General features: G+C 34.6%; 3 protein-coding genes across 4 annotated transcripts; 2 read left to right on the top strand and 1 right to left on the bottom strand.

Annotated features, from left to right (window-relative positions):
- The first annotated feature begins 19,459 nt into the window (after positions 1-19,459).
- LOC127117960 (mitogen-activated protein kinase kinase 6) lies at positions 19,460-22,700 on the top strand. The gene is made up of 8 exons (XM_051048090.1): positions 19,460-19,700; positions 19,882-19,966; positions 20,228-20,362; positions 21,150-21,374; positions 21,482-21,664; positions 21,810-22,033; positions 22,350-22,395; positions 22,490-22,700. Exons 1-8 carry the CDS (start codon positions 19,627-19,629, stop codon positions 22,580-22,582), a joined length of 1,065 nt encoding a protein of 354 aa, XP_050904047.1. The 5' UTR covers positions 19,460-19,626; the 3' UTR covers positions 22,583-22,700.
- A 15,397-nt stretch (positions 22,701-38,097) lies between these two features.
- On the top strand, positions 38,098-38,868 carry LOC127117955 (protein OXIDATIVE STRESS 3). The gene is made up of 2 exons (XM_051048082.1): positions 38,098-38,438; positions 38,546-38,868. The coding sequence occupies exons 1-2, from the start codon at positions 38,098-38,100 to the stop codon at positions 38,778-38,780; spliced, it is 576 nt and encodes a 191-aa protein (XP_050904039.1). The 3' UTR covers positions 38,781-38,868.
- Positions 38,869-40,804: 1,936 nt separating this feature from the next.
- On the bottom strand, positions 40,805-52,465 carry LOC127117936 (arginine--tRNA ligase, chloroplastic/mitochondrial). Of its 2 annotated transcripts, none has more exons than XM_051048067.1 (18): positions 52,255-52,465; positions 52,030-52,124; positions 51,591-51,742; positions 51,373-51,448; positions 50,933-51,034; positions 50,479-50,697; positions 49,802-49,882; positions 49,426-49,509; positions 49,229-49,333; positions 48,493-48,671; positions 44,182-44,266; positions 43,704-43,890; positions 43,452-43,521; positions 42,892-42,961; positions 42,134-42,223; positions 41,669-41,737; positions 41,362-41,463; positions 40,805-41,166 (listed from the first exon to the last, which is right to left on the bottom strand). In XM_051048067.1, exons 1-18 carry the CDS (start codon positions 52,331-52,333, stop codon positions 41,056-41,058), a joined length of 1,956 nt encoding a protein of 651 aa, XP_050904024.1. In that variant the 5' UTR covers positions 52,334-52,465; the 3' UTR covers positions 40,805-41,055. The 2 variants fall into 2 exon arrangements, with proteins under 2 accessions (XP_050904024.1, XP_050904031.1); XM_051048074.1 differs by having other exon boundaries at positions 52,030-52,128; positions 52,255-52,442.
- Between the last annotated feature and the right edge of the window lie 19,624 nt (positions 52,466-72,089).

Genomic DNA, 72,089 nt, shown 5'->3' with positions numbered 1-72,089 from the left:
CAACTCCAATACGGTCTAGCGTACGACCCATTTGGACCTTCAAATCCTCAGACACTGCCTAGCATACGGTACATTCTGGGGTGTAGTCTAGCATACGACTACTTTCTTCTTCAGATACAGCCTAACGTACGACTCATTTTGCAACTCAGATACGATCTAGCGTACGATCCATTCTGATCTTGCATCCCCGGCGAAGTCATCCGCCTAATGGACAACTCACTTTGCTATTCAGATACGGTCTAGCATATGATCCATTCTGATCTCTTATCCCCAGCAACGTATAACACACTCTGACTCTCCGGCGAAGTCGACAGCCTAATAGATGACTCACTATATGGCCTAGCGTATGACCCGGTATGACACCCATGTCTTCAGATATCATCTAATGTACGACGCACTCTGAAGTCCCTCTTCATCAAGACTAACTTCCTGGATGGCATCTTTAAGCCCATCTTCATCAAGACAAACTTTTAATTAACAAGTGCAAATTTTTGGGGCATTCTAGTGTTCAATAATCTTCCACCTCCAGACCACGAATGGCGTACACACCATTCTAACTCTTTCGGTCCAAGAATATTGAACAGGGGCAGCTGTCATACCCCAAAATTCGCCCGTTAATTTTGCAAGACATTTTTGAGGCACCCCAACTTATTTTCCAAGGAATTGACCTTAAAGGAACCAAAACCCAGCTCGCAGATGGCCAAATCCAGAAAATGGCCCAAACTGGCATGCTCGCTAGGCGAGCAAATCCTTCGCCTAGCGAACCCTTCGCTACAATACTCGCCTAGCGAAGCTTGCGAATACCAGAAAATTCTGGGCTTCATTCTGAGCCCATTAGGTCACAATAAACCATTATAAATACCAACATTTCAGTCAGAAAGGGGGAGACAGAAGGAGACGAACCGGAACCCTAGCAGTCAAACCTTGGAGGCTAACCAAGAGGATTCAGAGCAACCCTGAAGGAAACCCTGAAGGCAACTCATCCGCCCAAAAGGTTACCTCCGCCCAACTCAATCCGATACCAAAAGTGACCTGCCAATTCAACGTTGCAATTCGATTGCAAACAGGTTTGCGCATCACTACTGTTTTATGCTTCCAATCTGTAATCTCTGAATACATAATGCATCATGATTGAATTTCTGGATATGTAATTAGAGTTTGCATGTGAGTTTAAATGTGCCTGAATATCCTGAATGTTTGACCATGTTATTTCTGTAATTGAATGCCATAGGGCGTGCAGCCTGCTGAGATCGTACTGTTCTGGAATTCAAAACCCGCAGCCGCTCGCTAGCACATCGCTAAGCGAGCATGTAGCGAGCACTCGCTAAGCCTTCGCTAGGCGAGGCAGAGGCGAACGTGACAGTCGCTAATATTTTGGCTGTTCTATTCTATGCTTATCTGATCTGTTCTATTTTAATCATGCGTTATTTTGCCTGATATTCCTACTGCTGTGTTTCTTTTGCGGTGTAATCCTCGATTGCACCCCCATTTGGTATTCTGACCTGTTTGCTGAATATTGTAAGGACTCACGTACTCCCGAAGAGGGTAGCTTGCTAAGTATCCCACTTTATTTGTGGGATACCCTTGTGGAGATTCATCCTATTTACTTAATTGATTTTAATGTAGAGATTCATCCTATTTATTTAATTGATTTTAATGTGGAGATTCATCCTAATTACTTAATTAATATGGACCTAATTACCTAATTGATTACAACGACCTAATCGATCGTAAAATATTGTCGTTGAATATGTGATCTTGGACCTCTCTTTGTTGCCCTACGATATTACGGCATTATGGTCATGTCCCGCGAATGTGAGGATACACTTAGCAAAGACCCTTCGGTTAAATCATCATGTCCCTATAAAATAAATCATAGTCCCTCGAATGTTGCCTGCGAATATATGATTTTGCCCCTCGATGACCCTTCGTTGTAGCCTACGGTTAAATGATGATCGTCCCTTCGAATGCTAAGGTATCCTTACAAATGTTGCCTTTAATGACCAATCGATGACCCTACGATGACCCTTTAACATCCAAAGGATAAAACTACTTACTTCTTAATAGTAAGAACAGTTTTACCCTCATAAGGATAGGAAATGCCCATGAAGGCCTTGGGTAGGTATAACCCTTAATTGCTGGCTCACAACCTAAAACATTTTTCACACCCCACACCTTTCAAAACATCTTGAGAAAATCACCACTTGGTATACATTCATACTAGAATCATTACCGAGTTATATTTTTCTAAGTAACTTTCAAAACTAAACGAGATAACCACTTTGTATACATTCATACAAGAATCATTACAAAGTTAAATTCTCTTTTCAAAACATTTTTTAAGCAATTCACAACACTTTTTTCAGACAAACATAAGTGATCCAGCAATTAAGAGCCCATGGATAACCATGGATACAAAGGGTGCTAACACCTTCCCTTTGTATAATGTACCTCCCGAACCCAAAATCTAATTAAGGTCTTTCCTGTTCTTTTCCATCTTTCCTCATTGGATAAAAGAAAAGTCGGTGGCGACTCTTGCTATCCGCGACATTTGCTTTCCAAAGCAAAAACACACCAAAGTCAGTTCACCGTATGACACCTTCTATCAGTGAGTGATGAAAAATGGTTTTGGCACAGAAGGTTAGGTCATGCTAACCAGAGATTAATCTCTAAACTTAGCGAGTTGGAACTTGTTAAAGGATTTCTAGAACTTAATTATTACTCAGATGATTTTTGTGGAGCATGCCAAGTAGGGAAAATTAATAAAACTTCTTTTGAAAGTAAGAATATTGTCTCTACCTCCAGACCCTTATAACTGCTTCACATTGATTTGTTTGGTCTTGTTAGTACTGCATCAATCAATGGGACGAAATATGGACTATTCATTGTTAATGACTATAGCGGATGTACTTAGGTTAGATTATTTAGAACCAAGGATGAATCATATGATGTGTTCAACGTCTTCTACATACACATACAAAATGAAAAGGAATAAAAAAATTTAAAAGTAATAAGTGATTATGGAGGAGAATTTGAAAATGAGGCATTTGAAACTTTTTGTGAAAAACATGGAATTCTCCATGAGTTCTCTTCTCCTAGAGCTCCACATCAAAATGGAGTTATAGAGAGAAAGAAAATATATTTACAAGAAATGGCCAGAACTAGGATCCATGAAAACAACTTACCTAAGTACTTGTGGGTAGAAGTTGTAAATACAACATTGTATGTTCAGAATATAGTCTATATTAGACATGTACTGAACAAGACCTCCTATGAACTGCTCAAAGGAAGAAAGTCAAGTATTTCTTATTTTTCATCAGTTTGGATGTACATGTTACATCTTGAACAATTAAGTTTATATAAAGAAATTTGATGCCAAAGCTCAAAATGGTATCTTTTTAGGATATTATGAATTCTTAAAGGCATACAAGATGTATAACTCTGAAACCAATATAGTTGAAGAGTCAATACACATCAAATTTGATGACAAAGAGGCTGACAGTAAAATGTTATAGATAGTTCAAAGATTTTCATAAATTTTTGTGTCTGAAGACACCTTATAAGCTAGAGGTCCAGAAGCTAACAATCCATCAAAAGATGGATGTTCAGAAGCTATCAGAACTTCAGAAGCTGGTGGCCGAGAAATTGGTCAACCTCAGAAGCTCATCCAAATGATGGAGATTCTGAAGAAGCTCAAGATGGCTCCTCAAAAACATCACAATCCAAGAAGACCTTCTAGTACAAGTATTCACATCCAGAAGACTTAATTCTTGGAAACAAAGATATTCCTAGAAATACAAGGCCTGCCTTCAGAGAAGAACATTCAATGTTAGGATTATTCTCCATGACTTAACCCACTTTTGTTAATGAAGCACTATGATGGTAGGGCTATGGCAATGCAAGAAAAGTTGAATCAGTTTCAAAGGAATTGCGTATGGGATCTAGTACCCAAACCTTATCAGAAGAACATCATGCGAACAAAATGGGTATTTAGAAACAAGTTTAATGAGGAAGGAGAAGTGGTAAGAACTAAAGTTATACTTATTGCTTAAGGCTACAATCAACAAAAAGGTATAGATTTCTCTAAAACCATTGCACATGTGCCAAAGTTAGAGGCAATCAGGTTACTTCTCTCTTATGATATTAATCATGATATTATTTTATACCAAATGAATGTTAAGAGTGAATTTTTAAATGAAGTCATTTTTGAAGAAGTGTATGTCAAACAACCACCCGGGTTTGAGGATTTTGTCCACTCAAATCATGTTTTCAAACTTAAGAAATCACTATATGGACTCGAACAAGCTCCCAGAGCTTGGTATGAGATACTGAGTAATTTTCTGTTAGAAAATGGTTTTCAAAAAGGGCAAGTAAACACTACACTCTTCAGAAAGACACTTAACAATGATATCTTAATTATCCAAGTATATGTGGATGATATTATATTTGGTTCTACTAATGCTTTCCTTTGCTAAGAATTTTCAAAGATAATGCAGGTTGAGTTTGAGAAGAGTATGATGGGAGAACTGAAGTTCTTCCTTGGTATTCAGATCAATCAAATCAAGGATGAAGTATATGTTCATTAGACAAAATATACTAAGGAGCTTCTGAAGAAGTTCAAGCTAGATGATTGCAAGATCATGAACACTCATATGCATCCAACTTGCAATCTGAGCAAAGAGGAAAGTAGCTCCAAAGTTTATTAGAAGCTGTATAGAGGTATGATTGGCTCTTTACTATATTTACCAACTTCTAGACCATATTTTTGTGCAAGATTTCAATCAAATCCTAGAGAGACTAACTTAACAGTTGTTAAGAGGATCTTTAGGTATCTGAAGGGAACAACCAATATAGGGTTGCTTTATAAAAATATCCCTAGATTATAAGTTAGTTGGATTCTGTGATGCTGACTACGTTGGGGATAGAATTAAGAGAAAATCCACTAGTTGAAACTGTCAATACATAGGTGAAAACCTAATATCATGGGCTAGTAAAAGATAAGCAATTATTGCTTTGTCTACATCAAAAGCATAATACATCTCAGCTGCAAGTTGTGGCACACAACTAATCTGGATAAATATCAGTTCGAACACTATCAGATTAGTGGAAGCAGTATTCCTATTTTTTGTGATAATATTGTTGTTATCTGGTTGAAAAAGAATCCTATTCAACATTCTAGAACCAAGGACATAGAAATAAAATATCATTTTATTAGAGATTATGTTCAGAAGGGTTTGATAGATATACAATTCATTAATATTGATCATTAATGGGATGATATATTTCCCAAGCCTCTTACTATTGAAATATTTGATTTTATTAAAAAGAATATGAACATGCATTTTATTAAATATTAGTGCTTGCTTCTGAATGGAGGATCAGAGTCTGATGATGATCAGAAGATAAAGTGGCTAGAAGCTTTGAACTAGCTTCTGGTGAATAATAGCCTCTGAAGCAACTCAGCCTCTGATGCTCAGAATAAGATTAGTTGCCTCTTATAGCATATAAGTAGAAAAGTTTTTTTAACACTTGTCCACTTATGTGTCACAAATCTGAAAGGTATTCTGACACATGGTTTCTTAGCTGTTGGGTAGTGACTGTTGGGTTATGATGAAAATAGTTTTGAATATTATGTCTCGCACCCATTTGTCATTAACTTTTGCTTTTATCAAAACTAAAACTTCTTTCTTTGTTGAGTATTTGCCTTATGATTAGTATGTGATTCTGGTTATTTGACTCTGAACTAGTTAGTCCTCTGAGTGAGGAGGTTCTTTGGTTCAGAAGGTCCTATGTCATAATTCCTCTAGGATTTTTCTGTCTTATAGACGCTGAGTTATATTGATGGGTATAACTAAACGTTTGTTGTTAAGGTAAAGAAGTGTGACCTCTGTCATATATTCTTCCTGCTATAAAAAACATTTGTGTAACCTTTGAGATTTATTTTTTTGGGTAAAATAAAATCATGTTCTGAAGCCCCCTAAGTCTTTTTTTTTTGTTTCTTAAAATATTTGTGTGATTAAAACATTTTTAAAAACTCATTGTATTCACACACAACATGGATGAAATGGTTACATAACTTCTCTGTAACATCTTTACTGGTGGCTCTCTCAAATAATGTTAGTGGCAAGAGAATCTAAAACAAATGCAATGGGAAGAAGATCTATTTTTGTTGATCAATAAATTATTAGAGATCCATAATCATTCTCATAAGAAAATAGGTGCACTACAAAGGTTACAACTCTCAAACTACACCATGATGAAATCCACCTCATCCCAGGGAAGGTTATTTAGTCCTAATCAGCATCTGATCCAATGTCATCAGCTGGATCCTTCTTCTTCTTGAATTTCTTCATCTTGGAAACTGAAGTTCTTCCTACCACAGAAGCTCCAGCACAAGGATCAGGTTGTGACTTTGCACCTTAAGATTTCTTGAGCTTATCTTTTTCTGTGTTACCTCCCTTCACCGTTTATGGATTTCATAATAACCTTACTAATCTCTTGGGAAGAGTCCTACTTAGAGTTCTTGGATGATTTTCTCATATTCTCTGTTTTTGAGAAGAGCTGGATTGGAAGAATGAGGAATGTGACTTTGATGGTAACATAGCACAACTTATATAGAGAGTTTGGAATATAGAAAAATCGATGTTGATTATTATGCACCAATGGACATATGAGAGAGGTCTGGCCTTGGTCTTCAAATCACATCTCCCCAACTTTGACTACATTGTTTCTCTCAAATGCTCAATTGCCAGATCCAACCTTGACCATCTTGAGAATTGAAGAGATTGTTCACAACCATTCTAGCCAACTTACAACCACTTTTCTTATATTTTTATCATGCTTTCAAATGATTTCTATTCTTTTATGATATATAGGGAGAAACAAACATGGTTTTAATTCATTTTTATCCAGATTTGTTAAAATTCAAAACATTTAATGTTAAGATTATTATGCTTCTGACAATTCTCTTTTGAGTTTGTAACTTGTTTTCTTCCATATCTTTTTTATTTCCTTTATTTTTTGCTGGTGATAAAAGAAGGAGTACATATAAAAGTATTTAAGCATCTGAATCTGGCAATTATTATTTTTTCTTAAATTCTGAAGATTTATTATTTGTCCTTTAAAGTTTAAATTTAATTAGCATTGATATAACTTTGGGGGAGCTTCCAAACCTCACCCTCTGGACTATTAGACTCATTGGGAGCTTACAAACCTCAGACCCTGAAGTCGACTTGTTAATTAAATTAACAACCATTATTCCTAAATACTTGTGTTTGTCATCATAAAAAATGAGGAGATTGTTGGAACAAAATTGATTTATACCATATCCCTTAGGTTTTGATGATAACAAAATATCTAAAAAACAACTTAGTATATTAATATTTGTTCAAGTGTGCAGGATCATAAACTAAAATTTCAAGAACAAACTAAGTATTGATTCTGATGTTGAACATATAAAGAGAAACTTAAAGATTAGAATTTGAATGATCAAAAGTCAAATCCTGGAGATCAGACTCTAAAGAGGTCAACGTTTGAAGACCAGAGTCTGAAGAAGCCAGCCTCTGAAGACTGGACTTTGAAGAAGTCTGCCTCTGCTGATCAGAACCTAAAGCCAATCAAAGTGTGAGGACCAAGGTGACTCTAATAGGTCACTATCAGACTCTGAGTCTACTTTGTCTTCTTCTTATCACATGAAGACCTAAACTTTTTCTTCATAGAGTCAGTTGGGATGCAATTAATAATTCCTTTTGTAGACAAGGGATTTCAAACAAGCTTTCAACGACATTAATCTTTTGGAGAAAAATCTCAATGTTTCTATTCAAGCTTCCCATGAACTCTCTTGTGCAAGATATGAAGGACACCACTTTAAATGTTAATAACAAAGAGATAAAAATACAAGTATTTTTATCCTGGTTCGCTTGAAACTCAAAGCTACTTCAGTCCACCCGCCAAGGTGATTTTTCCTTATACACAAGGACTTAATCCACTATAATCAACTGATTACAATAATCACAAAGAATAACCTTCTTTGTCTTCTCAAAGATCCGACTCTACCCTAGTCTCCTTAAGGACTCATAAAGAATAACTTTCTTTTTCTTCTTAAGAATTTGACTATACCCTAGTCTCCTTAAGGAATCAAACAAACAGTTTGAATAATATTTTGTGTGTTACAAGCTGCTTCTACACAAGCAGATTTTACATAAATGATAAACAATTACTTAAAGAAAAACTGTAGAGAAAATTGATAGATTTACACAAATAAACTTTGTCAATTTTTGCAGTGCATCAGTATTCTCCAGACAGTTTTCTCCAAGTCTCCAAGTCCTACTTATATAGCATAAGGAGTAGATAGTTTAAGGGGAAAATAGGGAAACCAAATAGAGTGGTTGTTCATTGTTGGATGCTGAAAGGAGTGATATTACACACTATCCTTCGCCCACAAATTCAATGATATGTGTGATGTATAGTATAGTCCTTGCCTATGAAATCAGGTAGTGGAAATAATATTTGATTTTTACTATGTAATATTTGATCATGTACGCATTTGATCACGTACCCATTTAATCTTATCTTCAAGTTCATTGGCTTCTGATCAAAGTTGATGAAGCATGAAATGAAGAAACATAAAGTTGGATTCAGAAACTTCAGAATCTTCGGTCAGAACCTTGACAACGTCAATAGTCTGGCTTGAGATCTTTAGTATCTTCAGAATCGTCATAGTCTTTAGAGTCTACAGTAAAAACCTTGATAAACTCAATGTATGGCTTGAGATCTTCAGAATCTTCAGCTAAGTAACACCACTTCAGAAGCTTGCCATTCTTCAGAAGTTTGGTGATCAGAGTCAACTCCAGAAGCACGAACTGAGAGAACGTTGCAGCAGCAACATAACGTCTCCTCAGAAGCTTCTCATGAGTGAATCAACATAAAAGCATAAAGATCATTGCAGCAATAACTTTGAACATATTTCAAAACTTCTTATGACTGATGCAGAAGCGGAATCAAAACTCATTGTTCAGAAACTGATGACGTTGCACATCATACACTCAGAATCGAAACTGGTTGTTAAAGCTATACAATAACAACCCATTAGGGTACCAAAATTATTCTCTCACAAATACAACATTATTATCATCAAAACTCACGGTATAGATGCATAACCAAATCTTTTTCTAACAATCTCCCCTTTTTTGATGATGACAAAAACATATATTTTGATAAATAATTTTGTACAGGGTAATCACATAAGGATACATCTTACAGAAGCACAAAGCTCCCCGTAAGATGTATAATTATAAAAAAGATAAAATCAGAATGAAAGAGCACTTTCTTGATTAGCCTTTTTAAAGTACCAGAATGATCTTCCATCATAATATTGTTTGTCTTTAGAAGTTGCTTGATGTTGTCCAGAGCACTAGTTTGTTAACATCAACATTCTGATGAACTTCACTTCAGAAGCTTAGTTGAATTATTTTGAAGAAGCTTCAGAGCCTGGTTCCCTTCAGAGGCTTGAATTCTGGTTCTCTTTGAAATTCTCTTTCAGAGCTTGATTACTTTTGGAAAAAAAACTCTTTGAAAAGAGCTTTCAACACCTGGTTAAGAGTTCTTCTTAAAAGCTTAATTCCCAAGTCTGGTTACTATGGAAATTACACTTCCTCAAAACTTGATGTCGAATTTTCAATTCTTTAAAACTTGATGCCAAGTTCCCCAAGTTCAGAGCCTGAATTTAATTCCTTGAATACTTAATGATTGGATCTAATTCTTGGTTGAGATTCTTTCTTAATCATCAGCGTGAAAAAATTTTGGACTCAGATAATAGACCATTTCTTCAGAAACTAGTAATTTACATTCCGATCTTTGAAACTTCAAAAGAGCTTCTAATGTTTGAACTTAACCTTGTAAAACAATTAATAAATTATTCTTCGAAGTAGTTGTTATCAAAAACATTAACAAATGTTTGGATTCTTATTCAAGAATATAGGTATATCAAAATCAATTACGATTCTCCCCCCTTAGATATTTTTCTCCCCCTTTGTCATCAATCAAAAAGACATAGACAAATGAAATAAAATAAAAGATGGAAATAAACAAACATGATTTTCATTAAGTAATGCCAAATGGCAGAAATGATATAGTCAGAAATAGAAAAACACTTAAAACAAAATAAAAATTTTGAAAAAAATGCTAAGGGTTATGAGGAGGAGGCGGCGGAAGTCTGGATAGTATCAACTGAAATATCATTTCATGTCTGTCCAGACGTTCTTTGACCTGAGCATTCTTAACTTTCATTTCCTCGATGATCTTCAGAAGCACATCAGGAATATATCCAGAAGAAGTTCCAACAGACGGTTGATTTTGAGAAACCTCAATTTGTTGGTCTTCAGAAAAAATCGGTTGTAAAATAACTTCTTCCATGACTCATTCTGGATGCCCAAAAGCTACCTCAGCCTCTGGAATAACTTTCTTAATCTCTGAAGCAGGAAGACACAATAGATCATTTTGTAACTTTCGAATTTCCATTAAGGGTACAAACCCATAACGGAAGTTTCTTTCAGATACTTTGTACCCAAAGTTCTTTAGCTTAGAGATTTCGAAGTTTATCCAACTTATGTAGTCTTCCCAAGCGGAGTCACTTTCAGCAGGATTAGTTGATGAACAACTAGTCGTCACATCTGCATGAAGGCGACTTCTTGAGCCTGACTCAAACTTCCTCAGAATCTTAATAATATTGGGACTAGGTTTAGGTGGTTTAGAGATTCTGACAGAAAGAACTATTATGGTTTCATCAGGATCAAGACCATAAAGAGTTGGAAGAGTAAGGAAAATGACCTTGGGTGTTTTTGAATCAGATACTTCTAGTTCAAGTTCAAAATTCAACATGCCTTCAGGAGTACCCTCAGACACTTATTTACCAGAATCTCTCGAGGGAGATGTTCTGGGGGTTGTTATCTTTGGATTTTCAATGTGGGAATAAAAAATACTTTGAGATGGAGGTGGAGTGGGTAAAGAAGGTAATTGTGAAAGAGGTGGTATTGTTGGTATCTGATGTTATTGTTGTTGTAAATGAGTTTTAGAAACTATAGGAGTTTCTATAACCGGTTCTAAAACAGGGGTTTCTATGGGAGGTGGAAGTGAAATAAGTTCAGAAATTAGTTGAGAGATATATGAAATTGGTTGACAGATGGGAGGTGGTTGAATTGGTAAGATCCTTTCAGAATTAACAGAGCCAGAAATAAAATGTTCTCTAGCCTTATGAGACTTACCAAGAGTAGGATTGTCAGAAGCTTTAGAAGATTCCTAGACAACACCGAATGTATCCTTTAGAAGTATTGTTTTCTGGCGCTCACTGAGAGGCACCTCATCTTCATCCAGAAAGGTAACAACCTTTTTCTTCTTCTTCTGAGGTCTTGAAGATCATTCTTCTCCATAATCTTCTTCCTCTTCCCATGCACATTTGGATAAGTTTCTGGCACGTTGGAAGGATCAACCAATGGATCAATTCCATCCTTAAGACAACTTTCGAGGTAATACTCCAGAACTTCCGGAGGGTCAATCTTGGTGAAGATTGGAAAGTTGTCACCTGGAATCCTCATTCCACAGATATCATCCTTTTAAGGAATGAAATATGGATTGAATATATTAGAGATGAGACCCATGCTCTTGAGATTCTTCCCCCAAAAGATATTTCTAACATCCTTCATTAACTCATCAGTTAAACCACTAATCAAAAGGTCATTCACAAGACCGTTCTCAACAAGAATATCAGAAATTAATCTTCCATTTAGAATGAACCTACTCTTATTGGATGTACTTCCATTATCTGGTTTCTCTAATGGAATCCTTGAGAAATTTGAACAGAATCGCTGTAAGTGTCAATTTGTACCCTTTTTCCAAGAAGAACAACATATACTTCTGGTTCTTGTTCATGACGAAGGAAGAGATTGTGTCCTTTGTAGCCACAACATGTATCCAAAAAGCTTCACAAGCACTAGATAAACAAGACCAATTAACCTTTCAAATAAACTTTTCCATCCTTGGAATTCCAATGCTTCATAGAAATCGAAGCCATTATCCTTCATATTTTTGAAGTCCACGATAGTCTCACGAAGACACATTAACTCATCAACAGGAGTATTGAGAGTTAACTCAGGAATCCCTTCCATAACAGGATGATTTTCGTCAGCCATGGAGTGACTGGGAGATTGTTGTTATTGTTGAATCTGTTGTTGAGAAGCATCCATTATTGAAGAGAATCCATTGTTAAAGCTTGAAGGAGAGGATGAACAGTTGCAGAGAGTGTGCTTGAAAGTTTGAAAGAAGAAAGTGTGGGAATATTGTGTGTGTAGTATGAAAATGTGAGTGAAGTGTGTTTATATAGATTTTTTTTTGCAATGATGACAAGTTAAAATTATGCAAACATGGGGGGAAGCGTAAGAGATTTAAACCTAATTCCAAGAAATGTAAAACCCAATGTGTCATGCTATTATCATGCATGCTCATAAATTGGGACAACTGTCACCACTTAGAACTACATGACATCAAACGATATGACAAACATTTAATGCAATGACTATTCAGAATCAAGAAGATAAACCGATAAGATTGCTTTTGATCAAAACCTTTCTGATCCATGAAACTTACTCACTTCAAAAAGCTCATGTTCCAAAGTCAAGAAATTAACTCTCATAATCTAATCTAGAGTTCTGAAGACTTAAACATTCTGAAATTCATCTTTTCATTTTGGACATGAATCCATAAATAAGTTTTTCAAAATGAAAATAAATCTATCTTCAGCAAGGGGTTTTGTAAAGATATCATCCCATTGATGGCCTGTATCAACAAGTTTTAAGTGAAAAATACCCTTTTGAACATAGTCATGTAAAAAGTGATGTTTAATTTCAAAATACCTAGCCTTAGAATGCAAGATAGGATTCTTAGACAAACATATAATATAAGTATTATCATTGAGAATAGGAATGTTACTCTCAGATATCTTATAATCTTCCATCTGACTCTTCATCCAGAGTATCTGAGTGCTACATCTAGAAGCTGTGATATACTCAGCTTCAACTATTGAGAGTGCAATTGTTGATTGTCTCTTGTTGGACCATGAGATCAGATTGTCTCCCAAAAACTGACAACTTCCAGAAGTACTTTTCCTTTCTATTCTGTCTCCAGCATAGCCAGCATCACAATAGCCTACTAATTTATATTCACTTGATTTTGTATAAAAAATCAAGGTTAATAGTACCTTTAAGATACCTAAAGATTCTCTTAACAACAGTTTAGTGAGTCTCCCTAGGATCTGATTGGAAGCAAGCACATAAGCAGACACTGAATAAAATATTAGGTCTATAAGCGGTTAGATAAAGGAGAGATCCTATCATACCTCTGAATAGCTTCTGATTTACCTTGCTTACCTCTTCCTTCTTCAGAATGCATGTAGGATACATTGGAGTGTTTGCTTGCTTGCATTCTGACAAGTTGAACTTCTATAGAAAATCCCTTGTACATTTGCTCTGATGAATGTATGTTCCTTCTAAACATTGATCAATCTGGATTCCCAGAAAGAACTTGAGTTCTCCCATCAGACTCATTTCAAACTCTGCTTGCATTGACTTAGCAAAATCCTTGCACAATGAAGCATTAGCAGAATAAAAAAAAAATCATTAACATAAATTTGCACAACCATAATATCATTCTTAAAGGTTTTGTAAAAGAGAGTTGTGTCCACTTTTTCTCTGGTAAAATCATTTTCCAAAAGGAAGTTACTAAGTCTATCACACTAAGCTTCGAGAGCTTGTTTCAGACCATATAACAACTTTTTCAATTTAAAAACAAAGTCAGGATTTTGAGAACTTTCAAACCCAGGAGGTTGGTGCACATATACTTCTTCAGAAATGTATCCATTTAAAAATGCACTCTTAATGTCCATCTGGTAAAGGATGATGATATGATTGACTGCAAATGACATTAAAAGACAAATATACTTTAACCTGACAACTAGAGTAAAGGTTTCTGTATAGTCTATACCTTCTTACTGACTGTAACCTTGTGCTACCAGTCGAGCCTTGTTTCTGACAACTTCACCCTTCTCATTGGGCTTATTTACAAAAACCCATATGGTTTCAATGACATGGAAACCTTTTGGTTTCTGAACAAGATCCCAAATGTTATTTTTGGTGAATTGATTTAATTCCTCTTGCATAACCAGAATCCATTCATTATCCAGACGAGCTTCATCAATAGATGTGGTTTTTTCAGATATACCAAACCTAGAAGAGTCTCTTCAAAATGTTTGAATGAAAATCTAGTTCTGACTCTTCTTCAGAAGGTTCCCAGAATCAATTCTTCATCATGAGAAGTTCTTGGTCTACTCTTCTTCTGATAAGTTGGAACAACGACATCTTCTGGTTGATTCGCTTCTGAGTCTTTTGCTTCAGTGTTTTTAGCCTTTCCTTCTGAGTCTTTTTCTCCAGAATCATTATCCTTGGATTCTGAAAGATTGATCTTCAAATCTGCAAATTTCTCAACTAGCTTTGACTTTTATGGGTCAAGCTTATAATTGAATTTAACATGAATTGATTTTTTTACAATTTGTGTTTCAGTGTTAAAAACTCTGTAGCCTTTAGAGCATTCAAAAAATCCTAACAATAAGAACTTTTGTGCCTTAGAGTCAAACTTGCAAAGATTCTCTTTAGTATTCAACATAAAACACTCACATCCAAAAGAGTGAAAGTAAGAAATGTTGGGCTTTCTCTTCTTTCATAATTCATAGAGAGTCTTACCCATAATGGGTCTAATAGAAATCTTGTTTTGAATATAACAAGTTGTGTTAACTACTTCTGACCAGAAATGCTTAGCCATGTCAGTTTTTTGGATCGTGGTGCAATTCATTTCTTGTAGGGGCCTATTCTTCCTTTCTACAACTCCATTTTATTGTGGAGTTCTAGGACAGGAGAAATCGTGGGAAATACCATTTGAGTCAAAAAGATTTACAAAATGTTTATCTTCAAATTTTCCACCATGATCACTTCAGAATTTGACTATTTTGCAATTCATTTCAGTTTGCACTTGTGAGCAGAAGGTAGAGAACACAGAATGTGACTCATCCTTGTGTTTCTAGAACTTTACCCACATCCATCGACTATAGTCATCAATGATGACAAGTTCATACTTCTTTCCATTGATAGAGGCAGTTTTCACTGGTCCAAACAAATCAATATGCAGAAGTTCTAATGGTATAAAGGTAGAAACAACAATTTTCGCTTTGAAAGATGTTTTAGAAAACTTGCCTTTCTGACATGCTTCACAAATAGCATCTGAAGCGAACTTCAGGTTGGGTAAGCCTCTGACTAATCCAAGCTTATTTATCTAAGAAATCCTTCTCACATTTGTTAGAACAAGATTTGGTTCTGCATCTATACCTTGAGTTTTAATGATAACAATGTTGTATTTTTGTGAGAACAATTTTGGTACCCTAATGGTTTGTTATTGTATAGCTTTAACAACCAGTTTCAATTTTGAGTATATGACGTGCAACGTCATCAGTTTCTGAACAATGAGCTCCAATTCCGCTTCTGCACTAGTCATAAGAAGTTTTGAAAGATATTCAAAATTGTTGCTGCAATGATCTTTCTGCTTCTGTGCTGATTCACTCCTGAGAAGCTTCTAAGGAGACACTATGTTGCTGCTGCAACATTCTCTCAGCTCATGCTTCTGGATGTGATTCTGATCACTAAGCTTCTGAAGAATGGCAAGCTTCTGAAGTTGTGTTTCTTAGCTGAAGCTTCTGAAGATCTCAAGCCAGACGTTGAGGTTATCAAGGTTCTTACTGTAGTATTTGAAGACTATAAAGATTATCAAGATACTGAAGATCTCAAGCCAAAATACTGATGTTGTCAAGGTTCTGACCGAAGATTATGAAGTTTCCGGATCCACCTTTATGTTTCTTCATTTCATGCTTCATCAACTTTCATCATAAGCCAATGACTTGAAGATAAGATCAAATGGGTACGTGATCAAATAATATATAGTACAAATCAAATATTCTTTCCACTACCTGATTCCACGGGCAAAGACTGTACTATACATCACACATGTCACTGAATTTTTGGGCGAAGGACAATATGCAATATTACTCCTTTCACCATCCAACAGTGAACAACCGCTCTATTTAGTTTCCCAATTTTTCCCTCAAATGATCTTCTTCTTATGCTATATAAGTAGGACTTGGAGACTTGAAGAAAAAACTGACTGAAGAATACTTAAGTGCTACAAAACTTGACAAAGTTTATTTGTGAAATGCTATCATTTTACTCTACGGTTTTTCTTTAAGTAATTATTTATCATTTGTGTAAAATTTGCTTGTGTAGAAGCAACTTATAACACACAAAATATTATTTCAAATTGTTTGTGTGATTCCTTAAGGAGACTAGAGTATAGTCAGATTCTAAAGAAGACAAAGAAAGTTATTCTTTGTGAGTCCTTAAGGAGACTAGGGTATAGTTGGTCCTTGAGAAGACAAAGAAGGTTATTATTTGTGATTATTGTAATCAGTTGATTATGGTGGATTAAGTCCTTGTGTACAAGGCAAAATCACTTTGGCGGGTGGACTAGAGTAGCTTTGAGTTTCAAGCGAATCAGGATAAAAATACTTGTGCTTTTATCTCTTTGATATTAACATTTAAAATGGTGTTCTTGAGTTTGAAAAAAACTTTTGTTTTGTAAAACCCAATTCAAACCCCCATTTCTTGTGTTTTTCACACCTTCAATTGGTATCAGAGCTCTGATTCTGATAGTGATAAAAGATTTATCAACACTTCATCGTGTTCAGTATCAATCTTGTTTTGTATGACAAACAATGGTCGCTGCTAACATTGTTAACAACAATGAGAGAGATCACTACAAGGCAAAACCATCAATCTTTGATGGTGAGAAATTTGATTATTTGAAAGATAGAATATAAAGTTTCTTTATTGGTTATGATGTTGATCTCTGGGATCTTGTAGTCGATGACTATGTTCACCCAGTTAATGCTAAAGGAAATAATATAGCAAGAAGTGTTATGACTGATCAATAGAAAAAGGATTTCAAAAATCATCACAAGGCCAAAACTATACTGCTAAATGTTATCTATTATCCTGAGTATGAGAAGATAACGAACAAAGATTTTGCCAAAGCCATTTTTGAATCTTTGAGGATGGCTCATGAGGGGAATTCTCAAGTAAAGGACACAAAGGCCTTGACCTTAATCCAGAAGTACGAGGCATTCAAAATGGAGGATAATGAAATTATTGAGACTATGTTCTCAAGGTTTTAGATGCTTGTTGCAGGACTGAAAGTTCTGGACAAAGGATACTCTATAACTGATCATGTCAAGAAGATAATCGTAAGTCTGCCTAAAAAATGGAGACCTATGGTAACTTCCTTGGAGCTGGCAAAGGATCTTAACAATATTAGTCTTGAAGAACTTGTTAGTTCTTTAAGAAGCCACGAGATTGAGCTCGAGGAAGATGAACCTCAGAAGCGAGGTAAATCTGTTGTGCTAAAGTCCAAGCCTAAGAAGACAGAAGCATATCAAGTTAAGGAAGAATCAGAAGGTTCTGATAAAGACTTAGATGATGATGCTGAGTTGTCTTTGATTTCTAAGAGGGTCAACAGACTCTGGAAACACATGCATAATGGGCCAGAGAAGTTCAGAGGAGCTAGATGAACTGCCGGTTATTCTGATTCTTCGTCTTGACAGAAGAAGCAAGGTTCTGGAAAAGGAGTTATTTGCTTTAAGTGCAAGGAGTCAGGCCACTACAAAAATGAATGTCCTAAGTTGAAAAAGGACAAAAGACCTAATAAGAATTTTTATAAAGGCAAGAAGGGGTTGATGACTACATGAGATGACTCAGAATCCGAAGAAGAATATTTTGACGAAGAACAAGCCAATGTTGCATTAATGGCAACATCAACTGATCCAGAAGGTTCTAAAGAACCAGAAGACAAGGTGTTGTCAGAATCAGAATCAGACTCCAATTCTGAAGAGACATTAAATGAGCTATTGACATTAAAAGAGCAGTTCCTTTGTCAAATGATAAACACAAGCTTAACTTAGGATTTTTTACCTTTGCATATTCTATAAATCCTTAAGTCTTAAAGAGTTATTCTTGAGTTGTATTTTCTTTATACCTCTGATTGTATATCAAGTGTATTACATCAAACAATCTTTTATCTGTTAGGTAAATTGTTATAAGTCTCTTACTTAGTGTTTGGGCATTTAAAATATCTTGCTTGTGTGTTTGAGCAGAAAAGTCTATTGCTTGTGTGCAGCATTGAAAGTCTCTTGCTTGTGTGCTTGAGCATAGAAACCTATTACTTTGTGTGTGAGCATTGAAAGTCTCTTGCTTGTGTGCTTGAGAAAATTGTAATCATGTGCGATTATAGTGAAAATCTCTTGTAAGTACAAGGGGACTTGACTACTCTCAATTTGTGAAAGGAACTAAGATAAATTTATGTGTCTCTTTTCTTTCGTACATTACTTATCCGCTGCTTATCTCTTACCTCAGATTTTATACTTTGGGTTTAGAAACAAGAGCTACATAAAGAAAGAAAAAGTATAATTTAACCCTCCCTTCTTGTGTTTTTCTCACCTTCAAAAAATACATTTCCAAAAGTTAAACGACATTTTCAGATTTTCAAAGTGCGGGAGGCACCACAAATATGGAAAGAATATTTCTCTAAAATTATCTATTTTAAAACAAAGTAAAAACCATAACCTCTAATCTTAAAAATGTCATTTTTTGAAATAAAAGATCCATAATTAAATTAATTTTTTTTCAAGTGTTAGGATATTCCTTTTATGTCATTTTCTATTAAAATTCATATCTCATTTTCACATAATTTGCACACAAACAATTTGTTGATTGTATTGTAATGCACAATCCAAAAACACATGTATTTTTTAGGGTAAAAATAATAAACACATCAATTATTATATGTTTAAAAACATATTATAAACAAATCAATTATTACAAATTGAAAAAAAAAAGTATTTTTTTAAACCTAGATACAATGTTTTATATTTGTCCAATTTTCTTTTGGTATTTTAAGTTAAATGTTTTTTACAAACTAATCTTTCAAATAATTTCTATAACAAATCACTTATTTTAATCTATAAAAGTGTAAGTCATTAATTTTAAAACACATATTATCTTACAAAAAATTGACATGTCTTTCATTTACACTATGTAGTTGAAGCAATGTCTTTAACCTTTTGTAATGTATATACATTATAATAACTCTATCACCATCTACATCAAGAACAATATGTCTTGATGTCTTAAAGTGAGATTTGAAAAGAAAAAAAATAACATATCTATTATTATAATTTTAAAATATAATTCCATTATTTTAAGGAAGTAGAAAGAATCTCAATCCATGTTAAGTTTCGCGGCCACTTAGGTTTGAATTTTATTTTATTCTCATTTTCTATATTGTAACACACTTCAATATTCTTTCATTCAATTCAATCACTCTTTTTCCCTTTTTCTCCTTTTCTGTCTCCTACTTTCTTTCTCTCTGAAAATCTCCCAAATTCAAATCTTAAACCCTCAAAAACCATCAACACTACTCTGAAAGATGAAGACAAAAACGCCATTGAAGCAGCTCAAGCTCTCTGTTCCTGCTCAAGAAACACCCATCACCTCATTCCTGTAATTTCATCCCTTTTCATCTTCCTTTAACTAACCCGTTTCTTATTTTTCCTTCATTACTCTAATTCATCTATAAAGTTCACTTTTTTATTCCAATTTGATGCTAGTTCCCAAAAAAATGAAGATTTTGTCAAACTTCATGTTTATGAATTTGATTTTATTATGTTGAGATTGTTATTAGGACTGCAAGTGGTACATTCCACGATGGAGGTCTGCTTTTGAATCAGAAAGGGATGCGTCTCATTTCCGAAGAAAAGGAATCAAGGGTGATTTTACTTTATTTCTCTACTATTTTTCCCCCTAATTTATGTTATAGATACTATATCAGATTGCAATTTCAATTTTTCGGTAGAGTAAAGAATTTGCATGCATTGATTTATTAGATAAGAGTGTTCAGTATTGATTATGTTTCATTCTACATGCTTACTCTTTGTTTACTATATCACCAACATTTAGGGTTTGGTTTGTTTATTGTTTTTGGATTTAAGTATCTGATTTGAATACTTACAATTTGTCTCTTTGAGCAGCCTTCTGATGCTAAAGATCTCGAATTTGACTTCACGTTGGACGACCTTGAGACTGTCAAAGTAATTGGAAAAGGCAGTGGCGGTGTAGTGCAGCTTGTTCGCCATAAGTGGGTTGGAAAATTGTTTGCTTTAAAGGTTGTCAATTGCTTCTTATTGCTAGATTTTCCTGTATGATTAATCTTTTTGCACATTGTTGTAATTTGTATATATGTCTGCAAAAGGTTGCTTTTAATATAAATGGTAGAGTAGTCAATCTCAGATAGCGGCGCAGAGCGGCCGACCCCCAAAATGAGATAGCATATAGCGGGATGACCTCTATTTGATCATTTTTTTTTGATAAATTACATGAATAATAATTATAAACATATGAAATGCTAAGGGAAGAGCGAAGTGCAGAGAGAGGTGATGGAGGAACTTGTGATTTTTCTTTAGAATGGTTGAAGTGCAAAAACGTCAGTGAAGGAAGGTTAAGGTTGAGTTTCAACTCAAATTTGATTAAAAACCCAAATTTACCCTTAAAACATTTTAAGTTTAAAGGGTTTTTTCGGTTTTTCAGAGGGGAAAAGGATAACGGGACAAAAACCGCTCTGGGCCAAGAACCGATCCACCCCCGTCACTCACTTTTACCTTATAGAAGCCGCTATAGTGTTCTGCACTGCTAAGGCTCTTCCCATAACGGCCGGCCTCTGCTCCGCTATAGCAAGTTAGCGCCACTATTGGCCCTATTGAGTTCTCCGATAAATGGTTGCAAGTGTCTTAGGATATTTGGTATCTATAAGAACATGTGAAATAGGTTACCATTATGATTTTGCGCTAAGTAACACCTTTTGAAATTAAAGCATATTGTTTCGAAAACGATTTCCAAACTTGTAAATTGAACTTGTGTTTGATAGGAGAAAATCTTGTTAACTTTTTATTGCAGGTAATTCAGATGAATATACAAGAGGATATTCGGAAACAGATTGTTCAGGAACTGAAAATAAACCAAGCATCACAGTGTCCACATGTTGTAGTTTGTTACCATTCATTCTATCATAATGGTGTTATATCTCTTGTACTGGAATACATGGATCGTGGTTCTCTAGTAGATGTAATCAGACAAGTTAATACGATTCTGGAACCATATCTTGCTGTGGTTTGTAAGCAGGTACCTAGATCATATTTCTATTTCTTTCTTGTTGAAATTGGCAGATTCTCGCCGATCCATTATTCTGTTTCTTTGTTGAATGTTAATACTTTGCGTCCGTATTGCAGGTGTTACAGGGCCTTGTTTACTTGCACAATGAAAGACATGTGATACACAGAGACATCAAACCGTCCAATCTTTTAGTAAATCACAAAGGGGAGGTGAAGATTACTGATTTCGGTGTTAGTGCTATGCTCGCTAGCTCAATGGGCCAAAGAGATACATTTGTTGGAACTTACAATTACATGTCGGTATGTAACTTTTCTTCATTAAAAGGCAGAAAGAAAACATCAATGCTCCCAAATTGCAACTGAACCAGATGAATTTAAATATCTCTTTTATGTCCTTCTCTATTAAAATTTCAATAACAGTGGATTTGTCGATTTCTTTGTGTAGCCAGAAAGAATCAGTGGGAGTACTTACGGTTACAGCTGTGACATATGGAGTTTAGGGATGGTAGTACTCGAGTGTGCCATAGGACGGTTTCCTTATATACAATCTGAAGATCAGCAAGCCTGGCCTAGTTTCTACGAGCTTTTGCAAGCAATTGTCGAGAGTCCACCGCCTTCTGCTCCTCCTGATCAGTTCTCCCCGGAGTTTTGTTCATTTGTGTCATCCTGGTAACTTTTATTCCTTTTTACTACTTTCTTACTATGGGCTGAAACCTCATCTCAATATACATCAATGCGGAAGCTACCATATTAAGCTTCAGTATGGACGCGCGTCTAAAAGAAATTCACCGCGTTTTCAAACAGACGCAAAGTTTCCATACCAATAAAAAGTCATGGTGTATACTCAAGTTTTTCAAACATGCAACAGATCATAAACTACCTTGTGCTATAAGTTACATGTAACAGACATCGCCATGATAGTTGATTCTGAACATATTTATGTTTCTTTTTTTCGTTACTAAGTGCTTTCTTGGTATTATTACAGCATAAAAAAGGATCCTCGCGAAAGATCAACATCATTGGAGCTTTTGGTTAGTATGCTAAGCTGTTCTTTTTATAAAAAACGAGTTTATATCTTGTTAAAATTTGTCATTTCTGATTCTTGTTATCTCATCCCACTTTCAGGATCATCCTTTCATAAAAAAGTTTGAAGATAAAGATCTAGATCTTGGAATTTTAGTAGGTAGCTTGGAACCTCCTGTAAATTTTCCCAAATGATTTGTTAAGATATATGGTGTAAAATTTGTACTTGAATTTCGTAACTTTTATGAGTTAATTTTCTCCTTGTCACTATTACTATATTAGAAAGTATAAATATAAAATATACTAGTCTGTATCCGTGTTGAATTTATTACAGTTTTCTGAAACTGATTTGTAAAATATTTGTTTTTTATTTGTAAAACAGTCCTTATTTCTATACCAAGAGTGCTAAAAATAAGTTGTATGGTTACAAATCAGGGACTATTTGTAAAATAGTCCTTATTTCTTAACAATACAATTTTTGAAAATGAATGACAAGGGAACTAAGAGGATGAAAACAATTGTAGTAATGACCGTGGAATGTCATTTATATGTTACTCATCATGTTTCACAGCCTAGCATTATTGATGAACCAATTCTTTCATTAGAATTACATGATAAAGTTGTTGTGAATGTGGGAGTTGAGTTAGGAGTTAATGAAATTGAAGTGGGGACCAATGTGGTGCAAGAGAGTACAAATGTGGGGACCGATATGGGTGATGAGAGGACAAACTGTGACATTGAGGAGAATGTGGGTGACGGGAGGACGAATTGTAACATTGAGGAGAATATGGATGATGAAGGGGCAAACTGTGACATTAAGGATAATGTGGGGATCACTGAGAGACTCAATTATAACCAGGCAAAAGTTGAGGGAGTTAATGGTAACCAAGCAGAAGTGGAGGTGGAGGTAGAGGGTAGTGAAGACAATGCTTTGGATGTTAATTTTGAAGACTCGGAAAATGATATAGGAATTGATGGAGAGATAGTAGTTGATGATAAGGAAGTGAGTACAAAGAGCAAGGCAAATGGCAAGGCAAAGGGCAAGGCAGTGGAAAAGGAAAATGGTGAGGTCTTAAAGGAAAACTTAAGAGGATTAAGTGACATTGAAGAGTATGATAGTGATGAACTATCTCATGAGTACGATAGTGATAATTGTGAGATTATACATGAGGATTTTGTAACCTTCAAGCTTCCAAAAAAATGGAAGACTACAAAGAGGAGGGCATATATCATTCAATGGAGAAAAATATGCTTTCAATCTTTCCAAGAAAGAATGCTCATGTAGAATGTGGATGCTAACAAGGCTGTCATGCAATGTCATGTATGAAGGATCAACATTTATAAATTGATGATTTTGTACCTGACTCTTATAAGAAGGAACTCTATGAAGCTTGTTATACACCGATTATTTATCCAGTTAATGGAGAAGCTTTATGGATAAAATCTGATGTTGTTGATCTCCAGCCACCACCAATAAAGAGATATCTTGAAAGGCCCAAGAAAAAGAGGAATAGAGAAGTTGGATAAATGGTGAGGGATGAGACACACTTGAAACGGGCAAAACACGAAATCAAGTGCAGTCATTGCCACAAGGATGGTCACAACAAGGCCACCTATAAATTACCACAACCACATGCACCTCCAAGTCAGGTACCAGAAGGAACCTAAACTCAGGAACCACAAGCAACAGTTTCAAGTCAGCCACTACAACCATCTATTTCAAGTCAGCCACCACAACCATGTGTTTCAAGTCAGCCACCATAATCAACAGTTTCAAGTCAGCCACCACCCAAAAAGAAAAAAAAACTTTAAAAGGGTGGGAAGCTTGTTTCAATTCAACCTTGATGTTTGTTGTGATGTTTGTTATGCCTTATAATGGCTTTTTGTAATGTTATTGATGTGCCTTATAATGGCTTACTGACAATGGCTTATAAATCATTTTTGTAATGTTATTGATATGTATTATAATGACTTACTGACAATGGCTTGTAATTCCTTTTTGTAATGTTATTGATATGCCTTATAATGGATTACTGACAATGGCTTATAATGCCTTTTTGTATCACTTTTTGGAATATTATATATATGCTTTATAATCCTTTTAGCTGCATGTTTCACAAGTTATATTTTGTTTCAAATTTTATACCAATTATGTATTAGTGTTAAAACAGAGAATAATGAACAAACATTGCTAATGTGTTAAAACAGACAATAACATTCTTTATTAAACCAACAGAAGAGTACATTCATGATGTGAAACCATAACACTGAATTACCCTAATCCTAATTGAAATACATTATTACAACACAAGGTTAAACCCAAAGTTCAACATCCCAAGTTCCCAACCACAATGGACATTTTTAACCATTCTTTAGTGTGGATAACCTCATTCTTTAATTTGTTAATTTTCTTCTTTTGTCTTTCAAGCTTCAAATCTCTTTCATCAACAAATTTATCACCTAACCACTTGATAAAATTACAGCACTTATCCATGTGATTTATGTAATTTCTACAACCCCATAATTTTCTTGCATAGTTGACACTTTTCACATCACTAACAGTACGAAGAACACTATCATCTTCGCAAAAAACACTTCATTCTCTTGTTTCAACGAAGCATAGATCCAGCTGTACCAAAGCTGGTGATTAAAACACTGATTGTATTCTTTGACATTGATGGAAGATGGAAGATGGTGATTTAACCGTAATTTGGAGAAGAAGAAGGAACATGATGGAAAATGGAAGAATATGAAGACACGAACTAATGGAAGATGGATGAATAGTGAAAAATAAATAAGGAGATGAAGAATAGAAAACCAAGAATCCTAAACCGTTTATAACACAGCAGCTGAGTGTTCACTGTATTTTTGCATACCTGGCATGCAACCTCATTCATACTTAACATTTTTTCACCTAAACTAACGGAAGGGACCAAATAGTTTAATAGAAGGAACCAAATAGTTTAACGAAAGAGAAGTTAATGGACCATTACGTAACATTTTTTAGTTAGCGGACCAACACTAAGGACTAATTATGCCCCTAATTTAAGCTTGGGTCTACCAAAAATTGGAACGGACACTCAAAGTATATGAGTCGGACACAAAACTTTTGGTCCGACCTATAAAAAATGGTTCGATCTATAAAAACTAACATGTTTAACGGATAGTACTGACGCATTTTCCCACACTACTCTGGTCTATATTTTTTTGAAAAAACATTTAAAAATTATAAAAAAAAACTAATTAATGAATACAAATTAAGAGTGGCAAGACATGACTCATGAGAAATGACTTATTTCCTTCCACCTACTCCTATCGATTTGTCATACAAAATAAAAGGAATTTGATGAGTGAGTGGCACTCTTACTCTCCACATAGTATATATATTCAAATGCCAAACTTTCATGACTTGGAAGTCCAAATCAATCTTCTTATTCTCACAAGTCATCACTGAAGGTGTGAAAAACACAAGAAATGGGGGTTTGAATTGGATTTTACAAGCAAAAGCTTTTTCCAAAACAAGAACACCACTAACAAGTTAATAACAAAGAGATAAAAACACAAGTATTTTTATCCTAGTTCGCTTGAAACCCAAAGTTACTCCAGTCCATCCACTAAGGTGACTTTGCCTTATACACAATGACTTAATCCACTATAATCAACAGATTACAATAATCATAAAGAATAACCTTGTTTGTCTTCTCAAGGATTCAGCTATACCCTAGTCTCCTTAAGGACTCACAAAGAACAACCTTCTTTGTCTTCTCAAGGATAACCTCCTCAAGGAATCAAACAAACAGTTTGAATAATGTTTTGTGAGTTACAAGATACTTCTATACAAGCAGATTTTACACAAATAAATAACAAACACTTAAAGAAAAACCGTGTACAAAAAAATTGATAGCTTTTCACAAAGAAATAGGCTTGTCAAAATACTATGTCACCCGTTTTTCTTCAAGTCTCTAAGTCTCACTTATATAGCAAAAGAAGAAGATCATTGGAGGGAAAAATGGAGAAAGCTCATAGAGCGGCTTCCACTGTTGGATGGGAAAGGAGTGATATTGCGTACTGTCCTTCGCCCACAAAATCAATGACATGTGTGATGTATAGTACTGTCCTTGCCAACGAAATCAGGTAGTGGAAAGGATGTCCGATTTGTACTATATATTATTTGATCATGTTCCCATTTGATCTTATTTTAAAGTTCATTGGCTCCTGATGAAAGTTGATGAAGTATGAAATGAAGAAACATAAAGTTGGATTCAGAAACTTCAGAATCTTTGGTTAGAACCTTGACAATGTCAGTGGTCTGGCTTGAGATCTTCAGAATCTTCAGAGTCTTCAGAATCTTCAGTCAGAACCTTGATAACTTCAATCATCTGACATGAGATCTTTAGAATCTTCAGCTATATAACACAACTTCAAAAGCTTGTCATTCTTCAGAAATTTGGTGATCAGAGTCATGTCCAGAAGCATGAACTGAGAGAACATTGTAGCAACAACATAGTGTCTCCTCAGAAGCTTCTCAGGAGTGAATCATCACAGAAGTAGAAAGATCATTGCAGCAGCAATATTGAACATCTTTCAGAACTTCTAATAGCTGGCACAGAAGCGGATTTGGACACATAGTTCAGAAACTGATGATGTTGCACATCATATATTCAGAATCAGAACTGGTTGTTAAAGCTACAAAATAATAAAACATTAGGGTACCAAAATTGTTCTCATACAAATACAATATCGTTATCATCAAAACTCAAGGTATAAATGCATAACCAAATCTTATTCTAACAATCTCCCCATTTTTTATGATAACAAAACATGTATTTTGGTGAAAAGTTTTGTACAGGGTAATCATAGAAGAATACATCTTACAAAAGCACAAATCTCCCCCTGATATGTATAATCCTATAAAGATAAAATCAGAATGAAACAACACTTTCTTGATTAACCTTTTTGAAATACCAAAGTGAATTTTCTGTCAGCATCTGGTTTATCTTCAAAAGTTGATTGTTGTTTTCCAGAGCACTGGTTTGATAACATCCTCATTCTGATAAGCTTCACTTTAGAAGCTTTGTTGAGTTCTTTTGAAAAAACTTTAGAGTTGGTTATCTTCTTAAACCATCTGGTTTTCTTATAAGAACTTTGACTTTTCAAGTCTGATTACTATAGAAGAAATTATTCCTTATAGCTGGATTCCAATTCCATGATTTTCAGAAAGAAATTTTTAGAAACACTTCGATGCTAAGTACTCAATGTTCTATGTTCAAAACATGAATATTAGTTCCTTGTATCTGATATTCAATCATCAACATGAAGAATCTGATATTCAATCATCAACATGAAGGTGTACAGACTCAAATAGAAGACAATTTCATCAGAAACTGGTAACTTATATTCTGATCTTTGATACTTCATGACAACTTCAGAAGTTTGATTATAACTATTCTGATTCTTGAGATATAACCCTGGAAAACACTTAACAAACTCTTTTTTGAAGTAGTTGTTAGAAGAAAACATTCATCAATGTTTGGGTTTTTAATTAAGGAATTTAGATATCAAAATAAACATTAATTCTTACCATTTGATATGTTATATTTTCTTCCCCTTTTTCATCAATCCAAAAGACATAGACAAAATAAAAAAATAAATGAAGAGAAACAAACATATTTTTATTAAAAATGCCAAAAAGGCAGTGGAATATACAATTGGTATTTAACAAAACAAAAATACAAAGAACTAAAAGGAACTACAAACGAAATGCAACAAGTAAACATAAAAGACATACATACACAATTAGATAAAAACACACATGTGCGAAGACACTTTTTAGAAAAACTAAGGGTTTCGGGAAGAAGGAGGAGGAGGCTACTTAACAGCTGGGTAGCCATCCGGGAGATTTAGGGGATCTACCAACGGATCAACATCGTCTTCGAGACAGATCTCCATGTAGTATGCTAAAACATCAGGTGGATCGATCTTTGTGAAGATAGGATAGATATCCAACTGGGTATTACTGCCGCTGATTTCCTCTTTGGATGGAGGAGAGTTTTCACCAGAGACAAACTTAGGAGAAGATCTAGGCTGAGCTAGTTGCAGTTGTTAAAACTGCTATTGAATCAGTTGTTGTTGAGCATCCATTGAAGATGATGAAGATGAAGAACACTTACACTTACACACACACACACACACACACACACACACACACACACACAGAGTTATTTTAGGCTTAATAGAAAGTGTAGGAGTAATGTGCGTATAGTGTGAAAAATGTGAGTGAAATGAGTCTATATAGAAAATTTTGCAATGATGACAAAATGGAAATACGTAGTCATAGGGGGAAGCATAAGAGTTTAAACCTAATTCCGAGAATTGTGAAACCCAATGTGTCATGCTTTTATCATGCATGCTCAGAAAGTGGGACAACTGTCACCACTTACAACCACGTGAAATCAAACGACATGACAATCATTTAATGCAACAACTGTTCAGAAACATGAAGATAAATTGATAAGATTGCTTCTGATCAAAACTTTTCGGATTCATGAAAACTTCCTTACTTCAGAAAGCTCATGTTTCTGAGTCAACAAAAAAACATTCTCAGAATCTAATCTAGAGTTCTGAAGACTTAAACATTCTGAAATACATCTTTTTATTCTGGACATAATTTCATAAATAAGTTTTTCATAATGAACACGAATCTATCTTCAGCAAGGGGTTTTGTAAAGATATCATCCCATTGATGGTCTGTATCAACAAATTTTAGATGAAAAATACCCTTCTGAACATAGTCACATAGAAAGTGATGTTTAATTTCAATATGCTTATCCGTAGAATGAAAGATAGGATTCTTAGATAAACAAATAACAGAAGTATTATCACATAATAGGAATGTTACTCTCAGATATATGATAATCTTCCAGTTGACTCTTCATCCAGAGTATTTGAGTGCTGCATCCAGAAGCTGCAATATATTCAGCTTTGACTGTTGAAAGCGCGATTGTTGATTGTCTCTTGCTGGACCATGAAATCAAGTTATCTCCCAGAAATTGGCAACTTCCAAAAGTAATTTTCCTTTCTATTATGTCTCTAGAATAGTCATCATCACAATAGCTTACTAATTTGTATTCACTTGATTTTCTATCAAACAACCAAGGTTAGTAATACCTTTCAGATACCTAAAGATTCTCTTAACAACAGTTAAGTGAGTTTCCCTAGGATCTGATTGAAAGCGAGCACATAAGCAGACACTAAATAAGATATCAGGTATAGAAGTGGTTAGATATAAAAGAGAGCCTATCATACCTCTAAAAAGCTTCTGATTTACCTTACTAGTTACCTCTTCTTTCTCCAGAATACATGTAGGATGCATTGGAGTCTTTGCTAGCTTACATTCTGATAAGTTAAACTTCTTCAGAAGTTACTTTGTATATTTGCCCTGATGAATATATGTTCCTTCTGAACATTTATCAATATGGATTCCCAGAAAGAATTTGAGTTCTCCCATCAGACTCATTTCAAATTCTGCCTGCATTGACTTAGCAAAATCCTTGCACAACTACACATTAGCAGAACCAAAAATAATATCATCAACATAATATCGTTCTTAAAGATTTTGCAAAAGAGAGTTGTGCCCACTTTCCCTTTGGTAAAATTATTTTCCAAAAGAAGCTTATTTAGTCTATCATACCAAGCTCTAGGAGCTTGCTTCAGACCATATAACGATTTTTTTAGTTAAAAAAAATCAAGATTTAGAGAACTTTCAAAACCAGGAGGTTGATGCACATGTACTTATTCAGAAATATATACATTCAAGAATGCACTCTTAACATCCATCTGATATAGGATGATGTTATGATTGACTGTAAATGAAATTAGAAGACGAATAGACTTTAACCTGGCAACTGGAGCAAATGTTTTTGTATAGTCTATACCTTCTTGTTGACTATAACCTTGTGCTACCAGTCGAGTCTTGTTTCTGACAAGCTCGTCTTTCTCATTCAGCTTATTTCTGAAGACCCATCTGGTACCAATGACATGGAAACCCTTTGGTTTCTGAACAAGATCCCAAACATCATTTCTGGTGAATTGATTAAGTTCTTCTTGCATAGCCAGAATCCATTCATTATCCAGAAGAGATTTATCAATAGATGTGGGTTCTATCAGAGATACCAAACCTAGAAGAGTCTCTTTAAAAGGTTTGAATGAAGATCTTGTTATGACTAGAGCATTATTATCTCTCAGAATCAGTTCTTCAGAATGAGAATTACTTAATCTAATCTTCTTATGATGAGTTGGATCAATGATAACTTATGGTTTAGTCGTTTCTTAAGATTCTTTGGCTTTTCCTTCTGAGTCTTTTTCTCCAGAATCAGTATCCTTGGATTCTGAAAGATTGATCTTCAGATCTGTAAATTTCTCAACTAGCTTTGACTTTTCAGGGTCAAGCTTATCATTGAATCTAACATGAATTGATTCCTCAATAATTCATGTTTTTCTATTAAAGATTATGTAGCCTTTAGAGCGTTCAGAATATCCTAACAATAAACACTTATGTGCTTTAGAATCAAACATGCCAAAAATTTCTTTAGTGTTCAACATAAAAAATTCACATCCAAAAGGGTGAAAATAAGAAATTTTGGGCTTTCTGTTCTTCCACAATTCATAAGGATTCTTACCCATAATAGGTCGAATAGAAATCTTGTTATGAATATAACAAGCTGTGTTAACTGCTTTTGCCCAGAAATGCTTAGCTATATATGTTTCTTGGATCATGGTGTGAGTCATTTCTTACAAACTCCTATGCTTCCTTTCTACAACTCCATTTTGCTGTGGAGTTCTAGGACAGGATAAATCATGGAAAATACCATTTGAATCAAAGAGATTTTCAAAATGTTTATTTTCAAATTTTCCACCATGATCGCTTATGACTTTGACTATTTTGTTATTCATTTCTGTTTGCACTAGTGAGCAGAAGGTAGAAAACACATAATGTGACTCATCCTTGTGTTTCAAGAACTTTACCCATGTCCAACGAGTGTAGTCATCAACTATGACCAATCCATACTTCTTTCCATTGATAGAAGCAGTTTACACTGGTCCAAACAAATCAATGTGCAGAAGTTCTAACGGTCTAAAGGTAGAAACAACATTTTTTGCTTTGAAGGATTTTTTAGAAAACTTGCCTTTATGACATGCTTCACAGAGAGCATCTGAAGCGAACTTCAGGTTAGGTAGACCTCTGACTAATCCAAGCTTATTTAGCTGAGAAATTATTCTCATGCTAACATGGCCCAAACGTCTATGCCATACCCATTGCTCCTCATTAACAGACATTAGACATTTTACATTTTTATCTTTAAGATCAGAAAGTCTAATTTTATAAATGTTATTCTTTCTCTTTCCGTTAAAAAGGATTGTGCCATCTTTCTGACTGACAGCCTTACACGACTTTTGATTAAAGATGATATCATAACCATTGTCACTAAGTTGACTAATAGACAATAGGTTATACATCAGACCATCAACTAACATAACATTAGTAATAGAAATAAGTTTACCGTTACCAATGGTTCCAGAGCCAATGATCTTTCCTTTCCGGTTTCCTCTGAAACCAACGAAACCTCCAGTTCCAAATCTTGCAATATAGAACTTCTACCCATCATGTGTCGCGAGCATCCATTATCCAGGTACCATGACTGGTGTTTAAGCTGAGTTGTTAAGGATGTCTGCAACATAAATTATTTTATCATTAGGCACCCACTTTCTGGGTCCTCTTTTGTTAGATTTCTCGGAGTTTCTTATAACTTTGGATCTTTTAGAAGAAGGATAATCATGAGGAATTTGTGCATGATACTTAGGTTTCAGAACAGAGTTCTTATCCTTTGTATCTTTTTGTGTCTATGCATAAGTATCAAGCTCAGTGCCAGCAGGCACGAAATCCACATAGAGAGGTTTTGGTTTTACCTTCTGACTTTCGTCAGGTTTTATAGATTATGTACAACATAAACCTTTCTTGCCATTTCTGCCAACTCCATAGATCAAGGAAGCCATTTTGCTTCTATCTATGCTTTTAGCCAGAAAGTACTGGAATGCTTTGTCATATCTAATGACGCAATCAATACCATAAGCTTTTGAGGTTATTTCCTCCTCTAGTTTTGAAATTTTACTTTTCAAACCAGAGTTGTTACTTTCTAAAGAAAATACTTTTTCATTTAGAGAGGAAATATCTTTCTCAAGCTCTCTCCAAGTTTCAGAAGCAATTACTTGGACTTGTTTAAGCTCCTTGTATTTACTCTGAAGACTCTGGTACTGTTCCATCATTTCAGAGAGACATGATTTAATATCAAAGCAAGATAGGTTAGAAAATACTTCTTCAGAATCGGAGTCGGATTCTGATTTTGATAATACCTTGTCTTCTGGTTCTTCAGAACTTATGGGATCATTTGTAGTTGCCATCAATGCAACGTTGACTTTTTCTTCGTCATAATCTTCTTCTTCAGACTCTGAGTCATCACATGTAGCCATCAACCCCTTCTTTCCTTTATAAAAACTCTTCTTAGGCCTTCTATCCTTTTTCAGCTTAGGGCAGTCATTTTTATAGTGGTCTGGCTCCTTGCACTCGAAGCAGATAACTTCTTTTCCAAAACCTTGCTTCTTCTGTCCAAACGAAGAATCGAAGCGACCAGCAGTCCTTCTGACTCCTCTGAACTTTCCTTGACCATTTTGCATGTGATTCCAGAGTCTGTTGACTCTCTTTGAAATTAGAGACAACTCATCATCATCTTCGGAGTCTTCATCAGATCCTTCTGATTCTTCCTCAGCTTTATAAGCTCTTGCCTTCCCAGGCTTGGATTTTAGAGCAACGGATTTACCTTGCTTTTGAGGTTTATCTTCTTCAAGCTCAATCTCATGGCTTCTTATGAACATTGTGATGTGTTGATAAAACTTTTATCACAATCAAAACCGAAGCTCTGATACCAATTGAGTGTGTGAAAAACACAAGAAAAAGGGGTTTGAATTGGGTTTTACAAGTAAAAGTTTTTTCTAAAACAAGAACACCACTAACAAGTTAATAACAAAGAGATGAAAACACAAGTATTTTTGTCCTGGTTCGCTTGAAACTGAAAGCTACTCCAGTTCATCCGCCACGGTGATTTTTTCTTATACACAAGGACTTAATCCAATATAATCAACAGATTAAAATCATCACAAAGAATAACCTTCTTTGTCTTCTCAAGGATCCAACTATGCCCTAGTCTCCTTAAGGACTTACAAATAACAACCTTTTTTGTCTTCTCAAGTATAACCTCCTCAAGGAATCAAACAAACAGTTTGAATAATATTTTGTATGTTACAAGATGCTTCTATACAAGCATATTTTACACAAATGAATAACAAACACTTAAAGAAAAATTGTGTATAAAAAAACTGATAGATTTTCACAAAGAAATAAGCTTGTCAAAATATTGTGCCATCGACGTTTTTCTTCAAGTCTCCAAGTCTCACTTATATAGCATAAGAAGAAGACCGTTAGAGGGAAAAATGGAGAAAGCTCATAGAGCAATTGTCTACTGTTAGATGGCAAATGAGTGATAATGTGTATTATCCTTCGCCCATAAAATCAATGTCATGTGTGATGTATAGTACTGTCTTTGCCCACGAAATCAGGTAGTGGAAAGGATGTTTGATTTGTTATATGTACTATTTGATCACATTCCTATTTGATCTTATCTTCAAGTTCATTGGCTTATGATGAATGGTGATGAAGCATGAAATGAAGAAACATAAAGCTGAATTCAAAAACTTCATAATCTTTGATCAGAACCTTGACAACGTCACTAGTCTGGCTTGAGATCTTCAGAGTCTTCAGAATCTTCAATCAGAACCTTGATAACTTCAATCGTCTGGCTTGAGATCTTCAGAATCTTCAGCTATATAACACAACTTTAGAAGCTTGCCATTTTTTAGAAGTTTGGTGATCAGAGTCACGTCCAGAAGCATGAACTGAGAGAATATTGCAGCAGCAATATAATATCTCCTCATAAGTTTCTCAGGAGTGAATCAGCACAGAAGCAGAAAGATCATTGCAGCGGCAATATTGAACATCTTTCAGAACTTCTAATAGTCAGCGTAGAAGTGGATTAGAAACACATAGCTCAGAAACTGATGACGTTGCACATCATATATTCAGAATCAGAACTGGTATTAAAGCTACACAATAACAGACCATTAAGGTACCAAAATTATTCTCACAGAAATACAATATTGTTATCATCAAAACTCAAAGTATAGATGCATAACCAAATCATGTTCTAACAATCACCTCATTCTAAATTCAACTCAATTTATAATGTCATTATCAATTGAACTAATGTTCTTACATAAAACCAATTCTATGATAGATCATCTTCATAAGTAATTCATAACTAATTCACCATGTATAGTATTTAAAAATTATTAGCAATTGGAATACTTATATATATATATATATATATATATATATATATATATATATATATATATATATATATATATATATATATATATATATATATATATATATATATATATATATATATATATATATATATATATATATATATATATATATAAAAGGTGGATACCAATTTATTTTAAGAATAAGTTTTTTTAGCTTACTCAAAATTATAGTCTTTAAATTGAATCTAATCTAATGGTTAATTAAGTATAAAAGCTAATTTACCATTAGATTAGATTTAATTCAAAGACTATGATTTAGAGTAAGTTAAAAAAACGTATTCTTGGAGTAAGTTGAGACATAAGGTATTTCAAAGCTCGTGTAATGTGGTTTGAAAGAGTCTCAGAAACAAAATCCACAAGATTAAAATCACTCTCTCATCGAAACATGTCCAAAATATCGAAGGAAATTATATAAATAAACACTTCAACAAGGGTCAATTCGACACCCCACCAGATGTTGGAGACTTAAGATATTTTGAAGTCTGCAGACTAGGTGTTGTAAAATTGTCCCAACAATATTATAGGAGTCGGCCAAAGACTCTCGGCAGAGGCAATTAAGTGGTTCAAAAGCAGTTATCTGTATACTAGGTAGTTTTCAGCAGTTTCAACGTGGAAGAACACATGGAAGCAAGTTACGTCGTTGAAGACCACGTAATGAGATACATGTCAAATCCCGTGGAAATAGTTGTTGTCGACGATTATCATTAAGGACCTATTGAGCAAAGTAAACATGCCAGACATGAATAGAGTGACCACTCCCATGTTTAGTCACTGCAAGTTTTTAAGCAAACATGATTCAAATGTGTTACTTAACCCAACTATGTACATATCAATAGTAGACGCATTACAATATGTAACCCTCACATGATCAGACATCATATTTTTTATAAACAAAGCATGTCAATTCATGTCTACTCCACTTGAGCCACACTGGAGTTTGGTTAAACGAATACTCAGGTATGTAAGTGGGACCATTACGCATTAGTTGTTTTTAGCACATACTAATCCATTACACCAAATATCCTTGCGAGCATATAATGATTCCAAATGATCTAGATGATAAAAGATGAAGTTGAATATTGCATCCTAGCACACCCGACTTTATAACTTATGTGGATTGAATAAGAATTTCATATCAACTAGTTCACTCCTATTTTGCTTTGTGATAATCTCAATGCGATTTTGCTATTACACAATTGGGTTATGGATGTGTGCACCAAGTATATATAACTAGACATTCATTTTGTTTGAATGAGGGAATATTAGTAGAAAATTTGCACATTCAACATGTGTCTGGACATGCACAAATTGCAGACATGTCCACTAAACCACTTCCTACCATCTTGTTTGTTGAATTTCGTTTCAAACTCAAGATCACTCCTATATATTTCCACTGGAATTAAGGGAGAGTATTAGAATAATCTCAAATTAGTTATAGTAAGTTATACTAACTAAAGAAAGATTGTTAGGATGTAAAGAAAGTTAGTTAAAAACGATGTAACTAATCTATGCTACTATATAAACTTAACTTAACTCTCATGTAACAATAATGTAAACACAATACAAGAAGATCTTGGACTCTCTCTTCTCCGTGTATTTCATCTTTCTAATTCAATCTAAGCATGATTTCTCATCTAATATTTTATAACTATAAAGACATTGATATGAATGAGAATGAGATTGTAATCAAGATTTTTATTTAAAGGGTAGGGTATGAGTCTAGTTACTCACTACTTTTATATATATATATATATATATATATATATATATATATATATATATATATATATATATATATATATATATATATATATATATATATATATATATATATATATATAAAATTCCATTCATATATTGCAAATGCTTACGGAAAACTCTGGTCTTATTATACAAAATGTTAAATGTTGAACCTGTTAAACGAAACAGTCACTAAATAATGCTCCGTTGCAAATATATACACGTTTAAAAAAATTGTTTAGACTAATTTTCAATATTATTAGAATTAAAATATATGTAAACTTCATTTATAGTTTATTTACTATATATTCACGACCACTTTAATAAATAAAAGTAACATGACAAAAAATTAATATTACCTATTTTATAATATTATGAAATGAAAATTATTTGAGACTTTCTATTAAAATTTTAATAATATTTAAATTATTTATATTAATATTTTTATAATATCTTTAATTTAAATTAAAAATATTTAATGCAAATGATTGATCTATTAAATATTAACAAAAATATTATAAATTAATTTGTATTTCTCATAAGAGATTAATTACTATACACTGTCAGTGTAAAAAGTTTTACACCGTCGATTCATCACCATCACCCGTTTATATTACTTTATAGATTTTTAAAATAAAAGTCAAACTTCTTTTAATATCCAACGTCTATAATTAAGTGATGGTGTAAAACCCTTTTACACTGACAATGTATTTCAATTAATCTCTAATAATAAATAATAATAATAATAATAATAAATAATAATAATAATCAAACGAAATTTTTTATTTTTATTATGTATAAACTATAATTACTATAAACTTTTATCCAGACCTGTAAAATTTTGAATTCAAACTCTAATAATATGGTCAATCTAATAATATTACATATATTCGATAAACTAGAATCAATTGAATGGATGGTTATTCAAACTCTCCATGTTCTTTTTTTAAGGATTATTTTTTAATTTTTTATATATAATTATTATTTTTTAAATAATAATTATCTTTTTTCTATTTTATTCTTAATTTTATATTAATTTACTTAACTTTTTTTAATAAATATTTAAGAATAATTTTGATAAAATATTAATTTATACTACTTTAAATTTTGAAATAACATTTAAAAAAAATTCTAAAAAATAACTCTTAAAAAGAGTATATAAAAGTGCATTAAAAAAGAGAATGTAGATATATACCTATCTGTCATGGCTTTATGAAACAAAGTTTGTTAAATGTGGGCCCTAACCTTACCCTCTCAAAATATTAAAAAAAAATATGCTAATTAGGGACGTGACTCATTTACATGGATACACATCTCTTCAAATTTAGATCTTATCTTTATCCTCGTTGTCTCATACATACCTATGCATTTTCCACTATATATTAATATAACATTTATCTCATAGCGACAAAATTTAATATAATAATGACCTTTTAAGTAAACTATACTAAAAGGGATAAAATTAGTCAATGTTATCCAATTATTCTTATATATATAAGATCCAATATTTTTATAAATATAACATAACGGATCTAAGCTTTTTCATTGAAGGATTGTTTCATTTCTTCTTCTTGATACAAATCTTTGTTGAAATGAATGTTAAAGGAATAATGGTAAAGGAAAATAAAAGTGATTCAACAACATCATCATCATCATCATCCATTGGAACATTTTCAGAAGATTCAATGAATTGTTTGTGTTCTTGTTCATCTGAGTTGATAGAGGATGCTGATTCATCTTCAACTTCATCATCACATTCAAATGGATCTTTATGTGACTTATCAGAGCTCATGAACAATCTTCCAATAAAGTATGTCTACAATTTCTTCCTATATTTTTGTAAGTTTCATTCCAAACATGTCAAACCAATGTTATTATTTGGAGATTTTTATTAAGTGTTGTTTATGATCTGTGTAGGAGAGGGTTGTCGATGTTCTATGAAGGGAAGACACAATCATTCAGTTGCTTAGGTGAGGTAGAAAAGATGGAAGATGTTCCAAAGAAAAGCAATAAAAGAATGAAGTCATGTAGAAGTTATGGTGATAGAATATGGTATAATAGTCCAAAGGCAACAATATCAAAAAAGACTTCAAGACTGACTTTTTCATCTGTATTAACTAAAAGAGGGACTTTCTTACAAAGGTCTAGCTAGCTCTTCCATTCTTGTACATAACAACTTCTGAAATCCAATTAATTACAGACAGCTTGCTTCATTTATAAAAAGCTTTTTATTAATCTCACTCTTCAGCTTATTTTGATTCAATGTCAAATTAGTAAATGGCTTGATATTAAGATTTTGTTTGGATAGTATAAACATTTATTATGTATTTTACTATATAAGTGTTTATGAATAAGTAAATAATAATAAAATTTTAAAAAAAAGTAAAACTAACTTTAATTGTTTTCATAAGTTATTAAGGAGGACATATGAAATAAGACGATTACTTCTATCATCTAAGTGTTACTTCTGCATATTCATGAAAAATAAAAAATGCTCTTAAAATTCAAAAATATATCTCGGATGCATCCAACTCACACTAAGTTATTTAATACATAATTTATTACATTAATGTATTTCTTTTTAAAAGTTAAAATTTATTATTAAAAGTGATTATGAAAATGTATATTCATATTTATCATAAAGATACATCTCCATATTAAACTATGGTAAAATGAAGGTGTGATTGAGTTACAAATAAACGTGGATATGCGATTATTCTAGAGATACATATTCTTATTAAATTATGGCAAAATATTAATGTTATTGCTCAATTATACATAAATTTGTTTTAAAAACATATGTATGAAAAATATTCTTTCAAATTTACATAATTATTTCTCCGTCACAGAGAAGTAATCCCCAAAATTAAAGCAATGTTATTGCTCAATTATACATAAATTTGTTTTAAAAACATGTATGAAAAATATTTTTTCAAATTTACATAACTATTTCTCCGTCACGGAGAAGTAATCCCCAGAATTAAAGCAATGTTATTGCTCAATTATACATAAATTTGTTTTAAAAACATATGTATGAAAAATATTTTTTCAAATTTACATAGCTATTTCTCCGTCACGGAGAAGTAATCCCCAGAATAAAAGCTTAATGCGGTTTAATTATGGATGTTATCAATTTAAAGTTAAAGATATATCATAAGTAGCTTTTCATCAATTCTTTTAAATAGTAAATTTATCTTATTGGAAAACTTGTTCAGTGCGTGAATGTTAGCAGAAGTAGCATGGATATGCAAATTTGAATCCTACTTTTTGATTCCTTGAGCTCTCAAATAATATCAATTAATAGAACTGAATCCATGTTATGTGTAAAATAAGCAGCTTATTTTTTTGCAAATACTTCATCACTCGATTTCATGAAGCGTATAACTATTTTTTCTTCAAAGAGAAAGAAAGAAAATATGAGTCTTATTAGGAGTCGCGATATATTTACTTTTACCATTTACAAAATTTTAAATGCAAATATTTACTTTTACCATTTACAAAATTTTAAATGCAATCACAAAAACATAAATAAAAGATGGAAAGTGCTACTTGTTTGTATCTTTACGGTATAAAATAAGAAATTAAATATAAAAATTGTCTTAAAAATTACTACATTGAACTTTTTTTAAAGCTTAAAAAAATCTAACACAAAAAGTTTAGTTGAGTTGAATTATAAGGAGTCACCATAAATCATTCGTCAGAGAAATTTTCACATCGAGAGTTGAACCTATAACTCTTAAAAAGTAAACTTTTATTAGCTCGGTTTATTTTACATCAAATGGTTAATGATGATGATTTCACTAATATATTCATGCATCAATAAAAAATATTTGCATCCTCTCATGTCCTATGCTACACTACGCACCAGAAAAAGACAGTAAGGGGACACAGAAATTGGGAAGAGACGGATTGAAGAGATATCTCTACTAAAAAGGATACCTTGACACAACTCACTAAGATGACTAAGCCATGACTAAAAATGTGATTATGATTAACAAAAATGAAACATACTACAAAATAGACAATTCACCAGCTCAAAGCATCAACATAAATCCAAACTACTTTTAACAACAAAATTGTCCGTTTTATACTTAAGATTGAGTGTGCATAGTGATTCTATATACAGTTGCATTTTTGCTTAGTCCATTAGAATCCACATAAGTCCAATTCTTGTCATTTCACATGACACAAATTGAATGAAATATATAGCTCTTCTTATAACAAAGAAGTTAATTTGAACCCTGTCAATAACATTGCTATAAAAAATTACAAATTTCCCTCTTTCACCTCATACCAATACAATAAACAAAACAAAAAGGATATGATAACTTGCCAGAACAAGTTTCATTTTGGGAGTTTTCTTTATATAATAAAAAATAAAAAATAAATCCTATGAAACAAAAATTATTTGAACTCCTTCAGATGGGTTATAACTTGTAAACAGGTTCAATTCCAAGGAGATAAAAACACTTTCTCATCACTATTGCAGTTGCTTCACATAGCAAAAGTCTACTACTTTCCTCAGGCGATCCTACAACCTGACAAAGAAAATGACTCATCAGTAACATGTATGATGTATAGTGCCCTATCTTCAACATGAGGCATAGTAAATATAACAAATATTCTACTTGGCAGCTTTATGCAAACCACATCAAAGGAAAATAGGAAAAAGAACAGCCGTAGAAATTTGAATGTATAGCATAAGATGATGGCTTCAGAAGATGATTGATTACCTGACAATTAGAATAAAACTTTTTTGAAAAGATTTCTGCCAAGGTATATAGGTAATCACACAACACACTAGGTAATAAATTGCTGCATGCCTCCTCAAAAACCTGAAAAACAATACACAAGACCGATATATGAGTGAGACTGTGAGAGTATCTTTTTGCATTATAAATAATATGTAGAAATGTCCCGCTGCTTTAGTCATATGATATTTTAAGTCTTCTGTTTAAAGAACACGGAACCCCGGTAACAAGTGAGTAGTATGTAAAGGTCTAAAGCTCATAAACAACATAAACTATTCATATGTCCTACCTCAGGAAATTGTAGCAGATGAAGCCCCAATAAACGCTCATCTTCGTGATCCAAAACTATAAACCCATTCTGTCGCAACAAGATGGCAGGGACATTAAATAGAGTAAGAAATATGCACAAGTTGATTTCATACATACATATATATATATATATATATATATATATATATATATATATATATATATATATATATATATATATATATATATATATATATATATATATATATATATATATATATATATATATAAACACACTGAATTGTGAGCCATATCACAGTTGTAATAGATGAGTGCTGAATTGACTTGTATCAAATCAACAATGGCAGGATCTAAACTATGCACAATTATTGTATCTTATATCGTAAAATTAAGCATATCATACAAAAATTAATTAATTAATTAAAAAAAATCAATTTTTAATAAATATGGTAAGTCGTCGTCTAAGGAAGAAAAATAAACTTACTTTCTTTACTTCTTCCATGTCTTTGCCAGATTTCCTGATAATAGAGCAAATCCTAGCATGTGCGTAGAGCAAATAAACGGCAGTATTCCCCTGTTTCACATTAAACTTAGGAAGGTGAGGCATAAATAACTTCAGATCATTAATTTTCTTAGGGATAAAGAAAGGGTTCATTTATTGCTACAGGAGTAATCTTCTTAGCTGTTTCAACAGAAATTTCATAAGATTTTACTGGGTGGTTTAGCTTAGTCAAAAGCGATTCTCTCTAAGCAGGGGTTTCCTTAGACTCAACATTTTTCTTTTCTGATATCATCTTGTAAGGAGCTTTGCTCCATCCATTGTTTCCTTAACTTTCTTAGATAAGACTAGTAGACTACTCTACTTCAGTAGTTGTAATTGAGGAATTATTCCTCTGTTGACAGATATATACAAAACCAGTTTTCATTGTTCGGTCCATTTGGTTTTTAAGTCCTATTATCAGTTGCACTTTCAAAAGTTGAATCCAAGTGATAACCACTGGAAACAAAGTCAAAAGAGTGGATATTTCCACAAATAAAAGGTGTGTTATCCATGTGTCGGTATTTAATCAAAATTTAGAACAATGATACTTTCAATCCATGGTTATCAAAAGTTACCCTATACTTCAAGTTCAAAGGATCAAAATATATGACATGGCCCAAAGAAAATGGCTACTAAATCTACTGGATTCTTTACTGTAAGTTCACATGTTAACTCTCAAAATTTGTATGTAGTGAATGCACCTTATCACTAAGCATCTGATCAAAATTGAACGTGTAATTCGTTAATCTGTTGATCTTCAAGTCAGCATACCTGTAAACACAAATCAAAAGCGCAAACATAAGAGACTATAATCGATAGGCCATTAGGAATTTCCATCAGAGGTGTAGATTGCAAACGACACAATTGTAAAGATTTTTTTTTAAGTCAAAACAAAACCAAATGTAGAAGTGGAACCATAAGTTACTAAACCAATCCTCCTAACTGTTGAAGAGAGATATAATACCAAGTAAGTCGGGCAAATAGTTGGAAAATTCGCAATAGGGTAACAACCGAATAGACTGGGACTATGCTCAAATACTTTCCTTTTGTCTTGATTTATCTACTTATCAGTTAGCCCTATGCATATGACAGTTTTAAAAATTTGGTCAAAGAGAATGTGTTTGCCAATACATCTGTCTCGACATTAACAAAAGGAAATATGCCTCCAGAGAAACTAATTACAAACTAGCATGGCTGGATAGAATATTGATTTTTCTTTAAATCAGGAAAATGAAAAAGGCTTAAAGTTCAAGAAGCTTACTTTACAGCCCCATACCCAATTGCCTCTGATGTTTTCTCAATCTCCTCCTCAGACCAATCATTAGTTGTTTCTAGACAAACATAGAATAATGACGGTTAACTTTCTGCTGTCTAGACACTAGAACCTCACCAATTGAAAATAAAATAGGCACCAAAAACCATCCATAAATCTTGATCAAGCAGAAATTTCATATTGTGGATGCCTTTATGAAGATAAGGAAGTAAAAATCAAACTGAACAACTTGTACTTTACCACGTTCAAGAAGGGCAGTTTTGCAGCGCCTTTTAGCTTCGTCAAGCAAATCAACCAAACGAACAACCTCACTGCTTCGACTCCGAAATCGTTTTCCATCATCGCCAAGAACAAGACCAAAACCTATATGGGTACATTTTGGATACACATTCTCATTACGTGGCAGCCAACCTGCACGCTTGAAGGCCTGAAAGGAAAATCAAAGGGGAACTCTACCATTTTAACTCGTTGAAATATTAGCACTGGCACTAGTCCGTGACAATTCTCTTTCATAAAACTTCAAAGAAAATGAAATGACAGATCCAATAAAAGCATTAATATATAATTGTTATTTAAGGGCAATATCAGTAAATTCCGGACAGGTTAACAACAAAAGCAACTTATTACTAGCAAAAGAAAGTAGAAGGGGTAGTAACTAGTAAGAACCATATAATCTAGTAACCATAATATACACTGAAAATCATCACTTGAGATATACCTTAAATAGCATATCAAAGTGTTGTTGTTGCCCAATATCTGTAACATACACAATCCACTCAATTTTTTCTTCATTTAGACGATACCTGCATGGTTCAAATAGCTCAGATAAACAAAACATTTTATTTTCCTAAGTCAATATATTCCATGTTCTATTCTAAGATAATAATAGAAATAGGTATACCAAAAATTTACAAAAAAGGAAAAATATTTAGGCATTCAAGATAGAAAAAAATAGCATAATAGTAATTAATAACAAAGTTTGATTACTTAAAAATATGAACAAAAAACCTGTAAGAGAACTGTTGTAAATATTAGATTGTAAATAGTAATTATTTCTATTAGTAATGAGGCCCATTAGTCAAAGCCCATTAGGTTTTCTATTCTCTCTTATTTAAAGCATGTAGATGTAACATGTAAGAATAACTTTTAATATATCAGTAAAATATTTTACAACATGGTATCAAGAGCTCCCGATTTTGGGGGATTCGCTTCCGCCTAAACCCTAGCCGCCTTGTAGCGGAGTCTTTTTTTTTTTACTGCAGCTTGCAGTTTGTTGTTGTTTTTGGGTGTTTGGGTCATTGTTGTTTTGTGTTGTAGCACATCGTGCTTCTTGTTTTTGTTCACTCATCTTTGAAACCCTAACCCATCCTGTTTCTTGGTTTGTTTTCTCTCGATTGTCCTTTCAATGGCTGAGATTATTCTTGACTCCATGAGTAAGCCTTCTGGTTCTGGGTCTCTAGCAGTTACTGGTAAGAGTTTGTGTTCCCGATCTCTTACTGTTTGTGGTAATATTCCTAAGAATGCGTGGATTCTTGACTCTGGTGCTACTAATCATATGACATTTGATTCCACATTATTATGCTCTTATACCACACCTTCGAGTATTCCTTATATCACTGTTGCTGATGGCTCTCATGCTTGTGTTGTTGGCACTGGAAATATTGACTTGCAACCTCCATTCCAGTTGCAATCTGTGCTTCATGTTCCCACACTTTCCCACAATTTAATTTCCATCCATAAGCTTACCCGTGATCTGAATTGTAAAGTAATTTTTTCTATGTCCCATTGTGTTTTTCAGGACCTTACCACGGGGCAGACGATTGGAATTGCTAAGGAAAAGGAAGGGTTATACTACTTCTCTGATGACCATCCAAAGGTATTGTCCTCCTGTTTCCAGTCTCAGTCTTCTTCTTCAGCCTCACAAATTTGGCTTCAGCACAAGCGTCTCGGTCATCCTCCATTTTATATAATTAAGTCTATGTTTCCGTCGTTGTTCTTACACCATTCTGTTGAGTCTTTTAAGTGTGATGTTTGTCAGTTGGCAAAACACAATCGTGTATCTTTTCCTTCCAGTTTTAATAAAAGTGATGAACCTTTTGATTTGATTCATTCTGATGTTTGGGGACCTGCCCCTACCTCTAATATTTTTGGTGCAAAATGGTTTGTCTCATTTATTGATGATTGTACTCGGGTAACTTGGATTTTGTTGATGAATACTAAATCCGAAGTACCACAAATATTTATCCAATTTTATAATATGGTACAAACGCAATTTGGGAAAGGCATAAAAAGAATTCGTTCTGACAATGGTAAAGAATATGTCAATCATACATTTTCCAACTTCACTAGTAAACATGGCATTCTCCATGAATTCACATGTGTTGACACCCCACAACAAAACGGTGTCGCAGAAAGAAAAAATCGTCATTTACTTGAAGTTGCTAGATCTCTCCTTTTTCAAATGTCTGTTCCTACCTCTTATTGGGGTGAGGCAATTCTTACTGCTGCCTATCTGATTAACCGGGTCCCATCTCGAGTGTTAGGTAATAAAAGTCCTGCCCAATTTATGCTTTCACGTTTTCCATCTGTTCCTATCTTACACACTCTTGAGTCTCGCATTTTTGATTGTGTTGCTTTTGTTCATGTTCACAAACAATATCGCAACAAATTGGATCCCCGTGCTGTCAGATGTATCTTTCTGGGTTATGCACCCAACAAAAGAGGGTACAAATGTTATCATCCTCCGAGTCGAAAATTCTTTGTCTCCAAAGATGTCACATTTCATGAAAATGTGTCATATTTCACTCGTTCTCAGTCTCAGGGGGAGAACATAAGTGACTTAGAGTCAGAGTCAGAGTCTGAGTCCGAGTTTCTGATCCTTGGTCCTAGCCTCCCTAGAACACCTATCAGTGTTCCCTCTCTTGAACCCGAGTTGTCACCTAGTTTGAGTTTGAGTCCTAGTTCAACACCTGAATCTGAGCCAGTAAGTGTTCCTGGTCCTTCAAGGCCTTCTGTTTTACAGGAATCAGCACCTCCAGCACCAACTCTAGTGTATCAGAGAAGAAGTAAACCTGACCTTCTCCAGAAACAAATTCAATCGCCTGAACCGGAGGTAAGTACTGAAAATGATTCCTCTAGTGATGATAGTGCCATTTCTGATACTTGTGACACTAATCCAGTTGATTTACCCATTGCTTTGAGGAAGGATAAAAGATCTTGTCCCTCCCTATATCGACACCCTATCTCTCAATATGTCTCCACTAAACATCTTTCCACACAATATCAAAGTTTTATTGCAGCTGTTGATTCTGTGAAAATCCCATCATCTGTTGAAGAAGCATTGCAAAATAGAAATTGGGTCCAAGCTATGGATGAGGAAATGAGAGCACTTGAAAAAAATGGTACTTGGGAGATTATTGAAAGGAAAAGAGACAAAAGTCCAGTTGGATGCAGATGGATCTATACTGTAAAGTACAAATCTGATGGTACACTTGATCGGTACAAAGCAAGACTAGTGGCAAAAGGTTATACTCAGACGTATGGTATTGATTATGAGGAGACATTTGCCCCAGTGGCAAAGATGAATACTGTTCGAATTTTACTATCTCTTGCTGCTTCATGTGGATGGGAATTGCAACAGTTTGATGTTAAAAATGCGTTCTTGCATGGAGACTTAGAGGAAGAAGTGTATATGGAGATTCCACCAGGTGTTGGCATAACAAATGGAGCTAACAAGGTGTGCAGATTGAAGAAAGCCTTATATGGACTAAAGCAGTCCCCTCGGGCATGGTTTGGAAGATTCACAAAGGCAATGAAGTGTTTGGGCTATAAGCAAAGTCAAGGAGACCACACTTTATTTTTTAAACATTCACAAGGAGGAAAACTGACTGTACTTCTTGTGTATGTTGATGATATTATTGTTACAGGAGATGATTTGATTGAGAGACATTTCCTCAAAGAGAAATTATCAGCAGAGTTTGAGATGAAAGACCTTGGGCAACTCAAGTATTTCTTGGGAATTGAGGTAGCCTACTCAAAACAAGGCATCTTTATTTCTCAAAGGAAGTATGTGCTTGATCTTTTGCAGGAAACTGGCAAACTTGGATGCAAACCTGCAAGTGTTCCCATTGAACAAAATCACAGGATAAGCTTTGAGGAGGAAAGTGACAAAGTTGACAAGGGTCAATATCAGAGATTAGTGGGAAAATTGATTTACTTGGCACACACTAGACCAGATTTGGCATATGCAGTCAGTGTGGTGAGCCAATTCATGCATGATCCGAGGGTGAGACATTTGCAGGCTGTAGACCGCGTTCTACAATATCTTAAAGCAACTCCAGGGAGAGGACTTTTGTTTAAAAGAGGTGGAAATCTAACTATGGAGACTTACACTGATGCGGATTATGCCGGATCAGTGAGTGACAGAAGATCTACGTCAGGCTACTGTACTTTTCTGTGTGGTAACCTTGTAGCTTGGAAGAGTAAGAAGCAAAGTGTAGTTGCTCGATCAAGCGCCGAGGCAGAATTTAGAGCTATGGCACTAGGAATTTGTGAGCTATTGTGGATGAAAAAAATTCTAGAAGACTTGAAGATACAATGTGAAGGTCCTATGAAATTGTTTTGTGACAATAAATCGGCTATTAGTATTGCTCATAATCCTGTTCAGCATGACAGGACTAAACACATTGAGATTGACCGACATTTTATCAAAGAGAAGTTGGATAGTGGACTGATAACTACATCTTACGTTCCTTCCGGGCATCAGCTGGCAGATGTGTTAACAAAAGGCTTACCAACAGAAAGATTCAGGCAACTTACTTGCAAGCTGGGAATGATAGATATCCATTCACCAGCTTGAGGGGGAGTGTTGTAAATATTAGATTGTAAATAGTAATTATTTCTATTAGTAATGAGGCCCATTAGTCAAAGCCCATTAGGTTTTCTATTCTCTCTTATTTAAAGCATGTAGATGTAACATGTAAGAATAACTTTTAATATATCAGTAAAATATTTTACAACAAGAACTAACCAAAGTGAAGCTATATCAGTTGAAAAATAGTTGTAGCCGCCATCTCTTTTTACAGCAATAAGTGGTATATTTACACCCTCAACATATATCACGCGAGCACCATCACTATCTTCAATCAGTCCTAACTTATCTAGCTTCTCAATAACCCCAGGGATATATGGATTATAGAAGCTCTCTCCCTGTGGTCAAACATATCATCATTCAGTACGCTGAAAAAAATTTGTCAAAATCACTGATTGAAGTAAAAACTTTTGTACTTATTGCAACATAAATTCAATATATATTCAATATATTCAGTGCTGCACTGAATGCACCTCGTGACATTAACGACAGACAGTAAAAAACAATGTTTTTTCACCCACAATAATGATAGTTTTCACTGCAGATGCTGTAAAGCATCAGTGGAATTGTGTTTCCTACAAAATCCTAATTTATGGTTACCACTCAAACTTTTGGTCAAAACAGAACAAGGACAAGGACACAGATTAGTCAGACAGAGTATGGTAGGTCTGGTTAAATGAGAGTCCAAGCCACCCGATGAATTAAATATAAACAGCAACTGCAAGAATTTCTAACAAACCCAACTAACATTAAGCATGTATAGAATTCAGAATGGTCTGATATTGCATGGTAATAGTTAATAGAACGGCTCAGAAATTCCTCATGCAAGGTACAAAACATACACCTAAGGGATAAAATCCACAGATTAGAAAACATACAAAACTAGAACCCTTACCTTTTCCTCCAATTGAACTCCAAGACGTTGATAGACCTTGTTGAACTCAGCCCTACTAACATCGCATATTTGTTGCCATGCCTTGCGATACCTGGTATCCCCACTCTGAGATGAAAATTAATGCATACATTTAAGTCAAAATTAAGTTCATCAATATCTCATGAGTAGGGAGGGGGTAAACTCAGGCTATCATTTACCTGGAGCAGGACCACTGCCTGTTGTGCCCTCAGCTTAAATTCGGGATCATCATCAAACCTCAATTTTGATGCCTTATAAAATGCCTAAAAATGCACCAACTCACATGAGTTTCAGTATCACCAATACTAATTCCCTTTTCCAGTAAGAAGATATTTGTGAAATAAAAAGCAAAAGACAATGTAATTAGTGACAATTAATCAGAACGTTATCCTTCAGAGACTTGTAAAAATTATCATTTCAATGCTGATGGTTCATTTATAAGAATTGACAGATCAACATTTTTTTTCATATCTGAACCGAAAAATGCCAATAAAATAATATATGATTAAACGCCTGAATAAGATTAAATAGAATGAGTTTGATGTGTGTTCTCACCTGAAGATCTCCAATGGCTGTTTCACTAATATCTTCTTGGTTGGGAAAATTTTCAAAGAGGTATGCAATCAGCATCCCAAACTGCAAAACAAATGCATGGACTTTGAGCCCTCTAGTGCCAATACCAAAATGAAAACCTTCCTAGTGAAATGTTTCTGAATTCCAACAGATATCTCATTAGAATATCTGAGCAAAAATCAATGGTAGTTACTAATTTAGTGACTAATTGAATTAATTGATTACTTTGATAACTAAAATATTTTATTTAAGGCGGAGAGAGCACTGTGTAGGACATCAACTGTTAAAGATTACATATTGCATATATCAAATGAGAATAACACAGAAGACACGCTACGTACATTTAATTAGGAGGGGTGTAATGTGTGTTCTTGATCAAGAAAACAGTTAGGAACTCAACTTACATCAACCACTATCCCGATATATTGTTTACAAGCAACTAAGTAATGCTAACACTCATAATGTCAAGTTAACTGATTGTTGCAAATGCAAAAATGAATCACCCAAAGTCGTGAGGTGTATGAAGAAGCCTAACTTTCACAGAGTATAGCAAAGATCAAGCCCTAAGAAATGGCGTAAATCATTTATCCCCCAACTAAACAAGCACTATATTCTAACTTGTAGCATAAAAATAGCAGAATTTTAGAAATTAAATCTACCTGGGTTCCCCAGTCGCCAACATGATTTCGGCGGGTAATATGTTTCACACGTGTAAATTCAAGCATGCGAGCTAATGTGTCCCCAATTATGGTAGATCTAAGGTGACCAACATGCATTTCCTTTGCTATATTAGGTGACGAAAAATCAACCAAAGCCCTCCCGATTGGAAGTCGAGGTGCCCACATATCAATACCATCAATTAGCATCCTCTGTACACCCTGCAAGAGGATTTATTATCATTAAGTACTAATAGAGGGTTTGAATAAGCTCAATAGTCAAAACAAAATAAACATCAGAAGTTCATAAGATTCTTATATAACGGTCTTCCCATCAATGGGCACTTACTTAAATACCAACCTCTTCCTCTTGCAAGCAAAAAAAAAAAACTGAAATCTCAGACACAGGATACATACTATTTATAATGCAAAATTATAGAAGAGTAAATGTAATCACCTGTGCTATCCAATTCTTTGACAAGACAACATTAACAAATCCAGGACCAGCTAAAGAGCATGAATCTATCATTTCAGATGGAGGAAGATTGTTAATGATGGCCTACACAAATCAAAAATAAAGATTACTATTTACGGCAATAAATTAAAATCTGAGTTTGAATCAACAATTAACTAAATAGTTTAATGGCTATATACAAATACTCAAAACAAGTTTTACACAATCGTCCAATCCAGTCATATTCACTATCTAATGGCATCACAATATTACTTAATATCTACTTATGTTGCAGTAAGATGCTAAACAAACTATGATTAAAGCTTCTGTAAAACGTATTTTACACGATCAATACATAGTCATTAAACTCACCAGTTAATAAATTCAAAAAAGTAAAACGCGTATGGGTTGCAGAGAAGAGAAAAAACAAGAAAAATGTGTACCTGTCCAATAGAAGGGGGACCCTTAAATCCAGTTTCCTTCCCTTTTACCTTAGACCATATAACCATTGCATTATTACTGCACAAATTAAAAAACTCTTCACTTTAGTTTCCACACATGCCCTTCGCCCAAACTTTGCACAATGCAAATAGAAATGCAAATCGTAAAAATTCAAATCCTATACAACATTTTAGTGTCCATAACAAAAAACTGAACTAACCATTGATAATCACCAAATTTTTTACCGCCGGTTTTGGCAGTGCAAGCATCAACTATGGGCAAAACATCTTCTTCATCAGGCAGAGTCGTCTTTAGAGAAACATCAAACAGTTGTGCTAACTGTCTTTTTACACTAGCAGGATTATCAATATCCTATATCCAAATTCAAATTCAAAAAACACATAAACCAACATCACTATCATAAATTATCATTTCAAACAAAATTAATAGCATAAAAATGTATCATGGACACTCAATTATCCTATTCCTCTACACCAAATTAATCACATGTGAAATTCTGGTTAATTCAGTTATGTATATCGTTAATTTAGTTCACATTAGTTAAATTAACTATATAATTTTGACTGCAATTAACCACACTTTTCGTTCTGAATTAACTAAGTAATTAGTAAAATAATTAACGAATTGAAAAAACTTACAATGGATAAGGTTGGAGAAGATTGAGTTTTAGTTAATGGCGATTGTGTTTTGTTAACTGCTAAAGCGAATCTTCTCGATGCAACTTTGAGTAAATCTGTCTACACAATAAACAACAACAACATTCAAAACGAAAAAACTACGTCGTTTTAGAGAGTTATGTGTTGAAATAAGAATGGCAGAAAGTAGAAACAACAACGAAGCAAAAGAGAAGAAGCATAGCTGACCAGAACGTGATGGTTGAAGAGAAGGTGGAGAATGAAAGTGAGATAATCGATTAAAATTTAAGCATCCTAACCCTAGCATTTTGCTTTATTTTTTCTTTCTTTCTTTTTTTGAGGTTTATTTTTGAAATTCCACGGTTGGGAAGGAGAAAAGGGAGTAAGCAGTGGAAGTTGCAGTTTGCTTCGCTGAAGATAACTCTAGTGGGGCCACTACCACCACTATACAAAAATTCAAAAATTATTAAATGGGTTTTTTTAATTAAACTGAATTTATTTAGTAAAAAAATATATGAGAAAAGGGATCGTGTAAATTACAATATTAATCAATAACAAGTATTCCGCAAAGTTTGTCTATAAATTTTAAATTGTTATTTTGATTTTGATATATATTTAATATTATTTTATATTGATAATACACTATGGAGGTTGATTGTTACCGCCACGTGCAAACATGTCATAAATGCCAGATTTATACCGACAAGATTGTCGCACCTCGAAAAACGAGAACACGACCTAGCGAAGCGCAATCGCACGTTCGCATGATGGACCGAACAAAGTCGCCATCGAACTTTATTTATTCCTAAAAAGGAAAGGGGAAATATTGATAAAACCCAAGAAAGAACGACAATGATTATGATCGTCGCAACCAAATCAGGATTCGGGAGTCGGTTACGTAAGGGGAAGGTATTAACACCCCTCACGTCCGTTTTACTCAACGGGAACCATTAGGTTAGTTGTGCGCATTAGTGTTAGCTTAGAAATGTTTGGCTTTCTCGAGTTATTATGAGGAAAAGAATAATAGGATCAAAATAAAAAGAGATGTTTTTAGATATTTTACAACGAATGAGACTAAACCTAAGTTTTTTATTAATGGGCCTGACAAGATTTTGCAATCCTGCTCCTACGTATCTCAATAGAGAACTCAAGGCTTACGTAGTTCTGGGTAGAAAAGTGTTTGTTTATTGGTCGATTTTAGCGAAAGCTATATTGTATTAATCGATGAAAAATATTATTTTACCCAAAATAGATGAGGAGCGGACGTATACCACACATCTAATGGACTTACAAATCAACATTCGGAAAAACGTCATTTATCTCAACTCAACAATTATGGACGAAGCATTGCTTTACATCTTAAGACAAAACATCTTTCGTTTATGAAAAGGTTTTTAAAGATCAATCGCACGGCGGCGAAAAAAAGAGTTTGATTGGTTGGATGTATTTTTGGGCTTGAAAGACGAGTATTTATGACTTGCAAGCTCTTACAACTTGGATCTAATACTCGAGACTACGTCTGGACCTTTCACCCAGGTAATCTTTTTCTTTCAATTTTATTGATGAAAATGGTTTGAATATTTACAAGTGTTTTGAAAAGAAGACGAATACATAGGGCTTACAAGCTCTTACAACTTAGGCCTAATATTCGGGATTACGACTAGATATTTCATCCAGGTAATCTTTTTCTTCAAATTCATTTATGAAATGATTTGAATATTAGAGCATTTTGAAGAGAAGACGAATACATAGGGCTTACAAGCTCTTACAACTTGGGCCTAATATTCGGGATTACGACTGGATATTCCATCCAGGGTAATCTTTTTCTTCCAATTTTATTTAAGAAGATGGTTTGAAATGATTTGAGGGTAATTGAAATACAGACAAGTAAATGCGAGCATGCAAAAAGAAAATAGCTCATTGTAAGAAGGCACAAGAGTAAGCCACGAGACTGAACCGAACTCATTGTAAGAAGGCCCAAGAGTAAGCCACGAGACTAGAAATCAATCGAAATCGAAAGCCGCTGATTTAGCTCTAAGCTAACGTAGAGTAGATTTGTAACACCCCTTTTTCTACCCCAAAATACTTAGCATATAATCAGAGTAAATAAGCATGCATATAAACAAAAGGGCGTCACATCGTCGTTTTCAAAAACTAGAAACTTTCAAAAACCAACATCATTCATCATCAATATACAATACGTCTGGTCATTTAAAATAACACATTTTCATTATCATGAATATTCAAGAATATGCGTTCGCAGCGGAAAATAACGAATATCCATGCATTTCATCAAATGATCCATGTCCCATACCATGATCATCTCTCAATAATCTCTTCAATTAAACATGTTCACAATTAATAACATGAAACGTATCCAAATCAGATATGAGTTCCATACTACCAATCTACCCAGTGTTACATGACCAGAGCATTGACTCACTACTTAGTCTCTAAACGAAGTACCGCAGCTCTCCAGCTAATCTCAAGTGAGCTACCGTCCACTTACTTCAGCAATACTACTCCTGAGTATCTGCGTGATACCCATGTAAAGGTAACATTCAAACAGAAAGGGTGAGAATTCAAATCATTACGAAGAAGTATTAATCAAGCACAATGATTAAATCAACAATTAAAGGAATTCGTCACACTTCATATAACCATGTAAATAATATTAAACAACATTTATTTCACATGTTTCAAGCACACATAAAAACTCAAGGAGTATAATATTCAAATCCAATAGTATATTCCCAAAAATACACATAACGACAATTATCACATAATCACATAATTTGCCAAGTTATGTATCCAAACATCACCAAATTCAATTACCATATCTCATACACACATCACAATCACAACAATGCAAACATTCAACTATCACATGACTCTAATGTGACTCAATGCAAGACATGTGACTCTATGCATGTGGTACCATAATGTGAACCCAACGTTTCACCACTTTCCGATTCAATATCTAGAATCCAAGCTACGCTTCCGATCCGGACAAGATCAAAGCAACTACCACGCCTATTTCCAATTAAGGATCAACGTGTGCTACGTCTATTTCCAATGAAGGATCACCGTTTACTACCTCGCCTATTTCCAATTAAGGATCAACGAGTGCTACATCTACCTCGCCTATTTCCAATTAAGGATCAACGAGTGCTACATCTACCTCGCATATTTCCAATTAAGGATCAACGAGTGCTACATCTACCTCGCCTATTTCCAATTAAGGATCAACGAGTGCTACATCTACCTCGCCTATTTCCAATTAAGGATCAACGAGTACTACATCTACCTCGCCTATTTCCAATTAAGGATCAACGAGTGCTACATGTGAACCCACCATTTCACCACTTCTACTATGAAGTCGACCATGATATGAATGAATGCACACATACCAACACATATGCAATTAAGATCATCTCTACCATCTTAACATTCCACATATCACCATAATTCAACTCTATGAATTATCCACCAATGGTACATATACACATTCATAACAATATATCATCCATAATCCACCAATGGTACATATACACATTCATAACAATATATCATTCACAATCCACCAATGGTACATAAACACATTCATAACAATATATCATTCACAATCCACCAATGGTACATATACACATTCATAACAATATATCATTCACAATCCACCAATGGTACATATAAATATTCATAACAATATATCATTCACAATCCAACAATGGTACATATACACATTCATAACAGTATATCATTCACAAATATAGGCTAATTATCAACTACACACACTTAGATTGCATTTCAAAATAAATACAGCATTTAAAATCTCAATTTTTCCCTTTTCAAACAGTGGTAACCGGTTAACGCTCAGTGAGTAATCGGTTATTGTAAAACAGAATTAACAGATTTTTAAGCAAGTAACCGGTTAACGCTCGGTGGGTAACCCGTTACTCAGTTTAACAGAATGCAGATTTTTAAGCAAGTAACCGGTTAATGCTCGGTGAGTAAACCGGTTACTGTAAAACAGCATGCAGAATTTTCTGCGTTTTTCATCGTTGGAGGACTTCCGGACCTCCGATTTCGATTCCGTAAAAAGCTACACGTTCAGAAAATTATGACTCATACAATACTCTAAATATATGACATTAATTTACAGTTTTCACCCAATCAAATCACCATAAATTAAGAACACTCATCAAAACCTAACAATTCCAAAACATGTAATTTAATGATTTCAACCTAAACATGTTCCTACCCATTGACCCGATCATACTAACCCATAATAATAAGGATTCCCCCCTTACCTCTTCAATTTTCTGGAAACCCTAGCTCCTCTCTTGTTCTTCCCCTCTTCTCCTCACTTTTCCTCTTCTCTTTCTCTATTGTTGTCAAATGATCAAGTGAATCTTAATTCTCACTCTCCTCCCTTTTATATACTAGTATTCTATTTCGGCTTAAATCATGATACCTCTCATTTAATTAAGAGGCCCAATAAGACCTAACATTTAAATATCTCTATTTAATTCAAATAAGTTAAACCAACTCAATTAACACTCCAAATTAATTAATATAATTAATCATTATACTACCTAACAACCAATTAATTAATTAGCACTCCACATAATTAAAATAAAATATAATAATAATAGTATAATAAATAAATACTAAAATTGGGTTGTTACAAGATTCATGTAAGAATCACTCTTATAAGAAATAGAGCAACAACCTATGCGTCCAAGCGATTTTCGAAAGTTAAATTGAATTTAAACTCCGAGATCACAATGTCATGTATAAAAACACAATACACTCGAAAACTCAACAATAGTAGAATAAATAATACCTACAAATAAAAATCATATATATATATATATATATATATATATATATATATATATATATATATATATATATATATATATATATATATATATATATATATATATATATATATATATATATAAAATAAAATTATTACAAGTAAAATTTAAAGAGAAAATTAACAAAATACAAAAACTTTGAAATAAACTATTATAAACTAACTTAAAATAGCGGCTTTAATTTAGTATTGTTTAACTTAAAATTATAATTGAATTTATGTGAAGCTCACGTGTGCTCATAGTTTCACCGACAAATAACATTGCAAATCAAATTGTTAGAAGAGTGAATATCATGTCATCAAAGTCTTGTTGCATCTTATACATACATACATAGAAAAAGAATTAGAATTATCAGCTCACATTATATCACAATATAAAAAATAAAAAAAAGAACTAGTAAAATAATAATAAAATAATATGAAAGAAAGAGAAAGAAGTTTTGAAAAGAAAAAAAAAAAAGAGATTTAGGTAGGAGACTGCATATCATAAGCAATAACCTTGTCATCATACAAAATCACTTAGAGGCACGACCATTATTTTGGACGACGACGGTGGTGAATCATATTTGGTTGTTATTTTGGTTCCGAAATCAAATAGAGATGGTACTAAGTGAAGAATATAAAATCTTTGTTGTGTTTCTTTTCAATTTTGAGGGAAGGATGTGGGTTATGTGTTTGGAAAGGAGAGGAATCCGAGTTTGAAAAGGGTTGGCCTTTTATTAAGTGAGATTCTATTTTTTGGTTTTCCTTGAAATGAAATGAGAAACAACCTCAGTGTATGTGTGGTGTGTTCAACGTGAAAAGTGAAGAAGGCCAAAATGCTCTCTCACCTTTTCTTTTTTCTTTTTATTTCCTTCAGTTTCAATTAGAGAAAAAGATGATGAATTGAAGGTACTGTGTGCGGCTGGCTTTTTGATATCCACTCACAAACTAGTAGCAAATTAGTAGCAGTAGGAATATATACTAGGTTTTAATTTTAAACAATGTCAACAATGTCCTTTTTGATATTTTGAATACAAAAATGAATTAAAATCAATTAAGTGAAATACAATTCATATATTTAAAATAAATAAAATAAAATCAATTTTAATATGTAATTAATTCTATTTATTTATTTTAAATATTTTGACAAAAAAAATTATTAAACAGATTCAAAATGAATAAAAGTCGAGCGTAAAAGTGCTCGAAAAATTAAAATGAATGTACCAAAATGATCAGTGCGAAATAAACTTATTGGAAAAATACAGCGTTTCTTTTAATTTTGAAATAAATTTTGACCGGTTAAATAGGCTCGAGCTGATCAAAAAGTGGCCAAAAAATTAGCTGAAAAATAAATCGAGCATACCAGATTAAACTACGCGAAACATAGATTAATAAAGCTGATGTCTGGAAGCTTGATTTAAAAAAAAATCGTCCACTAATTTGACGCACATTCGTCGATTAGTTCAACCGGTTTGCATGTAGATCCAAAAAAATTGTTTCGACTGATATTATAGGCACTATGTGGTATGGAATGCATGTTATGATATGTAAAGATGCAACGACTATGACGAATGTGTTAAATTGGTGATTCAGGGTCAAAATTGGGGTGTGACAGTTGCCCCTATTTAAGTATCTTCAACTAGAGAATATGAAGCAGGAAACTCTTCATATGATCATAGTGGAAGATAATTAAATACTAAGAAGACCCGGATTTTGACCATGCATGCACATGGCATGATATGATATGTTATGCATGGGTGCGAGACTCTTTTTTTATGATGATTTTAATCTATTATAGATATGATGAACTCTAGCAAAAAAATTATGATGGATGATAGACAGCCTTGTGGGGAATGATGGAAATATAGGGTAAATGTGGCCCACGGAAAACAAAAAATGAGGGTAGAAATTCACTGGGGATAACAGTCCTACTGGAGGAAAAACAAATGGGGAATATGCAAAGAGATTTTAACAACAGGTTCATTCATGACCTGACAACACCAGAATATTCAAGGAACTTTCAACAACAAATTCAAACATGACCTGACAACACTTGACTATTCAAAGAGTGCTTAATTAACATGTTCAAACATGACCTGATAGCACTAGGGGACATATAAAAAACACTTGAACAACAAGTTCAAACATGACTTAATGAGAGCTTGAACATCAAGGAAAGTTTAGTCAACAGGTTCATACATGACTTGACAATATTGAGAGAAAAAATCAAAGAATTCCATCAATATGTTCATACATGACCTGACCATTGGAATATTCAAAGAGTTTCAATAACAAGTTCAAACATGACCTGACAATACTGAGGGATATCAAAAGGTTCCATCAACAGGTCCAAACATGACTTGGAATACTAGAAAATATACAAAGAAATTTTCATCAACAGGCTCATACATGCCCTGCCAGTGTAACACCCCGAATAAAATAAGAGAATTATTTAAATTAAATTAATAATATATTTATTAATTTAATTAAATAAATTGAATTATTGGATTATTATTATTATTATTATTATTATTATTATTATTATTATTATTTGGAATAATAATTAGTGGAAAATATATAAGTTGGAATAAGAGAAAAGGGTTTTCATATTTTGGTAAAGAGTTTTCACGTGAAACAGAGAAGCGGCTGAAAAGTGGAAAGTGGAGAAAGGGCAAAGAGGAAGAGCTAGAGAGCAAAGGTTGAAGAACGGAAAAGCTTGAAGCTTAGAGATTGCCGGATTATCTCAAGTAAGGGGGATTTATCATCGTTTAATGGGTACTATAGATTAGCATGTAATGGGTAGTGATAAACCGTTGAATTGACCCTAATTGGGATTTGGAATGCTGAAAATTGTGATGAATAAGTTGTAGGAAAACTGAAATTGAATCGATAATTGTATGTGTCGTGATTTTCCGATAATGTAGCTTTTTACGGAAGTTGAATCGGAGGTCCGGAAGTCCTCCAACGGCGGAAAATGCGGAAACTCTGCATTCTGCCTTGTGTTAGCGCAGGAACTGCTGTTTTGCCTGCGTTAACCGGTTAACCCAAGGCGTTAACCGGTTAACACTGTTATATTTTGTGAAAATGTGCTGTTTTGCCTGCGTTAACCGGTTAACCCAGGGCGTTAACCGGTTAACACTGTTGCGTTTTGCCAGAAAATGTATTTTTCCTGCGTTAACCGGTTAACCCAGGGCGTTAACCGGTTAACACTGTTAGAAATTGGAAAAAATGATATTTTAATGTTGTAAACATAATTGGCGATTGGCCTATTATCGTTGATTTTGATGAGTAATTTTGTTGAGTTTATGTTATGAAGTGTTGATACAAATATGTTGATAAGTTGTGTTAAAGTTGTGGAAAATATTAAGTTGTAGGCTTGGTGAGCCAAAGTTGATTATAAGTTGATTTTGTTGAAAACATTGTTGTGGTGCTGTTGTTATTATGTTGTCGAACCTTTAAAGTCGTATGTGCCATGTACATTCATATGCATTAAGTCGGAGCTTTGCTCACACCACGTTGGCCTGGATTGGCAATTTTTAAGTTGAAAGTTGAAGGCTTATGCCTTGATGCCCACTAAAATGGCAATGATTTTAAGTTGGGAGTTTTACTCCGAATGGTACCACATGCATGACGAGTCGAGTCTCATTAGAGTTGCATTATATTGGTTTGTTGTATGTGTATCAGTGGTATTGATCTTGAGTATGTATATGAGTTGTGTTGATATTGGGTGATTAATGAGTTAAATTACTTAACATAACATGATAATTTATAATGCTTGTTATATCGATTGAGGAACTCACCCTTTCAACTATTTTTCAGGTAACGAGCAATGAGTTGAGTAGAAGCTAATGCTTGGAGTCTAGTGTAGTCGCTTTAGTGGGTCATGCTCTGATAGATGTAACATCGGGACGGGATGTTTTAATTGTTTTATTGTTGGTTGTTGAACCTTTTAACTGTAAAATGTTGTATGTTATGAATGGTTGGTTGATTTATATCCGCTGCGAATTATGCAAAACTGTTATTTTGATTAAATAAAGAGCATGACAGTTATTATGGTGTGAAGTAGTTGTGTGACACCCTTGAATGCATATTTACTCTGATTGATATATTGTTATTTTAATTAAATATTTGGGGTATTTTAGAAGGGTGTTACATTAGTGGTATCAGAGCAGGTCGGTCTGTCCGGCCAGTTGTCGTGTCGTTACTGTCTAACAATTGTGTATTGTTACCAATCTAACTTTAAGTTGTGTTGTATTGATAAGTTGAAATGGCTGGAAGGAATGATGCTGCAATGGCTGCCGCAATGCAAGCGATGGCACAAGCTGTGCAGAACTTGCCAAATGCTGGTGGAGATGCTGGATCACGTAGCTTGGCGACTTTTCAAAGAGAGAATCCGCCGGTGTTTAAAGGAAAGCATGATCCAGATGCAGCCTTGGGATGGTTGAAAGAGATTGAGAGAATCTTCCGTGTTATGGATTGCACTCCAGCTCAGAAGGTTCGGTATGGTACTCACATGCTAGCAGTCGAAGCTGATGACTGGTGGCTAGAGACTCACGAGAGGTTGACCGTGGCAGGTGAAGTCATTACTTGGGATGTATTCCGTAGGGAATTCATGAGAAAGTATTATCCGGAAGATGTCCGTGGTAAGAAGGAAATTGAGTTCCTTGAGCTGAAGCAAGGAAACTTGTCTGTCACTGATTATGCTGCGAGATTTGTGGAGCTGTCCAAATTTTATCCTCATTACACTGGTGCTGGTGCTGAATTTTCAAAGTGCATCAAGTTTGAAAATGGACTGCGCTCTGAAATTAAGAAGGCTGTTGGGTATCAGAAGATACGCATTTTTACTGAATTGGTTGATAGCTGCAGGATATTTGAAGAAGACAATAATGCTCATTACAAGATTGTCAGTGACCGCAGGGGCAAGCAACATCAAAACCGTGGAAAGCCGTATGATGCCCCAGTGGGAAAAGGGAAACAAGGAGCTGCTCCGGCTCAGAGGACCAGTAGGGGAGGTGCTCCTGCTGGTATAGTTTGCTTCAAATGTGGTCAGGCTGGTCATAAGAGTAATGTATGCACTGCTGAAGTAAAGAGATGTTTTCGTTGTGGTAAGACTGGTCATGCAATAGCTGATTGCAAGCACAAGGAAATGATTTGTTTTAATTGTGGCGAAGAAGGGCATATTGGAAGTCAGTGTCAGAAGCCAAAGAAATCTCAGACGGGGAAGGTGTTCGCATTGACCGGAACTCAAACCTCCAGTGAGGACAGACTTATCCGAGGTACGTGTTATATTAATGGCTTTCCTCTTGTAGCTATTATTGACACAGGTGCGACTCATTCCTTTATATCTTTGGATTGTGCTGTGAAACTTAAGTTAGAGATATCTGAGATGTTTGGTAGTATGGTAATTGATACTCCTGCGAAGGGTTCAGTGACTACTACTTCGGTTTGTTTAAATTGTCCTTTGAATATTTTTGGTAGAGACTTTGGGATGAACCTAGTGTGTCTTCCACTAGTGCAGATTGATGTTATTCTGGGTATGAACTGGTTGGTGTTTAACCGAGTTTCTATCAATTGTTTTGATAAGACGGTGGTCTTTCCTGAGATTGAGGAGGGAAAGAGTTTGTTTCTATCAGCAAGACAAGTGAATGAGGAAGTAGCTGATGGGGCAGAGTTGTTTATGCTGTTAGCAACTTTGGAGGCTAAAGATAAACTGGTGATTGGCGATCTAGCAGTGGTGTGTGATTTTCCTGATGTGTTTCCGGAAGAGGTGAATGAATTACCGCCAGAGCGCGAAGTGGAATTCTCGATTGATTTGGTACCTGGTACTAGGCCGATATCGATGGCTTCGTACCGTATGTCTGCTGTTGAGTTAACTGAATTGAAGAGTCAGTTGGAAGATCTGTTGGATAAGAAATTTATTCGTCTGAGTGTGTCACCGTGGGGTGCACCAGTGCTATTGGTTAAGAAGAAAGAAGGTACTATGAGGTTGTGTGTGGACTACAGGCAACTGAATAAAGTGACGATCAAGAATCGGTATCCTTTGCCGAGGATTGATGATTTGATGGATCAGTTGGTTGGTGCAAGTGTGTTCAGCAAAATAGATTTGAGATCTGGGTATCATCAGATACGTGTGAAAACTGAGGATATTCAGAAGACTGCTTTCAGAACAAGGTATGGACATTATGAGTATTCTGTAATGCCTTTTGGTGTGACTAATGCGCCTGGAGTATTTATGGAGTATATGAATAGGATTTTCCATCCGTACCTAGACAAGTTTGTTGTGGTGTTTATTGATGATATTTTGGTGTATTCGAAATCTGAAGAAGAGCATGCTGAACATTTGAGAGTGGTTTTGGGAGTTCTACGAGAAAAGAAGTTATTTGCTAAACTATCCAAGTGTGAATTTTGGTTAGGAGAGGTTAGTTTTCTTGGTCATGTGATTTCAAGAGGTGGTGTTGTTGTTGATCCTTCCAAGATAGAAGCGGTATCTAAGTGGGAAGCTCCGAAGTCTGTTGCTGAGATTCGAAGTTTCCTTGGTTTGGCTGGTTATTATAGGAAGTTCATTGAGGGATTTTCTAAGTTGGCGTTACCATTGACGATGTTGACTAGGAAGGGGCAAGCGTTTGTTTGGGACTCAAAATGTGAAGGAGGTTTCCAAGAGTTAAAGAGAAGGTTAACTACTGCTCCTATTCTGATATTACCGCGTTCGTCGGAATCATTTGAAGTTTACTGTGATGCTTCATTGTTGGGTTTGGGTGGCGTGTTGATGCAGAATAAGCAGGTTATAGCTTATGCTTCGAGACAGCTGAGGGTTCATGAGAGGAACTATCCGACGCACGATTTAGAGTTGGCAGCTGTGGTATTTGTTCTGAAATTATGGAGGCATTACTTGTATGGGTCAAGATTTGAGGTTTTCAGTGACCATAAAAGTTTAAAGTATTTGTTTGATCAGAAAGAGCTGAATATGAGACAGAGGAGATGGTTAGAATTTCTGAAGGATTATGACTTTGGTTTGAATTACCATCCGGGTAAAGCAAACGTAGTGGCTGATGCATTGAGTCGGAAATCATTACATATGTCTATGCTAATGGTTAAGGAATTGGATTTAATTGAGCAGTTTAGAGACTTGAGTTTGGTGTGTGAGAGTACTCACAATAGTGTTAAATTGGGAATGTTGAAGTTAACAAGTGGTATCCTGGATGAGATCAGAGAGGGTCAGAAATCCGATGTGCTTTTGGTTGATAAGTTGACGCTGGTGAATCAGGGTCAAGGTGGTGAATTCAGAGTTGATGAAAATGGTATTCTGAAATTTGGTAAGCGGGTGTGTATTCCGGATGTTGCCGAACTTAAGAAGAGTATTCTTGAAGAAGGGCATCGTAGTGGGTTGAGTATTCATCCTGGAGCTACGAAGATGTATCATGATTTGAAAAAGTTATTTTGGTGGCCGGGAATGAAAAGAGAAATTGCGAGTTTTGTTTATTCCTGTTTGACTTGTCAGAAGTCAAAGATTGAGCATCAGAAGCCGTCTGGGCTAATGCAACCGTTGGCTATTCCAGAGTGGAAGTGGGATAGTATCAGTATGGATTTTGTTTCTGGGTTACCGAGAACAATTAAGAATTTTGAAGCTATTTGGGTGATTGTTGACAGATTGACAAAGTCGGCTCATTTCATTCCGATCAGAATGGACTATCCGTTAGAGAAATTAGCTGAGCTGTATATTGAGAAAATTGTAAGTTTGCATGGTATTCCGTCGAGTATTGTTTCGGACAGAGATCCTAGATTTACATCGAAATTCTGGGAAGGTTTGCAGAAGGCTTTAGGAACTAAACTGAGATTGAGTTCTGCATATCATCCGCAGACTGATGGTCAGACTGAGAGGACGATTCAGTCACTAGAGGATCTTTTGAGAGCTTGTGTTTTGGAAAAGGGAGGTGCTTGGGATTGTTATTTACCTTTGATTGAGTTTACCTACAACAATAGTTTTCATTCGAGCATTGGTATGGCGCCGTTTGAAGCTTTGTATGGTAGGAGATGTCGGACACCTTTATGTTGGTATGAGTCCGGTGAGAGTGCTGTGGTTGGACCGGAAATTGTTCAACAAACTACGAAAAAGATTAAGATGATTCAGGAGAAGATGAGAATTGCTCAGAGTCGTCAGAAGAGTTATCATGACAAGAGGAGGAAATCACTTGAGTTCCGAGAGGGAGATCACGTGTTTCTTCGTGTTACTCCGATAACTGGGGTTGGTCGAGCTTTGAAGTCAAAGAAGTTGACACCGCGATTTATTGGTCCTTATCAGATTTTGGAGAGGATAGGAGAGGTAGCCTATCGTATCGCTTTACCGCCGTCACTTGCGAATTTGCATGAGGTTTTTCATGTGTCTCAGTTGAGGAGGTATATTCATGATCCGTCGCATGTGATCCAAGTAGATGATGTACAGGTGAGAGATAACCTGACTGTGGAAATATCGCCTATGAGGATTGAGGATCGAGAGTTGAAGCAGTTGCGGGGTAAAGAGATTGCCTTAGTGAAAGTAGCTTGGGGAGGACCAGCAGGTGGCAATGTGACTTGGGAACTGGAGAGTCAGATGAAAGAGTCTTATCCAGAGTTATTTGCTTGAGGTATGTTTTCGAGGACGAAAACTCTTTTAGTGGGGGAGAGTTGTAACACCCCGAATAAAATAAGAGAATTATTTAAATTAAATTAATAATATATTTATTAATTTAATTAAATAAATTGAATTATTGGATTATTATTATTATTATTATTATTATTATTTGGAATAATAATTAGTGGAAAATATATAAGTTGGAATAAGAGAAAAGGGTTTTCATATTTTGGTAAAGAGTTTTCACGTGAAACAGAGAAGCGGCTGAAAAGTGGAAAGTGGAGAAAGGGCAAAGAGGAAGAGCTAGAGAGCAAAGGTTGAAGAACGGAAAAGCTTGAAGCTTAGAGATTGCCGGATTATCTCAAGTAAGGGGGGTTTATCATCGTTTAATGGGTACTATAGATTAGCATGTAATGGGTAGTGATAAACCGTTGAATTGACCCTAATTGGGATTTGGAATGCTGAAAATTGTGATGAATAAGTTGTAGGAAAACTGAAATTGAATCGATAATTGTATGTGTCGTGATTTTCCGATAATGTAGCTTTTTACGGAAGTTGAATCGGAGGTCCGGAAGTCCTCCAACGGCGGAAAATGCGGAAACTCTGCATTCTGCCTTGTGTTAGCGCAGGAACTGCTGTTTTGCCTGCGTTAACCGGTTAACCCAGGGCGTTAACCGGTTAACACTGTTATATTTTGTGAAAATGTGCTGTTTTGCCTGCGTTAACCGGTTAACCCAGGGCGTTAACCGGTTAACACTGTTGCATTTTGCCAGAAAATGTATTTTTCCTGCGTTAACCGGTTAACCCAGGGCGTTAACCGGTTAACACTGTTAGAAATTGGAAAAAATGATATTTTAATGTTGTAAACATAATTGGCGATTGGCCTATTATCGTTGATTTTGATGAGTAATTTTGTTGAGTTTATGTTATGAAGTGTTGATACAAATATGTTGATAAGTTGTGTTAAAGTTGTGGAAAATATTAAGTTGTAGGCTTGGTGAGCCAAAGTTGATTATAAGTTGATTTTGTTGAAAACATTGTTGTGGTGCTGTTGTTATTATGTTGTCGAACCTTTAAAGTCGTATGTGCCATGTACATTCATATGCATTAAGTCGGAGCTTTGCTCACACCACGTTGGCCTGGATTGGCAATTTTTAAGTTGAAAGTTGAAGGCTTATGCCTTGATGCCCACTAAAATGGCAATGATTTTAAGTTGGGAGTTTTACTCCGAATGGTACCACATGCATGACGAGTCGAGTCTCATTAGAGTTGCATTATGTTGGTTTGTTGTATGTGTATCAGTGGTATTGATCTTGAGTATGTATATGAGTTGTGTTGATATTGGGTGATTAATGAGTTAAATTACTTAACATAACATGATAATTTATAATGCTTGTTATATCGATTGAGGAACTCACCCTTTCAACTATTTTTCAGGTAACGAGCAATGAGTTGAGTAGAAGCTAATGCTTGGAGTCTAGTGTAGTCGCTTTAGTGGGTCATGCTCTGATAGATGTAACATCGGGACGGGATGTTTTAATTGTTTTATTGTTGGTTGTTGAACCTTTTAACTGTAAAATGTTGTATGTTATGAATGGTTGGTTGATTTATATCCGCTGCGAATTATGCAAAACTGTTATTTTGATTAAATAAAGAGCATGACAGTTATTATGGTGTGAAGTAGTTGTGTGACACCCTTGAATGCATATTTACTCTGATTGATATATTGTTATTTTAATTAAATATTTGGGGTATTTTAGAAGGGTGTTACAGCCAGCATTGGAAAATTCAAAGTGTTTCAACAACAGATTCAGACATGATCTGACAATACTAGAAAATCAAGGAAATTTTAATCAATAGGTCATACGTGACCTCAACATTAGGATATTTAAAGAAAGTTTCATCCATAGGTTCATACATGACCTAACAATATTTGGAAAATCAAAGGGAGTTTTATCAACAGGTTCATGCATGAGCTGACGACACTGGAAAATTCAAAGAAAGTATATCCATAGGTTCATGCATGACCTGACAATTCTGGAGGTTTCACAAAGATTCTAACAATAGGTTCATACGTGACATGAAACCACTAGAAAACCCAAAGAAAACTTCAACAACAAGTTCATACATGACCTGACAATATTGGTAAACATACAAAGCAAGTTTCATCAATAGGTTCATACATGACCTGACACTTTAGGATACATCTAACAGTTATGGAGATTTTTCACAAGAAAATTATGAAAAACAAAGATAAACGGGAGTCTTCTTATAAGTAGATCATCCACGCAAAAGGAATGATTCTTCACAAAGAAATCAAACAAAACCAACATCATTGGAGTTTTCTAACACGAAAAACCTCCAAGCTTCTGGGAATTCCTCAAGATGATGAGTCATACATGACTTTCACGGAACCATCAGGTAAGACAGGGTAATTAAACTCTCTATACGTGCCAACAACGATTAGACTTTGACCGTAAGTAATGGATTACAACCAGCTTTTAACGGATTTTGCCAACAACAATTGGACTTTGATCGTAAGCAATGGATTATAACCAGCTTTTAACGGATTTTGCAAACAACAATTGGACTTTGACCGTAAGTAATGGATTATAACCAATTTTTAACGGATTTTGCCAACAACAATTGGACTTTGACCGTAAGCAATGGATTACAACCAGCTTTTAACGGATTTTGCCAACAACAATTGGACTTGATAAAAGTCATTAGTAAAACAATTACCGACTACAATGGAGTTTGCCAATAACAACTGGACTTGAAATGATGTTGACGACAACCAATCTTCAGATACCAATCACGAATATATTTACAAACAGAGTGATAGTGATGCCAATGACAATTGGGCTTAAAATGAGTTCTAGTAACAATTGAGCTTGGAATAATGCCTAGTGACAACTGAATTTTAGGAGACACCAATAATGCTTGAAATAATGCCAGGGAATGACATAGAGGTTCTGGAAGTGCGTCAGAACAAAATGACATGTCCGGAAATTCATCGGAGAGTAAAAGAAACAAATTCTAGAAATGCATCAGAATTACAAGCGATATTCTAGAAATACATCAGAATACAAACACATCCGGTAATACATCGAGGAAATTCTGGAAATACATCAGAATACAAAACAAACATATTCTAGAATACATCAGATATATGAGGAAATATTTGGAAATACATCAGATAAGTTATGGAAATACATCAATAAACAAAGGAGTAATCCGGAAATTCATCGAATAATCCCCAAAAGGAAATGAATCTCATGGACAAAATTACCAACTAAGTTGGACTTGAAAATGACTGCGAAAACTGGATGATGGTTTAAGGGCACCAAAGACAAACTGGAATTAGAGGTCAAAGGATATAGGATCAACAACAAGACCTGGGTCAATGCAAAATGAGCCCGAAGTACATTTCGGCTATGCATGATTTAAATTTGTTTTTATGCATGATATATGAATGATCATGATATGAAAATGCTGACACTTGAGTGAACTGGGAGTTTGTAAAGGCTTTTTATGGAAGTCGTGATTCCTCAACACCGAGAACTCAACCAAATATTTTGTGATATATGTTGTCAAAGGAGAATTCTATCAAGCTTGACATCCATAACTTAGCCAAATGGATCCTTTTGGAGGATTAATGAATCGTGCTAACATAATTTTCAGGCACTCATCTTAAACTCAATAGTTATTGATGTATGGCAGAATTTGTTTGAGCAATTTGAAAGCATGAAGAAAGAGATTCTTCCCCTCTGTGGCTCACCTTGCCCTAGTTTGTTGGGTCTTTGTAAATGTTCACCTTGATAGTGAGTTTGAAACAGCTTGACATGAGACGATCTCAAGATGGCTTGCCCTAATGTTTGTATACCACAATGATTTAACCCTGATTAACCAAAACCTGGAATGGTAGACTTCTGATTGACTGTCTTTGGATAGTTGGACTCAATGAGTTTTTGAGGTGGCTTGCCTCGGTATGAGTCTTGAAGAAAATTACTCTTGGATAACTAAACCCTTAGGGTGATTGGCTTGGATTGACTGATACTCAAAGTGATTTTGCCCTGACTGGACTTATTTCACTTTATCAATTTCCTCAATTGTATATTGTTGGAATTTCTTTGATGCTAAGTGTTGACTCGCAAATAAGATTGTTCATTCAAAAATGGTAATTTTAATGCAATGCTTATGCAAAAATTTGAAATCAAAGTTTATTGATATGAATGGGTGAAATACAGTGAACGAGTCATTGATAAGAACACAATGGTGATCAAGTCATTTACAGTATGCAAGTTGGTGCCATCAAATGATTAACAAAAATTGTTTGGAGTCAGGTTAACACAACCTTATTGTAGTATGCTTTCAGAATAAACTTTGCCTCAATTAGGTCTTGTAAGGGTTGTAATGTGGTCTGATTCACGGTTCTTGAAACAAAAGGATATAAGGCTCAAAATTTAATTTTTACCCACCCCTTCTTCTTGATGATCTCCAATTCCTACATTTAGTTAATTCGACACACACATTCGACTTCCAAGAGGGTTTAAAGGTGTGATGGCAAGGATGAGAGTTCAAGATGATATTTTCTTGAAATGACAGTCACCTTATTTTGCTTTGTTTTGTTGAGGATTTGAGGACCTCTTTTTTGTTTTTCTTTATCCCTAATTTTTCCTGGACCACTTCTTTGAAGCTTTCGGTCCATCGGGATGCCCTAACTTTTGCCTAAGTCATTTTGTGGTATTTGATTTAGCGGACTTTTTTGTCTTTTTTTTTATAAGTTGTGACGGCCATGTTATTGGTGAATGAGGAAGAACCACTATAATTTTTTCCAGCTTCTACGATACTTCAAGATGGGTGCGGAAAATAGCACGTGGTTGAACCTGTTTGGAGGATGTGTAAAGATGGACGGATTCTCTCAAAGATCGAATGCACAATCAAACTATCTGAACATAACCACCCTGCCCCAGGTAAAGATTAAGGGTTTTTAAATCCGAAAGAAACACCAACTTCTAGGCTCAAAGTGGTTGACTAGGGACTAACTCCTTATCTCTTCAGTGTTTGGGGATTTGAAACAATACCTTACATCATCGACAAAGTTCTATTCCAAAGCGTACCACATCAATTTCAGGTATATGGTTTTCATCATCCTCCTTCCAATCTTTGTTAACACAAAGGTTTGGTAAACAAAAATGAATGAGAGATGTATTTTGTTTTTGTTTTTAACATAAATGAAAAACGAGTGAATACGAATGGATTAATTCAAAAGATGAATAAGCATTTCATTAATCTTACCAATTCAAAGAAAACAAAAATGCTTAAAAGCAATTAATAATCAACATGCAAGGAAATTACAAAAGAAATCCTGAAACAACCAAATGATTTCCAACTTTAGGGAATTGACTTCTTCAAACTTGATCCATTAACTTTGGGGGACACCCCTTGAGATCTCCGCACTTATCCGAGCGATAGGTTAACGTTCACCACCAAGCTTCCTTCTTGAAAGGCTATGTACCTATTGTCAATCATCTCTTGTACTTTGGCTTTGAAAGCATTGCAGTCTTAAGTTGAATGCCCTTCTGATCTGGCATGATATCCACTTTGCACATTTGGGTCATACCTGGGTGGGTAAGGTTGTGGAACCGGATTGAGAGACTTTGGAACCACCAACGAGATTTGAATTAGAGGTTGTAGAATTTGGCTATATGTCATGAGGATTGGATGACAAGGAACATTTCTTCTTTCCAAGTTATTTTGAGGCCTAGGCTGATTTTGACGATGATTCTGATATCTCGGGCCTTGGGCTCGTTGATTTGGATGAGGAGCAAACCAGGATTGTTGGCAATGAATACCAAAAGGTAGTGGTTGCTGGTATGGTACTTTGGGCATTGCTAACTGCTCATTTTCAGCCACTTGAAAGTTGGGATCAATAAGCTTTTTGACATTGGCACGACGATCTTCAAATTCTTTATCTTCAATCTCATCATTGGACGCCGCCTTCTTGGATCCATTACTCACTTCTCCTTTGCTTTTGTTTGCATGGATCGTGACATTAAAAATCCAAGGTGATATCTCAATTCTCTTATCGGGAAAAGATGATATCTCGTTATCCACCTCCCTGACTTCTTCCTTGTGGTACAAAACCTTGAGGGGTTTCTGAGGTCCTTTGCCTTTCTCGCTACTTGGCCCAGAAATCAAGATGTATGTACCTGAGCTTTCCTTCTTGAGTGTTGGTGACCTAATGTCAATCAATCTTTGAAGCTTGAACTTAAAACTCTTGCATTCCTCGAAGGAGTGTCCCATTGTTCCAGTATGGTATCCGCACTTGACCTTCGGGTGATCTTCTTCAAAGACTAAGCGTTTTTTATTAATCAGCTCTCGTATCAAGGCTTTCAGCGCTAAGCAAGAATTTAGGTCATGTCCCACTGCCCCTTTATGGAATTCACATGTTGCATTTGGATTGTACCATGGCAGGTATAGTGACATAGGTGTGAGAGCTCGAGGGGTCACCAAAGCATTCTGGATCAGCTGGGGGTAGAGCTTTCTATATGGCACCGGAATTGGGTTATTGTGATCTTTGTTCCT

This window comes from Lathyrus oleraceus, chromosome 1 (genome assembly GCF_024323335.1).
Source record: "Lathyrus oleraceus cultivar Zhongwan6 chromosome 1, CAAS_Psat_ZW6_1.0, whole genome shotgun sequence".
Classification (NCBI taxonomy): domain Eukaryota; kingdom Viridiplantae; phylum Streptophyta; class Magnoliopsida; order Fabales; family Fabaceae; genus Lathyrus; species Lathyrus oleraceus.
Note: the sequence above shows the minus strand (reverse complement) of the source record. Positions and strands in the feature narration are given on the sequence as shown.

Coding starts and splice junctions, on each gene's coding strand:
- LOC127117960 (XM_051048090.1), top strand. CDS start 19,627: ATGAAGACAAAAACGCCATTGAAGCAGCTCAAGCTCTCTGTTCCTGCT. Junction 21,665..21,809: donor GAACTTACAATTACATGTCG/GTATGTAACTTT, acceptor TTCTTTGTGTAG/CCAGAAAGAATCAGTGGGAG. Junction 22,034..22,349: donor TGTTCATTTGTGTCATCCTG/GTAACTTTTATT, acceptor GTATTATTACAG/CATAAAAAAGGATCCTCGCG.
- LOC127117955 (XM_051048082.1), top strand. CDS start 38,098: ATGTTATCCAATTATTCTTATATATATAAGATCCAATATTTTTATAAA. Junction 38,439..38,545: donor ATGAACAATCTTCCAATAAA/GTATGTCTACAA, acceptor TGATCTGTGTAG/GAGAGGGTTGTCGATGTTCT.
- LOC127117936 (XM_051048067.1), bottom strand. CDS start 52,333: ATGCTAGGGTTAGGATGCTTAAATTTTAATCGATTATCTCACTTTCAT. Junction 51,449..51,590: donor AAATTTGGTGATTATCAATG/GTTAGTTCAGTT, acceptor TAATTTGTGCAG/TAATAATGCAATGGTTATAT. Junction 50,698..50,932: donor CAAAGAATTGGATAGCACAG/GTGATTACATTT, acceptor ATCCTCTTGCAG/GGTGTACAGAGGATGCTAAT.